Below are 60,338 nucleotides of genomic sequence, written 5' to 3' on the forward strand. Positions count from 1 at the left end.
GCTTTTCCTCTGACTCCCTCAATTTCGCCTTCAATACCTGTATTTGCAGATGCAAAAGTTCATTCTCCTCTTTGGCTTCCTTTGGTGCCGGTACAATCTTTCTTCTCTTAACCATTTTTCCAAAATATCAGGCAACCGCAATTGAAAAAAAATTCGGCAACCTCAAATGTCCAATATTGTCCAAATATTATCCGTCACAGACTAGCCTACCTAATCGGCTTAGTCTTAATAGTCCCTGTGTCAAATAATATATCCTGGCGTGTGCTCGCCAAAAATTCGTATATGTGGCGTACCAAAATTGATATCACCACTCAGGTTCTTTCTGCCAGCTTCTTGGACACTGAAGTTGCAATAGATGTCGATCACAAAATAATCTTCTTGCGGTTCCAACCACAGCAGAGTAACTAAGTTAACTAACTAGATTAATTATACACCTGTAAGAACTTAATACAACCAAATACTCCAATCAGAAATACAATAAACAAATAAAAACATGAAAAACACAGTACAAATACCGTAGGATACATACGTAACACAAAATACGAAATTGGTCTATGACGTCACAGTCATGAACTATTTACTTATAATGGGATACTAAAAACCAAGTAAAACATACCTAGATATACATAAAATAACTAGTATGACACTAAAAATACAACACAAATCCTATCTTATCGACAAACACGTAATATACATGGAAATACGCATAGAAATCACACAGGAAATAAACTGCGAAAATAGACTAGTTACGGAAGTGTTAAATACAAGCTAACTAGTGAACAGAGCTATGCGAAACTGGAGAAATAGTAAACCTGTACTACTAATATCATTTCACAACAAGAATTACACAGATTAACGGCACGAAAACACTATAATAATAACCCAATATACAGAGGAAATATCTACACTACCGGCAGTCTGACAGACCAGCAGAAAGAGAAAGTTACACCGCTGCTCACTAATGACTCAAGTGTTAAGAATAAATATTGACATACAAAATAAAACAGAGTTATAGACGTGGTCGTCTCAGTAGCCATATGTCATGAAAGGACAAAAAGAGGTTTAAATAAATACCGGATTGTTAACATTCGATAATGAACAAACGAACACCTATTTTCATCAGATAATTCATAGTCCTAAAACTTTTTATCTAAAGGAGAATGATCTCGTTTCCGAGGCCTCGCTCGCGTGCCGAATAAATGGGCTCGCGTGCCAAGTTTGGCACGCGTGCCAGGGGTTGCCCACCCCTGGACTAGTGTAACATCGGAAGTCCTGAATAATATTGATGTAAAAGAAACGATTTTATCAAATATCTTGCATATTATTTATACATCGATCCTCTGTGAGGGGATAACTGGCAGCAGCAATTACAGTTCTACAACAAGTCAACGTTCTGATGTGCCATTTTCGAGATCCAATTCAAAAAATTCAAACAAGGGCTTCCACAGCTTAGATTGCTTGCTTTAAGGTATTAAATATTTTTCTAATCATCTGTTTTTAAGAATTCACAATGTTCACCACTGGTGTTGATATCATCATGTTATTACCGGGAAAATTTTACAATTTTTTTCACTCAAAAAGTACATCAGTAACTTCAGCTCATTCGCCTGGGTGTAGTACTGTCTATTTATGCCTCCACTAACAGTATAGTATCATCTTGCAAATGACTTAACAACACTGCTATATGGGCACTTCCTTCGAGCAATAATAAAGAGTCTCTTATCATTATTTTAGATCACTAAATTGTGAAATATTCATTTCTTCTGGGAAAAGATGCAAACTGTGTTTTATAGATTTTACTTTTATTACGAGCTCGGGGACTGATAGCCAAGTGAATATACACACACCTGTCCATAAGTTTCAGTTCCATTACACAAATTGATGTAAAGTAGGCAAACAAAATTAATTAAGGAGTGCCCAAATTTATAATTGTACAATTATTATTATTAAACAAACTTTATTGTGCGAAATTGAGACAAATCTGGTAAGTTGTGTGTAATTTGGTTCAAAACCTGGCATAACTTAGTCAATTCAAGGCAATATTTGAAGATGAACCTATCTTTTTAGTCAAAGAAAATATTGTCTACGATTCAAAAAAAGATATGATGGTTGGCTTTGTTGACTTGGGAGAGTCGAGAAAGAGTCTCCACACAATGCACTGCAAGTTGATGCACATGGTTTGATTGGGCAGTTTTCAAAGCCCTTGACGTTATCCGCTCAGACCATCTCGCTAGCATTTTCTGGGAAAGTGTTGGAGAACTTTAAGAATGTGGGTTTAGGGATCATCGCACTCGTTACAGTCACAGATGGATTTAGTGCGAACCGTAAAACGTTCCAAGAGTTAAATAATTTGAAGTTAACTTTCCCATATACATGTAATAATGTTCTTGATCATTTCATTTACTCAAAACGGTACGTAACATTGTGTTTGCGAGTCACGCTGTTAGAATTCGCCTATTAAAAAATTTCGTGCAGTTTCATCCGAAAAGTTACGCTCCTGTAAATTGACGGAATCCCACTTGTGCTTACACAGCTACCCAAAAGTGTGTGTCAAATATGCAGCCCAGGTGCTATGCTATCTAAGACTGCTGCAAGATTGAGGCAGCAGAGAGGTGGGCCAGAGCTCTTGGTCAGCATTGTCTATGGATAAATGTTTTGATATCATGAATACTTGGCCAAATTTTGGATATAAATAAGGGTGCTCCCGTAATATGTGTACCAGGTTGGGGTTATCAGGTTGTGCGCTATCTTGATACACATACTACGGGAGCGCCTAAAAAAATGCTCCGGCCATTCCATAGCATTGATGAGCCACTGATTTAGCTTGAAAATAATTTTCATTCCAGAAATACCCAACTGGAAATCATCTGTCGCTGGGACAACTCAAACAGTTCTAGATAAGCTGTATTTTTATTATGCAACTTACATTGCCTATTGTCATGAAAATATACTATATTCCATGCAGTGAACATGTTTGTTTAATTACTGCTAAAGTAATAAAAATAAAACTGGAATTACATGTAAACGCACTCCCTTGCAAAATAAAGTGAAAAGAGATCATGCTCTTCATATACATTTATTTTTCAAAAGGGCGTTATTGACGATTCTGGTTGTTGGATGGCAGCATATTTTCAGGTAGAAGCGACATAAGTTTTCCAAGATGTCCAGCATGCTAGTATCGTTTTGGGCGATACCAAATGATTCTATATTAAAATTTTCAAAAACTGTGGCTATAACACCTTCATGAGCATAGTTTAATCTAAATTCAATTTCGAGCAGCTTACATAGTTCAAGGAAACTGAGCGATGGTACGGTTAAGCGTCCATATTCTGTTTCCTGCATTACTGAAATCATAGAGTCAGTTATCAAACAGTCCAGTTCGGGATTCTTTTGCAGTCTTCCGGGTCTTGGCATCGTTTTTGCATTTTTTGTAAAATGAAACCAGCAATGTATTGGATTCTATGAACCTCATCGTCAATCAATATGATAGAACTTGAATCTGGTAAATCTGGAAAACATAGGGGAAAGGGGTGTAATATTAAGATATCGCATTATTGATTACCATGAATGTCAATCAAACGGTGTCAATACTTGAAAAATCGCCTGTTAGGCTGGTGCGCACAATGTATAAATCAGGTAGTGTTTTATTGCCTACATTCAAAACCAATATGCTTAGAAAACAGTTGCGTTTTATAGCCTTATGTATGAATAAAAACCCAATTAAGCAAATTTTCCCAGTAAGTCATATGGTCCGTCAAAATACGATATCTAAACATCTACTCAAATCCAGACAAATATTAAGCACCGCACCTTTCGTTTTATCCATTTCTTTGTCTGTGAATCTATCAATTAATTTCCCGACAGACTGGATGGAGGGTATAGTAAACCTGGAATACTCTGTTCCAGTGTAGGGATTACGCGAACTGCATCACAGCTGAAGGATAACATTTGATCACTTGGGACTTTTCTTCAGCAACAATTTGTAAGTATTCGACCACATTTGGTAAAATAGGGACAGTGGCTGGAGGCTTGCACGTAATTTACGGAATTATTTCGAGTTACGGAAGCGAAGTTACGAATTACGTAAAGTCGTAAATATTGGTCGATCGCTTTCGCGATTGAAACGAGCTCTCTTCAGAGCAGTCAATTCCGTCGATGTAAAAAAAATTAAAGTTTGAGTAAAAGAAGTTAGAGTTCCGGTATTCGCAGCCGTTTTTCTCTCTCTTGTTAGGCAGAAGGGGAAGGCATAACGCGTCATTTACTAACCTATTATCAACTTATCTAGGATGGCCAATGTACATATTAACCGTAGATAAGGAATAGAATTGTGTTGAGACCGATGGACGTCGCCACACCTGGTTTCAACTTCTTCGGGTGAAATGACTAAAGAATGTAAGAGATCAACTTATAAAGCATGGTCTATTTATAAATGCCGTGATAATTAATGTCGCGCTTAGTCTTTTCGGCATCGGTAAAGCGATTAAGACGGCAGACAAACAACAATACGACGGGATTTCCCGTGTTTATTCTGCGCGAGATACATTTTCTATTACAAAATCTTGATGTTCTGTTACCGATTTTATCGTTATATATCTGTCCGGACTTGGCATTGCTCAATATGTTATTCACAATGGCTCGCAATATGTCGTCCAAATATGATTACCTGTCTTTACCAAATGCGGCAACTGGTTCCATTACATTTGAACCCACGTACATTTGAACCCATGACAATTGCACCTGTATGCTATTGCACCTATGGAATTTTTTTTGTTTTTCGGATAGTTGAACCCATACTAACCCTAACCCATGGGTTTTAGCACCCGCATATAGATTGAACCCGTGGATATACGCATGGGTTCAAATGTACGTGGGTTCAAATGTACGGTCACCGCGGCAACTTATTTTGATCAATGACATTAAACAACATGATAGGCAACTCTGACGTCACTCCATAAGACTACAGGCAAAACATTGTATTTCATGATACGCGCCAATGCACATATTTCTCGTCGCCTTTCGCGTCCGTTTTCCGCTCGCTTTTGCTACTCGGCGTCTTTTTTACGTGTAGTACCTGCCTTTTTGCGCCTGTAACGAAACAAAATAATCTCTATATCTAAGAAGTTTTGCTTACTTGGAAAGCTGGAATAACAGGCAAGCTGTAAAGAGCAATTCTGGACATCATAGACGTTTTTTTTTTATCAGAGAAGATTACAAACGCGATAGCGGAAAGATTTGTGTGGAACATTTTGCAGATAATGACAAAGTTTAAAGTTAGTAATTTTAATGTTTGCGCTTAATCATTGAAATTTCATTTAAAGAGGGTGTCATACAAAACTGTGCTGCGATACAATTCCATAACACAAAGTTTGCACCTATCGAACTTGCTTTTGTAGGTGAATTTATTAGACATATTTATTATTCAGTTAATCGTAGGTAACATTGCTGGTACATAATGCATCGTAGATAGGTTTGTTTAAATTGAGGAATTTAGCTCATAGCCCACTAATTAATATTCACCTGACGATGCTCATTTAGTTTGGCTCGAGCAAGTCTTCTTGAAATGCTTGTGTGGATGGAAACTACCTATATTTTTTGCCTTCCTCCGATTTTAGACAAATTTATTCTGAGGGATTTCGCATATAATTCTCACTGATTGTTGGCTGTTTATAATTCCTATTGATTGTGAATTCTGATTATAACAATGAGTTGAAAATTTTTTTACCTAATTTACTGGCACCTTTTTCTTGTCAATACTCCAAGCTGAGGTAATAAACATGACAATACATTTATGTCATCTGGAAGCAAAATATGCACACTAATTAACAATTTGGTTAACAAACACATTGAGATAATACATCATGACAGAAAATACAAGTTAAAGATATGTATGACCATCACATGGTAATTAAAATTAAAAAAAATTAATAGGGGCTGTGGAGTATGGAAAGTTCAAGACAAAGAAAAGAACAAATGTTCATAGCTCATGAACTCTCAATTTTGCCTCCATTGCTTTGTGAAGGCCAATATATTTCGAGTGGCTGAATTGGTTTACCTTTATGATAGCAACGATTTTGTATTTAATATAGCGAGATTATTTCAATTTATTTGAAGTGATATAATTTCCCAAAGCAATGCTTGAATCGTCTAGAATAGATCAGTGGTGTCAAACTCATGGGTTTTCGAGAGCCGCATTGCATTTTGAAAATTGTAAAAAGAGCCGCAAACAGTTTTTGATAATGTATACTTAAAAGATATTTTTAAGATAGTTTTAGTTTGTGACATATATTGTGATGCAACTAAACAGTTGGATTAAGTTTTATTATTTTCTTCAATTTCAAATGCAATTACATATTAATATTTGCATTCCACTATTATTGCAACATTTGCAAGTTACAGTATTTATTATAAAAAATCGTAAAATTCTATGTACAACCATCAAAATCATTTTTGAACAAGCTTTGAATAAGGAAAGAATAATACATACACTAAAAATAACTTAATCTAAATATATGAACCTAAAATTAACAAAAATACTACAGTATAAACTCAATGTTTTATTAATTACATTTGTCCTGGCGTTTGGCATCTTTTTTGTGTCACCAGCATACTAAGGCCAGTCTGAAATGATTTTATAGTACCAACTCTAACTAACGAGGCCACATGATCATGGATTTATCTGGATCTTTACGAATGTTTAATTAATTCCAGTAATGCAAAAAAGTTACTTTTATCATTTCATGTATAGATCAGTAAAAAAACAAATGACAGATTTTTTCGACAAGACATTTCGCACTACATTGCGTGGCATAGGATTGCTTGAATTATTATTGATATTGATTTTTAGTAACTAAGTCGTTGTATAATTATATTAATATACAAACACATGGAAATTTTCTGTTCGAAGTTGGTCTTCGAATTTGTCATATTGACTGCTGAGCTTATTGTGTTCTTTGATTGTATTGATGGAAATATGACAAATTAAACAATGCGCTTCAGAATTTTGTGAAAAGCAGAAATGTTACAACTCCCATTTTCTTCGAAAATGCCACCTTCTTCATGTACTTTGCGTTTAATTTAATTACTCAAGTGTTTTATTCAAGTATTCTTTTGCTAGCTTGATGTGTATTCTTAATTGGGTCAAAATGTGGACGAAAAAAATTAATATTCCAATGATTCACTGATATGTCGCCAGACTTCTGATATCTCCCCGTCTGCTATAGTTGTCCTGTGAATAAATAATAGGAAATTGAGATTAGACGAATAGTTGAAAGTTTTGCTTTATGTCGGCTTAATTTCTTGATTGATATACTTACTATTTCTGCTATTGCCTCTTGTGCTGCAAGAGTCTCACAATGCTTAGACAGGTTTGTCCACAACTTTCACATCTGAAGAAAGAGAGGAGATTTATTAATTTTCGTTAAGAATAAATAAAGCAGTCTATATGATTCAGAATGGAAAAGCTAATAAATCCAATATCTCATGTTTTATTTAAAAAATATTTTACTGAATTTGGTATATAAACCAACTAATAAAAGGGTTTAGTCAGAAAATTACAAGCATTCGTGGCTCCAAATACTTGAGAAATCAGACTATACAATATAGACCGGTATGAGTGAAATGTTAGGTGAACTTGTTAACACTTTGATTCAATACGCAAATAAAAGTGAATGCGTAATAGTATGTTACAATGAGCAGCAATCAACAATGAGTATATATCCTCACTGATTAAAAAAATCTAACTGGAGGTGCATGAACTATTTGAAACCATAAGGGGTAAGTAAATATGTAATTTCGGCAAATGGGCAACTACGTACCGTACTGAATTAATAACTTCGTAGTATTTGACAAAGGCTGGCTTTCCCACATGTACTTAACAGTGCGATGCCCGGGTGTGATATACAACAATTGTATTCACCTTACCTTTTACCGATTTCTTTTTACCCCAACTTTCAAAAATATCATTAAAATCGACAACAACTGTCAAAGCAGGCACGAACACCATTCGTGCTACGCCTTGAAAGCAGCACACATCCGCTCGTTTTCGTCTCGTCAAGTACGTGCATTGGAGCGTGCTATCGAATACGATCTTCGGACAAAAATGCCGGAGTTGCGCATCATGTTGTTTAATGTCATTGTTTTGATTTATCGTCGACTCGAATACCACCGGCACTCGACCAAACTTGTGTCAATCTTGGCAAATAGGACTGTCGACTTGAGTTAAAAAAATAAATTAATATTTTCATGAGTGCAAAATAAATGTCACAAAATGCATTGTTTTGCGATATAACTTTGTATTTTCGGAGAAGGCATGTCATATAAGTCCGGTATTTTAAATAATGCGCAAATAATTAATATTTGATCTAAATTTATCGCAAATAATGTTATAACTTTTAGGCCGCAAAATGAATTAATGTAAAATAAAGCATGGAATTCGGAATATCGTCAATAAGTCGACATCAATAATTATTATAAAATGCTAACTAAGTAGTAAAGTCGGATATTGTAAAAAAACGGTGAAATAACAAGTCTTCGTCGCGAGGCAAGTGAAAGTATAATCAAACGAGAGAATACGCTTGTAGTTGATTAATAAATTAGCATTCCGGAATTTTTATTTAATACGAAAGTCGTATTAATACGTTAATACGATTTTAAAGAAGTGAACTATCGTTTCTTAAATATATTACCAGTGTTGGTAATGATAAAATTGATCGCATAAAATTTGGTGATAAAGTGGATAAAAAAAATCAAAGCTAATACAAAAGATAAAAATCAGAATAAAATTATTTTGAATTCACTCCTTGATATTTGTCTTTAACATCTGACGCCGGCGTGTAGTACTGCCGGGAATATGAAAACCAAACTTCGATGTCCCATTCGGAATAGAAGTGGATTAAATTGGTTGTTATGATAGGTTTAAATGTGTGAAAAAATATCGCAATTACGCGGTCATTACGTAATCGATTTGACCGTATTTACGGAATTGATTTTTGTCAATTACCTGCAAGCCTAAGTCTGGCTGTGGCTGCAATGATCTTCCACTACAATTTTCTCCACACTAATATCTCTGCCTAAAAATGAAAAATTGTTTTAACAGATTTATCCCATGGTGTTTGAAAAAAAATCTCTTGAAAAAATCTGCTCTTCATGTTTAACTTGAGTTGTAGAAGTTGTACCTTGAAATAAAACATAAGTTAGTTTTTATATATCACAGAATAAGTTGTTTATTGGCAAAAATATTGTCATGAAAATATCACATTTAAGTATGTGTTATCTATGGACCTTTCCCCGAGCATCGTTTTCCTTGTTTACTTCGTGACATTGGCCAATCAGCAAGATGCAAAAAGTGACGTAACAATGCCCCCTTTTCGCATCCGCTCAGACACTTTTCTCAGACAGATTTTCAAGTGTGGTTGTAAACATTACCTCGTTTTTTAACTCTATTCGTTAGTTTTCAGTTGTGTTTCGGAAACTTAAATATAAATCAGATAATTCAATGATCATTCTGTCTTCCTAGGAGTTTTAATTTGATTGCAGTAATAAAAATTAGTGTAGAAATAGCTGTGATAGACTAGCCTGAAATTCTTTACCGGTACTTTTAAAAAAAGATTGTTGTATGCGATGAATCATAATGATGGTTTGTAACACATTTTACAGGCGCCAACTCGCAAATAACTCTTAAAATAGCCCCAAAATTTTGCAATGGACCTTTCCCCGACCTTTGACCTTTATTGTTATGATTTCGGTCGCTCAGACAAACATTGCAAATATTCAGGCTTGTGTAGGGCGATAGAGTGGTACGTTGCTCGTTTTAAAGGCCTTCGAATGGCATTGCACTGGTATTTTCGTGCTTCTAAAGTTATAACATATTGTCAAGTGATCTATTATTAACGTTATTCCGCCTTCACAATGCCGTTAACGTACCTAACTTAGTTCTGAAAGCTTATTTAACATACAAAAATGGAATCACCCAGAGATGACTTTTCTATGACTTGGTTCTCCAAGAACTTTTCTTTCCCCCAGTAGGAGAAGGATACAAAACTTTTCATTGAAAGGTGATATTTAAACTTATATGGTTGAAGAATGTCAGAGGGTGGTGATAGGACTGGGAGACCTGCGTGACTACCGGTACGGTACCGGTACCATATCCCATAGTTCATAGACTGATAGATAGCGTCCAAGTTAGGGCTGAATTGTATAAGTTTATAAGTATAAGTTTATTTCGACTCCATAATCAGCATGACAATACATTTGACAGATAAAAACAAATAAATAAAAAAAACTGATTATGAAATCAGGGGAGCAAACGAAACCTTAGATAAGGTTTATAACGTACCAAATATAAGATGGAAGGTTTTGCCAAGAGGAAGTGGTACGTGTTTACTCACCTAAAATTATTAAGTTATTTCACACACGCTCACATGCACCCACCAGCCACACACACACACAACCACTGAGAAGTTATTTAAGTAGGAATAAAACGCGATAAATTTAGGGTATACTATACAGTAAACGAAAAATAAAAATAAATACTAGAAAATAAAAAAAGTATTTGCCACACCATATTGATATATTTGTAATGGTTGCCATTGCCAAATTGATCGATATTCTAATCGTTAATTAAAATATAAAAAGAAGATTCTATTGAAAACATTTTGCCAAGCTGATTATAGTTGGAGTCTAATGCCAAGTTGCCCAACCAAAGTTGCCAGAATTGGGTGCATGAAGAGGTGGGCGAGAACATTTCATTCCCCAAATTAGAGCCTATTATTTCCAAATAATTGGTGGGATTAGAATAGAAACAAATGAAATGCAGGTGCAGTTCAAAAGTCTTTTAGATACATTCTTGTAACATTGCACAAACTACAGAAATCTGTAATTCTGAACAGGTGAATATTTTTTCAGATACATTCATGATGGTTCAGTCGTCAATCTTGGTTCAACGCTAGATTTCAAAGCCAAGTGCTATAGATAAGTTCAGGATTCTCTGCCACCACATCATCTTCAAATAGTGGTGTCGCTGGATAGTCACCAAGTCTCTGATGCAATTTGTACATGCTAGGCACAGTGAAGGCACTTAAGTTTATGTCGTATCATAGAAACACAGATTTATAAGCTCAGTAAGATGGGTGCAAATATACTATTGAAAGATTAGATTCAACAGGTTTATTGAGGTATTATGATCGATTACATACCACATAAAATTACAAGACCAATAATGTTGTAGTGATAAACATGGTTTAAATGGACTAACCAAAACTATCCACCAGATGAAATTGAGGGGATTAAAAGATTTCCGCTGAGCCAAGCATGTACAAGCCTTCCCCAGTATTGGTAACAACCTATATGGAGGGAACAAAATAGATCCAACAATTTTGTCGTCTGTAGTTGGTGCTAATCCCACAAAGTTAGATCGAGCCAGAGTTCCAATCATACCGGTTCAACCAAAAACAGTCGGTTATGTGATAGGTTTTACAATATAGTTTATTCATTCAGTGTAGAAATAGAATATAACAGATTATAAAAAATATATGATGAAGGAACAAGCAAGTAAATCCAAGAAAATTACTACAAATTATACAGTTTTGCAGATATTGTGTTGTATAGGATAAAAATACACACTAGATATATGCTTTGGGGCACAACAAACATGAAAGCAATGGAGCGTCTGAGTTATTTTATTAAAGCTGCCTGGTTTCATCCCCTGATAATACGGAAGAATTGCCCTCACTGGGCACTACCTCATTGTTATATAGTCAGCCCATAGTCAGATGGGCAAACACCCACCACTTGGTTCGGTTCTAAAGTTATCAGGTGATTATGAACAAATTGTGATTTATATGACAGTGATAAATGCAAAACAACCTAACAAAATAAGGATATTCACCACAGACCATAGTTACTACCAAGTGCAGGGCCAACTTCTGGTATCAGGAGCAGCTTGGTGTGACTTTGCAGTTGCAGTTCCGATTTCCGAATCTTGTTAATTCTTTCGTGCCCTTTTATTAATATTATTTCTTTTTCTGGTAGGTAGTCGCGTACTTTTTGAAATATATTTTAAGTTATGCCCGACTTCCACTTTTCTCTGCATTTTGTTTGTATGTTGACTTTTTGTGTTGTTTTATGCCAGAGAACCAAAATAAAATGATGATGATGCTTACTTACATTTTTCTGCTGTCTGACAAAGCGCTGTCTTTTTCATCAGCGGCACTTGAGGTAGTTTCAACTAAAGAGTCTGGGGGCAGATCTGGTTGGATCCCTGACAATCCTTTCTCACTTTCGTCAGATTTACATGTCTCTGTATCAAATAAAGTATCTGGTGACAGATCCTGTTAAATTATGATCCAAAGTTAAATTATGGTTTAAGTAATCCTTACCTCTCAATTTGATGGTGCTTTTTTGTTGGGCGACAAGAATCTGATATAGGGTCAGGGTATTCATCAGTTGGTCCATCGCCTCCATGAAAATGCATGATGGATCGCATTGCATGTATGAAAATTTATTTCATATAAGAATTAACATATTGAATATTGTGGTGATTTATGTATTGAAATCTAGCAACGCCTAAAACAGCCACGACATTTGACCCTGCTGACGTATACTGTTCGTCCTTTAGTAGCATGGAAAGTCATTCTTTGGTTTGTGCTGCTTTAAGACTCTTAGTCGACGTTTGAGCTAATAAAAGCCTAGTATACAAGTTTGTTTCTTTCTGTATTAGGTTCGCCTCAATTTTAGTAGCTCAAAACTTAAACTTGAAACGATTGACTGGTTTTCCGAAAGCAATGGCAACTTCCGACGAGAAACTTATTCGGGTGCCAGTGCTTGATGTCTTGCCGAATGAAGTTGGAGCTCTAAAAGTATTTTCCCATTGGGACAGAATGCTTACAAATTACTTAACAGCTGTGGAATCCAACAGATCCACGGAAGATGTTTCAAGGCAAATCAACAAATGTGCTATCATGGGTGGATATTTATCACCTGACGTGTTTTCCTTTGTGGAAGATGTGGATGTGTATAATGAAGCTATGGTGATTTTGCGCAAACATTATCAAAGAAAGAAGAATATCATATATGCAAGGCACACGCTGGCCACACGGATTCAGTTGAGCAGTGAAACTATCTCCGAATTTTCCCAGGCGCTCAGGTCGCTTGCGAAAGATTGTAATTTCAAAGCAGTCAGCGCCGAGCAACACAGAGGAGGCGCTAAGAAATGCGCTTATAACAGGGCTATGTTCCGCTAATATTCGACAAAGATTGCTAGAATATGACGAATTATCACTGGAAAAAGTCATTCAAATTGCTGATTATTTGGAACGAGCCGAGAAATTTTCGCATTCGTACCAGCAATCATTGCCTCATCAAGCAGCCGTTACTTCAATGGATGATAAATTTTCGGTAAACAAAGAAGACCAATTTTCTGAGTTTGGCTCTAATAGTGACCAACACGTAGCTGCTGCAAGAAGTACTTACGGAACAAAAGTTAACCGTAGAAGGTGTTATTTTTGCTGACGAATTCATGCTTTAAATCGACTGAAGTGCCCTGCTAGAAACGCAGAGTGTTTTAATTGTGGTCTTCGAGGACATTTTGCAACAGTTTGTCGTAAAGCGAAGAAATCGGTTGCTACCGTAAACGATTTGCACCTGACTTCAATTATAGCTGGTATTCATACTTCGTTGTCACGATCGACGATTACTGCTAAAATTGCGGAAAACCCTCTGATGGCTCTGCTAGACTCCGGTGCTTCACAGAGTTACATAAAGGCATCTGTGGCAAGAAGTCTTGGCCTCACTCTCTACGGTCCAAAAACTGTAATTGCACTTGCTTCGAACGAATCAGTTGCACAAACCATTGGGTTTGTGGACGCACCGCTAAAGATTGGAACGAGAGTTTATGATGCAATGAAGTTTGGTGTTGTGGAAAATCTGTGTACGGACATCATACTGGGCCAAGATTTTTTGAGCAAACATCGAAAGGTTGTCTTCGAATTCAACGGAGACCTCGACTCCTTGTACGTTGGTAAAGAGGTCTGCAATTTGGCTAGCGCAAAAGTAAGTGAACCTTTACGTATTTTTCGATTTGTTGACGATAACTGTAAGCCAATTGCTGTCAGGTCCCGAAACTACAGTTCCGATGATCTAAAGTTCATCAAAGAGCAGATTGCTCGTTTGTTGCGGGAGGGCATCATAGAACGGTCAGAGTCGCCGTGGCGCGCTCAAGTATTGGTCACAAAAGACCAAAGACATAAAAAAACGTCTTGTTATTGACTATTCACAAACAATAAATAGATACACTGCTCTTGACGCGTATCCCTTGCCTCGCATAAACAATATAATTAACGAGGTTGCTAAAGGAAAGATTTACAGTACCATTGATTTACGTTCGGCTTATCACCAAATTCCTATTTCTGACGTTGACAGACCTTACACTGGGTTTGAAGCTGCTGGCTCTTTATATCAATTTTGCAGGGTCCCTTTTGGAGTGACTAATGGTGTGGCTGTGTTTCAGAGATACATGGACTCTTTCATCGAGCGTGAAAATCTTGAAGGCACCTTTGCTTACTTAGATAACGTCACAATTTTTGGGGATGATCAACCACAACATGATAAACGATTGAAAGCTTTTATGAATGCTGCGGAGCGGCAATGTTTGACATTAAATAAAAATAAGTCTGTATTTTCAGTGACTGAACTGATATTCCTTGGGCATTTGGTATCACATGGCAAAATTCGGCCAGATCCTGATCATTCACAACCTCTTATTAATCTTAAACCACCTAGAAATGGAAGTAATTTGAAACGTTGCTTGGAATTATTTGCCTACTATTCGAAATGGATATCTAAATTTTCTGAAAAATTAAAGCCACTTTCAACTAATACATCATTTCCCCTCAAAGGCAAAGCTTTATCTTTTAATCAACTGAAAGCTGATTTGTTAAAAGCGTGCTTGGGGTGCATATATGAAGATGAACCGTTTGTTATTGAGTGTGATGCATCTAAATTTGCGATTGCAGCCATATTGAGTCAAAAAGGAAGGCCGGTTGCCTTTAACTCTCGAACACTCGGTAAGTCGGAATTAAGGCATCCGGCCGTAGAAAAGAAGCGGCGGCGATTGTTGAAGCTGTAAGAAAATGGGGATATCTTTTGCATGGGAAAAAGTTTAAACTGATAACTGATCAAAAGGCTTTGGCATACATTTTTCGGAAAAATCATAATTACAAAGTTACAATTGTGGAAACTAGAACTTTCCATATTTGACTATGAAATTGTCCATCGCCCAGGTGTAGAAAATGTGGCACCAGACGCATTGTCAAGAATTTGTGCTAGCAACGCTTGTTGTACAATGAGTCTAAGAGAAGTTCATTCTCAATTGGGCCATCCTGGTGTTCGTCGATTACTTCATTTCATTCGCTCTAAATCTTTGCTCTTTTCTGTTGACGATGTGAAGAGAGAATGCGCTAATTGTCGACAATGTGCCCAAATAAAACCCAATTTTTATAGATTCGATGGGAGCCATCACTTGGTCAAAGCTACTCGGCCGTGGGAGAGAATTAGTATTGATTTTAAAGGTCCCGTCGCAGGAAAAAGGCGATATTTGCTCGTGGTATTAGACGAGTATAGTAGATTTCCTTTTGTATACCCATGTGCAGACATGACTGCAATCACTGTCACTAAATGTCTCGCATCATTATTTTCATTGGTTGGTCTACCGGAGTATGTTCACAGCGACAGAGGAACTTCATTTTTGGCTAATGAACTGAGAGAGTTTCTTGCAAGAAAGGGTATAGCGACTAGCAATACAACTCCTTATCACCCGAAAGGGAATTCCCAGTGCGAAAGGGCAAACCAGACCATATGGAAAACTATCAAACTAATGCTGTTATCAAGAAATTTGCCCGAGAGTGCTTGGGAGGAAGTTCTGCCAGACGCTCTACATGCGACAAGATCACTTCTTTGCACCTCCACTGGTACTACGCCACATAATCGCATGTTCAATTTTGAAAGACGATCTATGATTGGAAACTCCGTACCAGACTGACTATTGAATGGCGGTAAAGTACTCCTTCGCAAGTTTGTACGAGCGAAAAGCGACCCGATTTGTGAAGAAGTTGAGCTTCTGGAAGCTAACACCAAATACTCGTTAATTCGTTATCCCGACGGTCGAGAATCTACGGTTTCAACGAGTGATCTGGCGCGTTTCCCTGAAACTGTACAATCTGACTACAAGCAATTGGAACTTGAAAAGACTAAATCCATATCGGAATCAACTCCTAAGGATGTGCCATTCAGTTTTGAGAATCTCGATTCGAAGAACGATGACACAATCCTTTCTGATGACTTAGTTGAAGTAGCAGATAAAACTTATACTCCAATTAAGAAGGAAGAGATGCCTATTCGTCGGTCGAGCCGTTTCAAAAGGGCGCCTGATCGTTATGGAGACTGGGCCTCGTAATTGGGCGACTTTTGAATCCATTTATTTCATGTTAACGTTTCTATACTTGAGTTATTATTATACTTTTATTGTCTTACTTTCATCAGCTGGGGAGAATGTGGTGATTTATGTATTGAAATCTAGCAACGCCTAAAACAGCCACGACATTTGACCCTGCTGACGTATACTGTTCGTCCTTTAGTAGCATGGAAAGTCATTCTTTGGTTTGTGCTGCTTTAAGACTCTTAGTCGACGTTTGAGCTAATAAAAGCCTAGTATACAAGTTTGTTTCTTTCTGTATTAGGTTCGCCTCAAATATATCATAGGTATCGAAAACAATACTTATGTTGGCCAAACTTGGTACACACGAAGGTATTTCTGGTGATTTTTTCTAGATTGAATATACTGTGAGGCCTGTTGCATTCCTTTATCCACCTCATTGCTTTTTGGCAGTCAATATGTGGCTTCGGAAAAGGCACAAATCTTACTCCATTTGAACGGCAAGGGTACCGTAAAGGTTGTCAGACAAGCAAATACCATATGCACAGCGTTTACACATAGTTAGTCTACCAAAATAATTCACTAATAGATTCTGTTTAATAAAAATGCAACATCGTATCGAAGACAAATTCTTCCGTGCTGACATACGGTAGGCTACCGGTACCCTTGATTGCATCAGCATGACATGACTGTCTACTATTTTTTGGTTCGAAATAGCAGTTGCGACCTATACAGTACCGTAACCTATAAGGTGCCTGCAACGGGTACAGCCTTTTAGTATAGATATATAGATTTCGTGAACGTGATTTGCAACAAGTAACATACAGTATTACAGCTTTCTAATTCTCGCAGCCCTGTGAAGAAAAAAAAGCGAAAAAAAGGACAAATATCTGCCTAAACCGCCAGCAACCTGTGCGGAACGCGTCCAAAGTTGTCTGAGCGACTTTTCAGCGGAGAATGTTTGTTTACATCTGCTCGCTTGTGATTGGTTGAAAATACGGATGTTTTGATGTCGGGGAAAGGTCCATTACCAACTTTCATGACCTTTGACCGATGCTGCCAGCTCCGTTTTTTGTGCTGTTTAGGGGGACACTCGCTGCGTAGCACGTTTCGTCAGGTTTATACTTGAGCGTTGCTTTGACCAGTTTGAATAATAATACTAATAATTTAATGTTTAAAAAAAGTAATAAATGTTTAAATAATAATAATTTGACCTCACCCCCATGGGGGTTCGACCTCACCTCTACTGGGCGGGTCCTCAAGGTGGCGGATAGGGGAAACACCTAGGTAAAACTAGGTCAGCTGTGAATATTCAATAAGCAGCCCCGGACCAAAAAGGTAAAATTTAAAATGATAACTCGACATAAAAAAACTACATAGAGGCTGGGACGACGCCCTCTATAAAAAGGTCCCAAAAAAACATTGTCAGTATTTCTACTGACACACTCTCACATCACGATATAAGTGGTCCCTCAACAGAGGATATTCCTCAACCGAGCCCCATACGTGAAATATCGGAAAGAAAAGAAAAAATTAAAAAACATCGTTGGAAACGTGAACAGTATATACAAGTGATGGAAGCGTACTACAAAGCTGTGAGCTCTTCCTCAAAATGTATTACTAAACAAACACTTACAAATTGGCTTGAAGAACCCCACTCTTTGAATGTCCAAAATATGACAGCAAATGTCCGACGAGATATAATTCGGAATAACCGACTGACAGATATAGAACTGAAATCCATCAAACAGAAATACTTGGGATCAAGGGATATGAGTCAAAATGACAATGTACATGACGAAAATGGCCTATGTGACAATGTACAAGAAATATTACAACTGCCATGCATAAACTCACCTCAACCACCAACTCCTCCACCAGATAAACCAAAAGAAGAAACTGAACAATTCTTAAAGGAATTAAAATTAAGATATTTTTCTGTCAGAGAACAAGATTTTAAAAACAGACTCAAATTGCCAAAATTACAATTAACGAAAGAAACTAAAATCTGGCTAGCAGAGGGCAACAAAGCTATTGCCCTTTTGAAGCAAGATTTGGAATTTGATCTGGATGTTACTGAAATATCAAACATTATCTATGCATGTTCAACTATGGTTACTGAAAAAGTTGGAGCAATAATTAGGAAACCTACTGGACCAAGGCACAATTACAAAGCAAAATGGAAAGTAAGAATTGAGAGCCAAATTAAACAAATGAGAGCAGATTTGTCTATCTTATCCGAAATACAAAACGGTAGTGTTCTTAATAAACGAACAATGAAGAAAATAACAAATCGGTACAAATTAGATGGGTTACACAGTAATATTGCGGTAATCAGAGAGAATCTAAAGCAGAAAATACAACTCAAGGCGCAAAGGCTTCGACCATACACCAAACGACAAAAACAGTTCATGCAAAACAAAACATTTAATGAGGATGCCAGTAGGTTTTATAGAGAATTGAATAAGCGTGATATCGACGTAAAACGTTACCCGTCAATATCGGAATTGGAAACATATTGGGCAGGAATATGGAGTAAAAATGAGTCCCATTATACTGAGGCAACGTGGATCACTGACACCGAAATTGAAAACGCCATTTTACCCGAACAACAATGGAGAGACATTAGTGAAGAAGAAATATGTGTTGTAATCAGAGGCACATTAAACTGGAAATCCCCTGGAATAGACAAAATACCAAATTTCTATTTGAAGTACTTTTCGGCGTTACACAAAGATTTGGCAAGGGTATTTAAAAAGTATCTTAAGCAACCTGAACTAACACCAAAATGGTTAACTCAGGGTTTGACCTATCTTTTACCGAAGTCCCCAGAGACAGAATATGCCCAAAACTTCCGGCCAATCACATGTTTGCCTACCATGTACAAAATACTATCGTCCATAATTACTAATAGGACATACACCCATCTTGAAGAAGAGGGAGTGTTACCCAGTGAACAGAAAGGCTGCAGGCGTGGATCTTATGAATGCAAAGACCAACTACTAGTAAATAAAATGATTTTGGAAAATTGCAGAACTTATCAAAAACACATGAGTACCGCATGGATTGATTACAGAAAAGCGTTTGACAGTGTACCGCATTCTATTTCTTGGCTTTTAAAGGTATTCGAAATTTACAAGTTGTCACCTATCCTAATCTCTTTTTTCAAAATTACAATGAAAAATTGGCAAACAAATTTGATCCTGAGGCACAGTGACGGAATAATACAAAGTGACACCATTTCGATTTCATGCGGAATTTTTCAAGGAGACTCGTTTTCACCTCTTGCGTTCTGCCTTGCCTTGGCCCCGCTTAGCACTTTGCTGAAAGAAACCGGTTGTGGCTACAAAATTTTGAAACAAAAAATATCTCATTTATTTTATATGGATGATTTGAAGCTGTATTCTAAAAATGATAACTAACTTGAAATGTTATTGAAAACTGTGAAATCATTCAGTGATGACATCAAAATGACATTTGGCCTCGAGAAATGCGCAAAAGCATCTTTTCGCAAAGGTAAATTATTTAGAGAATCAAATTTACAATTAGATCAAGAAACCTCGATAAAAGAACTCGGTAGCGATTCAACATATCGTTACCTTGGAGTACATGAAGCTGATGGAATCAGACATGAAAAAAAAATTATCAAAAAGGAATATTTGAGAAGACTTTGATCGGTTTTGAGTAGTGAACTTAACTCTGTAAACATCTTCAAGGCAATTAACAGTTTTGCAATACCAGTAGTTTCGTACGGTTCCATTACATTTGAACCCACGTACATTTGAACCCATGACAATTGCACCTGTATGCTATTGCACCTATGGAATTTTTTTTGTTTCACGGATAATCAAACCCATACTAACCCTAACCCATGGGTTTTAGCACCCGCATATAGATTGAACCCGTGGATATACGCATGGGTTCAAATGTACGGTCACCGTTTCATACAGTTTCAATATCATCAAGTGGACTGAGCAAGAAATCAAACAATTTGATACCAAAACGAGAAAACTAATGACGATAAATAAGATACATCATCCTCGAGCAGACACTGAACGTTTGTACTTATCGCGAAGCAAGGGTGGACGAGGTCTGATTCAAATTGAGGAAAGTTACAAAGCATCTACTGTAGGACTGAAAATATATTTGACCGAAACAGAAGATCCACTAATGCGCATCGTGCGAGATTTCGATAAAAATAAAAATAGGCGTTTCGACTCAATCTTCAATAAAACTGATGAATTTATGAAGGAAACTGGTGTTACTAATTTCTTAACTGAGAAAAAAGGTGCAAACAAGATGGCAAAAGATGTCAAGCTCAAGTATAAGAAAGAAATTGAAAAGCAGAGACTAAAAATTTGGCATGATGAACCATTGCATGGAAAATATCCCACTAGAACATGTGCACTGGATGTAAATGAACAACAAACGCATAAATGGCTAAAAAGTTCAGGTCTGAAACCCACAACGGAAGGATTTATAATTGCTGCTCAGGACCAGAGTCTCCCGACCAACGCTCACAAGATTAAATTATGAAACTAAACATTGATCCAAAATGCAGAATATGCCAATCGTTTGATGAAACCATTGACCACATTGTATCCGGGTGTAAAGTTTTGGCACCGACAGAATATACAGAAAGGCATAACAAAACCGCATCGTATTCGCACTGGAAAGTTTGCAAACACTACCATATACCTACAGAAGACAGGTGGTACAATCACAAGCCTGAACCGCTAGCAGAAAATGAAAATGTAACAATTTTGTGGGATTTTACTGTTCACACTGACAAAACTATAGGAGCAAATCGACCTGATATTATAGTAAAAGATTTCACAAAAAAATCCTGTCTGCTAATTGATGTGGCTATACCATCCGAAAGGAACACCTCTAAAAAAATATTTGAAAAACTCTCAAAATACAAAGATCTAGAAATCGAGATACAAAAGATGTGGGGACTCAAAACTTCAACAATACCAGTTGTGGTGGGGGCGCTTGGACTTATCGGAAAAGAATTTGAAAAATATGTCCAACATATTCCAGGAAATATTAATGCAGAACAGCTTCAAAAAACCGTTCTTCTTGGAACAGCTCACATCTTACGTAAAGTACTTTCTATCAACTGATGACCTTGGCATGACATCAGGAACTTGGAAAGTTTCCGGTCGCCAGAAGGTTAAAATAATAACATAAAAAAAGAAACTAAGAAATAATAATAATAGAAAAAAAAAAGACTTGTTTAAATATATCGCTGTGTGTTAGCGTTTTTTCAACAGTCTTTTTCTCATTTATAGATTGAATACAGACTAGCTTGTATGTCTGTTATGCATTTGAGCTGCTCTGTTACACGGTCACACAAATCAGACGGAGCTACTTCGAAAGTGCTGGTACTGGCAGACTGGATTTTCTCATTCAGTCATTGCACTGGAATACACCGAGCAGGATTTGCCTGGTATTTGGGAGCTAAACTTTCCAGAGGAAAAGGATTACATACAAAAGAGCTATCTATGAAATGACGTACTTTGCAAAGTAAGAGTAATCGAAATAAAATTGTATTGTATATTGTAATGAACTGCAAAAGAATGTAACTATATGGAGGGAGAAAGCAGCTATCAAGAAAGGAAATTTCACCCTTGATTAGGTACCAATCATGTTTTAATAAGAAGATTACAATTGAAAATTAGGAAAAGGAATGATCCCCCAAGTTGTTGGGACTCTGCATAAATGCCCTACTGGATGTGGAATTTGTTTAATAGATGATCGGGGCTGAAGCCTGGAAATCATTTGGATGCATTCTCAGCACGGTAGACCAGAGGATGTCAAACTCGCACCCCTCGAACACTCAACAATAATTATGATATTTTTTATTAAAAATGAAATTTTACATAAGTTGATTTGTATAAATTGCAATAATGGTGATATGCAAGAAATTATTAAGTGAATGGCATTTGAAATTTAAGGTAGACTTAATCTTTTGAAGAAAGTTATGTCTCAAATTTACAATAAATTGGGATCTGGACTTATTACACTGGCTTTGGTTGCAACAGCATTAAAAAAGAAACCATTTCTTTATTCAAATTTGAACACAATAATATTTTGCTTAATTTAGAATTCCCAACATAAGTAGGTTCAAAATATATTGCAACAACATGAGAACACAATTCAACTTTCCCAACCAAGAATGCTTAACAAGGGTACACTTTGTTTGAACTTCACCACAGCTCTTTTTGTGATTGTATAATCACCATCTGAAATATATTGAGAAAAACATACATGATGAATAAGGTGCAATGCAAATTTTTGAACATATTACCTATGTAGAACAGCGAACGAATCATGAATTGTATAAAATGGTGGTGATTTTGGGAATGAAAATGATAGCTTTTACAGTCGCGATAAATTGATTTTGCTTTATCAAATATGACATACCTCAATCACCTCATTCTAAATTTTCTATTACTCATGCAATCACCTTTGGACTTATAAGACTTGAATATGTTTCTGTTCTCTGGATTTTTGATGGCCCGGCTGACATTTGTTAGTTGGTGGCAATAAGTTCACCGAGACTGTTTTTCCTATTTCCAGTCAGATTTAAACTGCATCATTTTCTCTTCTCACTTTCAAAGCTCATATGTTGGATGTACATGGAGTATTAATTCTGCTTTCGCATTCGTACCTAAAAGTTATGTAATTTTTTATTTATTTATTCTTCTGCAAATAAAAAATATAGCTCGATTTGATGTTGCAAGTGACAATATTTAATAGTTGCCATTATACAGAAGTTCAGCAAATTGATATGCTAAGCCGTTTTTTTTTCTCAAAACTACTCTGTCTTATTGTATTTCCCAGACTTTTTTTTATCTCATTCTAAAATTATATGTGATGTTTCACAGGAATCTTTACCCTCCCTCCCCTTGTTGGACAATTTTTTCGAATGACTAATATTCTCTACCGTTACCTTTTTTTATTATTTCAATTTTTGACTCATTTCAAATGTTGGTGTCGCAGACTTATGATGACCCCTACTGTTTCTTGCGATGAAAGCCACCTGCTTTTAAATTGCGACTAAATCCGTTTCTGTATTGTATAAGCTGTGCCTTGAATTTGTGTATTATTTCCTGCATGACGAAATGAACGAAGATAAAAAAAAATTAATCACTGAATTTTCCCGTCTTATGTTTTTTTTCTCTCTCTCAAATGCTACCGTATATGAATATTTATATCACTCCCTGTTTTGTTGGTAATTTTTTAAAGGCTAAGTTTCTCTTTGTATCCATTGCTTTCTTTGATTGCAATTTTTACTTTTGACTCGTCTTAAATCTAGGTGTCGCTGACTTATGATGACCATTTCTGGTCCTTCGCGATTTCCTGTCAATTGCAATGAAATCTGTTACTGTAATGCATAATTTTTTATCTGTTGTGAACTTGTGTTGTGATTTCTGGCACGACGAAATAAACGTATTGTCCATTGTCATAGTTCATGTTTTTAATGTAAATAATATATAGGTTCAGATTCTATTATATAAAATCAAAAAGGCAACAAACATTATATATGTTAAACCCCGTAGTAGTATATATTTACGATTAAACAGTAATGTCATATCGATGTTTGAAACTTTGTGTCATTTCATCTTGTATCGAAATATATACTATAATATATGATTGTTTGGAATCAACATGTTTTGTTATTTCATGATTGGAGTCTTTTGGCCCAATGCTATATTTGAAAGTTTGTCATACTGTATTTTTGTGAGGTTTCCGATTACAACCTATATTCACCTTATGTAGTCAAGTCAGCAACAGCAAACAGACGTCTTTCAGCCTGTGATTTCGGTCCACAAATTTGCCATCAAGTTACAATTTCTTCTAATTTAGGTATGGACTATCATTTTAAAGGGCTTATATTACAATAATTTTCATAATTCGGACAAGGTTTTATTTTCGGGGAAACGCAGTAGTAAGCAGTGGCATTGACACAACTTGAAGAACTGTATGGCAGGTACCGGACTTCAGTGCTACCAGGTACTGCAGTACTGGTAGCCGGACATCCTATCTAATATAGTCAGCATATTATATATAGAACGGTAAGGTTTTTTATACCTTCGAAAAAGATATTACGAGTTCCACCTGATCCAGTACACTCCAGGTGCAACATTGGCCCTGAAGCAACAGCTCAAACTCGCGAATGAAAAGCGAAACCGCCGCGTCCCCCAAGAGTGAGGTAAAAACACCATGCATGAATGAGTCTAGTACAGTACAGGCAGACAGGTAATGTCTGAATGTATCATCAAATTCAGGATCTGATTCGGGGATTTAAACTCGGCAGCTCTGTCTGTCATACATCAACACATGGTAGTTCCCTGAATAGTCACCCGCTAAGGGAAACACACTTATAACATATATCTAACGTATAGAAATGATAGACTTACATTTGTTAGCCATAGCCATCGATTATATAATAGGGTTACCATATTTGAAAGAGCAAAATTCCGGACAGTGCATGACTATGTCGCACAACCTCAGTCCTAACCGGTACACAAAAACTATGTTCAGGTTGTGCGCCATCTTGGTGCACATACTTCTTTCAGGAGGTCCCTATTTTCATGAGACCATATATATGCGCTACCGAAATGCTAAGGCTGCAAACGTTGTACGATACTCATGCTAACGTTGTACGATACTCTGCTAAAGCGCCAGCTACCGAAATGAAAAGTATTGTCTTCAGTCACAAGCAGAATCTCACACCAGGCAGGTAAGCACACTCTAAATATAGCTACGGGCCGTCGACTGAAAAAATCTCAAATTCAGAGTGAAAAATAAGAATGAGAATTAGATTGTGCCAAAACGGAAGAACAGCAATTACATGCTTAAAACGAATTAAAGACAATCACTACAAATTTACTCTTCTGACCATGCATACTTTTCTGAAGATCTCATTCTCTCCTTGTCTGATTTCAAAAATGAAAACAATTCACTACAGTGCATATCTTTGAAATTATATTGAAGAGTCAACATGCCTTTTATAGTCGCAAATTGTTTCTCTCTTTAGTCCACTGACTTTGCATCAGTGAAAAGACTCTCTCTACAATATTGGCATTGTGGGATGTGATAGCAAAGAAAAACAGTTCAATCCTTAAAATTTCGGAGTGGCATGTGATGTTCGTAGACTGATCGAAATATTTGCACCATTTCTTATGCGTTGGCAGTTTAATAAATTCTTCGTCTTGTAGGTAACTTTCCACAAACTGCTTCAAGTTACAGAATTGGTCAAAGCATTTATCATAGTCCACATCAACCCGTTTACTAATCAGATGTTCCAGGCAAGGCTTTACATCAGGGGTCGACAACTTTTTGTCGCTCGCGGGCCAAAACCAAAAGTTGCAAGTCATTGGCGGGCCTCATATTTTTAGAATGTTGAAAACCGAACGGATAGCCTATGAATCACACAGATCAGAAGTTAAATTTAGAGCAGCGCACGAAGACTGACCATTTGAATATTTTCTGTACCATTAAACCATTTGCGCTAAGCATCAACTTTTTATGCGTTTTGTTGCCATTTGTGTAATTATAATTAAATTATAGGGTCATTGAACGCGCAATTGTGAATTATATACTTGTTAGGTTATAACATCATTTAGCCCACGCGTGTCGCAAAATTAATTCTGTTACGTAAAGAATATAATCGTTAAAACAGCTGTTTTGTTACTATAATCCAGTGAAGCGTCGCGGGCCGGATCCGGCCTGCGGGCCGTAGGTTGCCAACCCCTGCTTTACATCCTTTCAACTTGGTATCTCGTTCAAGGTTATCCATTTGAAATAAGTAAACTCTTCCATTGGTTTCATCCATTTGCACAGGTACTAGAAGCATTTGCAAAGTTTGCAACTTTAACACCATTGATAAGGAAAACGCTCTGTTATATTGAAATTTCACACAACCTCGTAGTAAAAATATGCGCACGGTACGAAATAACAATGTTCTGTATTAGCATTGTGCACATTACCATTGCAGATGCAGTAAAATTCCGGACATTTGAGCATTTTTTTAAATTCCTCCCGGACGCAAAATTTAACCCTAAATTCCGGACATGTCCGGAATTTTCCGGACGGTATGGCAACCCTATTATATAATAACTACAGCCCGTGAGTGAGTCCGATGCGACCAACAGATATGGTGAAACCGCAGCAAAACGCTGGGAACTCGAGTGGGCGTTAACGAATCAAGTTGCCGCAATGGAGCGTATCGCGTCAGACACTCTTCATTGGTCAAGGCTTTAGTTGCGCATCATGTTTAACCAAAGCCCATATATACCGCAAGGCAAGTTGGTTGCCGGCATTTGGGTCTGGCAACCCTGGGTCTCATTTTCGGGGAAACACGGTAGGAGTCCAGCAATCCTCTCGGACATAATTATTCTTCACGCGATTCGAATCCATGCACGATAATCAGAGGTGCTGTGGCAAGCGTATTTCTAATGTTTAGCATGATGCTGCACCACACCGCCGATTCTAAGCTGAATACGATGAAATGTGTAAAAATGAGATTCTTGTCAAAATTCGTAGATAGCGCAGAAGCGCCAAGACATCAAGTACCAACACAATCGGCGTTAGAGGGCTATCAATTTCGTCTAATATTCATATGGCCCAGTCGCATAGGCCTACCCTACCGGTAGGATAGGATAGGACAGGATTTACATATTTATCCCGGGGAAGAGGAAAGCCGATAAGACGGCTTATCCATATGGCGAACCACGGCCTCTCGTCCGGTTACCATTCCAAGTCGGGTATGGGATTAGTTTTACTGTATTGTTTGTTTTCGGAAGCATGGACTTGGTGGTGGAGGAAGCCGTAACCGACCAGCGGTTACGTGAACCACCCAACGACGGTGAGGAGTCCAGCAATCCTCTCGCACATATCCATCCCTGCATGGGATTCGAACCTGCGAACCCAGGCAGAGTAATTAGAGGTGCGGTGGCGAGCGTATTCCTAACGCTTAGCCCGTTGAGCCACACCGCCGCGCCATGTTTTTGAATTGTGCCTTCCTCCCGATCCTCTTCTTGTTAACGTTATGTTCATGTTCGGTCTTGGGGATTTTCAATATAACCCAGTACCGGTACATGACGTTTTTACATTGGAAATAAAATAAATAAGATTAGGCAGACATACGGTACCGGTACTTGCTGCAATTTCACGAGCTGCTGTTTTTTTACTGCTGAACCGAGTTTAGCGAATGTGAGTGATTTTTTTGGTATTTCAATAGAAAATCAGGCAAGGATGAGGAAAAAGAGTTGATATTGCCTGTGTTCTCTAGGGGGATGGACTAAAAGTAGGCACTTAGAAATTAGGCAATTTAGACTATAACAATTAATTATTCTTGAATACTACTACTACACTCAAGTGCATTCGTTGGATATTTACCTAGGCTAATTAGTGTGATTTTTATTTCTCGGTCTTATATTGGTGATAATTCACAACTTTCTTCATTTTCGAAGGGCCTAAACAAGTGCCTAGCATATGTGGTGACAGATTTTAATTAATTCATTATCATTTTGAAAGTTTCTTTTACCTAAATAGGGTCTAAAAAAGTGCCTAATTTGCAAGTGCCTACTTTTAGTCCGTCCCTTCTCTAGGTCGACATGTTACAAACTTTAAAAGGCATGAAGTACACATTAAGTTATTAAATATCACCATTTTTTTTGTGTAAGTGCTTTATGAGTTTTTTCCCTTTGTAACAAAAATCTTGCTGCTATCTTATTCGTTAATTGTTGTTGATTAGTTCACTGATCTAATTTGTAATTATATATTAGACTCCTTCAATCTATACTCTGATATAAAACAATTATATTAATCAGAAGTTATATATGTTCAATTTGGAAACTTCTATTATTTTGCGTCGCACGAACAAAAAGTCTGGGAACCCATGAGTTGATGGATAGACGCTATCGCTTGATTAGTGATGAAATACAGTCTCATCTTCCTATTTTTGCATTATACAGGTTTTTCTTAATATTAAACCATGGGCCGTAAAACTTCCATTGTTTGGAATCATTTCACAATACCTGAACTCTATCCTAAAAAGGCTCTGTGCAATTATTGTCATCAATTAGTATGCCGGGGGCAGGCCAATTTGGGTACAACTTCTCTCATGAATCATCTGAAACGATGCAATGAGTTCAAAGTTGCGGTTTTGGGTCTACCAATGGGTAGTGGGTTGAATGATATGATGGCAGACATTATGGCACAAGATGGCCAAAACAATTCACTTTCTATGAGAGAGAATAATGAAGAAGTACTACACATTGAACCTCAACCAGTATCTGATGAAGAAAATTCATCCTCAGCTCCGACTACCACAGACAATAATGTTAACAATTTACTGCGAGCCAGTCCTGCTCAAATTAATGCTTTTGTGCGACGGATGAGTAATTCACCATCTTTAGTTGGACGACAAAATTGGACCTCTAGTTCCACAAGCCGAGAAAATACACAGCCTGCCACTCATAATTACCAAAGTCCGAAAAGTGGTCGTCGTTCAATGTTATTGTATGGAGATATTTCTTCAACTTCAGAAGAAGAACCTTCATCAAGTAATGCATGTTATTCTGAGAATCCTCTTATCACGTCATCATCAAATGATCTAAATAATTATATTGCTGGGGAATCAACAGTGAATTTTGTTCATGGGGGACTTGTACTCCATATGTTGTATGAGCAATATAAAACTGGGAAATTTTGTGATTTGCATATCATTCCACAAAAATCTGTTAATGAAGTGACAATATTAGAATCTGGAAAAGTATCACATAAGAATTTATCAACAGATAAAAAATGTAAAAAAATTAGCGTTCATTCATGTCTGCTCACTGCAATGTCAAAAAAAATTAGCACTCTTGTTGAGATGGGTTGCACATCTGTAAAATTACGAAAGGGAAGTAGTGACGCAGTAAAGGGGGTAATTGAAATAGTCTACACTGGAAAGTTGGAAAAAATAAGAGTTTATACTGAGGCACAACTTACAGAAATACTTGACGTGGCTAGATTTCTGGAAGTCGACTTGGTCGTACAATACCTCATGCGTGAAATACCAGAATGTAAAACAAGACAAAAACCAAAACACATAGCACAACGGGAGTTATATAACGAAGCAATGCTTGCATTTTCACATATACAACGTGGCTACAGTTTTCCCAGTTCTACATCAAACATAAATCATATGAATACCGCTGGTAATGCTGCTTTTAATGAAGCATTCCTGGCCCTTCAGCGTGATGAGATGCGTCATGAACAAGAATCCCAAGATGGGTCACGATCTCATTCAGCAAGTGATACAGAGGGCAATGATTATGATAAATCAAAACACGTAAAATCTAGATCCCAGCCTTCCAGAAGATCATCGCAAAAATCTAGTAAGGATTCTAACCATCAACGTATGGTTGATATCATGGATCGTGTTTCTGAACAAGTACCTGTGAAGCGCCCAAAAAGAGAATATCATGATGGTGAAAATAGCTATCCTTCATTATCACCACCACCCATGGACAAGGATTCGGTAAATTCCCCCATACAAGATTCAAACGAGCCATTGGAATCATTAGATACTTCAGATTCATCAGCCCAGGCATTTGAGCAGCGAAAATCTTCAAGTCCAAGTGAACATTTTGAGAGCAAGATACGATACAAATTTCACCCTCTTCGGAGTCCCGATGACAATTCATAATAGCCAAATCAGGGATATATTTTACAAAGAAATATTTATTTATTCAAGTGATCGGTAATGTTAAACACTTCAATCGTGCAGGTGTAATTTGGGAAGAAAATATATAGATTAATGGCATTATGTCAAAATAATTTTTACTAAATGAAATGTTATTAAAAGTGCTAATGAAATAATATGGAAAAGTTGTGTTAGTATTCTGGATAGATACTGCTGGTTCATTGTAATGGTCTTTGTTTTCATGTTGGTCAAAATTTTATGTATTCCAGACAACCTTAAAATTTTCAAAAGATTACAGAAAATAAAACATGGAGCCAACAACCTTAGTTAAAAATTACTTGAAGATTCATGTAGTTCTGGGATGTGCAATCTTTAATACAGGGGGGGCCAGATCGAAATAACTGGGTGAAACTTTGGGCCGCACATGTATTTAACATAGGCTTTCTAGTAGTTGCATGCACAAAAATTTTAGTTATTGATCTTATGACATGCGTTGTTCACTTCGCACAAGCTCAGGCATAGTCTTTGCAACGCAAAGGAATTACTCACACATATCAGATTAAACAAAATTAAAAACTCCTTCCGTGGGCGACACGCCATTCATGGTTTGCACTTATCTGTGGGCCGCACAATTTTTCCTGTCGGCCGCAGGTTGCACACCTCTGATATAGTTCAATGTCTTGCTTTTCATAAGCACAACCAATGTTCGTATCTAAATTTTTTCACTGGCTCATGTGAATACACATATTTGTTTGTCAAATGATTTGGCATGATATGATCCTGAATCATTTTACATAGGGCATCTTACAACCATTTGTCTTTGTTTGAGAAGATGGTCTTTTATTTATTTATTTTACTCCATTGACTCTTACAAAATATATAGAAAAGCACTTCAAAATCAAATTTTCGTTTAAAAAGATTAGTAACTATCTGATATTTCTTTTCTTATAATTATCTCTCCATGACCTGCATCTCTCAAACCCATGGCCATACTTTAATATTGGTTAATTCATTCATTTTAAAAAAAGGCTTCATATGCTGCTGTATCAAGATAATCGTTCAAAATACAAAGCTCAGCTTGATTGTCTTTGAAAGTACTTATAAAAAAATTTAAATTTGGATTAAGCTTAGGTACTGGAATGTCAGGAAGACTAAGTAGAATATTTGATATAAGTGTTTGTTCAATTTATATACTCAAAAGTCAATGCTCAAACTATTTGGAATTTTACTGTAAATTTGCACAGAAAACTCTGCCTTTCAAGTAACTTTCATACTAAAAAACATTTGAAGCAGTACTTTTGCGGTCTCATGAATACAGTTTTATCGCCATGAAAATATTACAATGCAATTTTGCCATACTATCACATTGGTTATGTTAATTTCTATACAATTATAAATATTGTTTGGATCAATATCCAGATAAATTCAATATTTCCAAAGTAGATTAATATATTGGAAGATTCAGTAAGGTTGGAATTTGTTTATTGATCTTTTATCAAATGACATGATTCATAACAAATTTAGAAGAGTAGTATCATTATGTAGCAAAATCTTTTAAATAAGTATTATTTTTTGAATAATATTTTTTCAAAAAACAATTTTACTTGTGTGATTAGTGTGAACATGGTGATTTTATAAGTCTTTCAATTTACTTTCATTGAAATATCCATTCATTTACGCTCTACATTCTGGAAGATTACTGCTATATTTAAGTTCCAAGAATTGCGTAATGCACATACTAAAATGAGCATTCCTATTAAATTTATGCACATGCACATCACTGCCTGAATCGGATCAATCACTTTACACACATGACATAAATAACTAGATATAGATTTTGTCACCATTCGAAATGTTATTTATCAACACAAAGATTTGCTTCGATTTTCACTTCCCGAAACCATTCTAATCATTTACATTTACTTTTCATGTGCAGTATATTTGTGTACTTTTGTATAGATCATAATAATATACTACTTCGCTTTTTACACAACACAATATCATGCTTTTTTCAAATTGCGGTTGACGAATATTTGATTATAAATGCTGCTTTTTTGTATTGTTCATGTGTTTTTTTTTACAATAGCTCATCTTTTATTTATATTTATTTCAAATGCAATAGTTGTGAAAATATTTATTTTTACAACGTCCCAAATATGTTATGGCTTACAGCATACATTAATTGCTTTGAGTTGTAACCATTAAACTGGCAAGTAACCTCTGCAGTTTGAATGTCCTGAATGTATAATGATATGTATTGTCTTTCTTTTCTTGGTTGGTTGCATTCTGAAAATTTTATAGGCTATTAAATCTTTTAACATAGTTTTCCAGATTGACTTCCATACTAAAGTATTCCTGCTTTGTCGATTTATTTGTGTTATTATCTGCATGTTTCGAGATCTTTAGATGGGAAAATTTGTCCAAATAACACATTACTAGGTGACCACTTTACAAGGTACTTTTGGAATTACTGTACATTCCAAAATTATTGAATCAAGATTTTAAATTATTGAATCATTGTCTTCACTATGTTTTATTTGATCCATATATTCAAGTGTTAGTGACTTGGCAATGAATGAATTTCTACTTATTATTCTACTAAAATTGGGAGACTTTGAAAAGTGGATTTACATGCCTTTTGTTAATGGTATAACTCACCAAACAATATTAGTCACAGGACATAATAACTGGAAGAATGGTGGCTATTTTATTTGTATTGATTCATGAATGGCTTCTCAATCATGTATTTAATTTATTAAGGTATAATATTTGTAAAAATTTGAACAAACCAGAATTACTGAAAAACAATTTAATGTTCATCATTTCATGAAAATCTTCAATTGTCTTCATGCTTCCCACACGATTTTCATTTCTTTTCCAAGTCATTTTTTACTTCAAATCATTATGTTGTATAATAATTGTAATATTCTTGTATTTATTCCTATTTCGCGTCATTAAAATTAATTCTTTCTGTCAAATACTTTTTCCATTTTCTACAAGGCAATGACATTCGAAGCTTGTTGTTATTGTCTAGATTTGAATTTTTAAGTCCGTATTATCTTTAAACTCATTGGTTCCTCGAGTAGTCGGAACTTACGCTTAAAACAGAATAGGTCTACTCAAGCCATTTCCGTGGTTTTTCAGGAATACACGATCGGAGTCGAAAAAGAAAACAGACGGAGCAGTACCAGTGACTCATTCTTGACGCTGTTATTATACCCGTTTCGTTTGTAAGTTTTTTTCTGTATCCTGCTAACGATTAGTTTACTTTCGACTTATAGCAGATGGGGTAAATTTTCGAAAAAATAGGTTTATCATGTTTCATGGAGGCAGTGCTTGACTATACTGCAAACGAGGGTCCGTGTTCCGATGTATAGCAATCGAAGGGAAATGGAATGCGAAGCGTTCACACATTACATAATATGTTCTCTGGAATTAGACAAAGCAGGTTCCTTCACATCAATGGTCTCCATTCTAAAGATTCCGGGATAAATATGAAAACCATTCCAACTAGAATTCGATATTCCTTAATAGTCTAATTCAGGGTGGTCCAAACCCAGGCCCGCGGGCCACATGTGGCCCGCCGCTTCATTATCTGTGACCCGCCTCGCATTCGGAGAGGAATCAAAAAAATCGCAATTCGAGTTGTTTCGTCATAAAATTAACCAAAAATCTTTTGACATATTGTTGCATCACTAATGTCACTGAATTGACTAGTGTTTTATGGCTAGATGAAGCAACAAGCGAAGTTGAATAATGTGCATTTGGTGTTGACATATTGTTGCATCACTAATGTCACTGAATTGACTAGTGTTATGGCTTGCTGAGGCATCTAGGGAAGTTCTTGGCACTATTGTGGCCCGCGAACAATGCAAAGGTAATTTTGTGGCCCGCGGAGCTGCCAATCTTGGACCACCCTGGTCTAATTGAATAATATCCAAACAGAACCTCTTTACAAGGTAAGGACACCCCAGTACTATTTAACGTATTTCAGTGGAGTAAACCCCAACTGAACTCCTTCAGTGGCCAATATAGGCACACAATAGACTATCATGCCAAATATTCGTATATTGTAAAGTTGCACAATCGAATTAGACCAAATAACGAAATACACTTAAAACCTTGGCGCAAGTATAAATGATGAAAACAAATCTCTAGCTAGCTGTGAACGATAAATTAAAGTCAAGCAACACCTGAGCGAAGGAAAGATACGTCATCAGCTTTTTCGCATAAAACGTTTCATAAAAATATCATCAAGGAAATGAAATCGGGCAATAACCTTGTTTCAGTCCACCCCCGACTGAAATAAATAAGCTTGCTGTTATATGGACAAAAAAGAGTAAGGGTAAACATTCTTTAACAGTGGACACCGGTTTTCACGACTTCGCCTGGTCACCAGAAAGCAACCAACGCGAATGTTGAACCGCTACACAATAAAAACGAATCCAATAAAGCTTACAGAAATTTTTGGAATGAATAAATATAATAGCCTTCTGGTGACAAATATAAACTTCAACCTCTGAAAATTTTAAAGCCGTTGATCCTGTAATTAAAGATTAAAGCGTTTTTTTCACAAAACACAAGAAAAGAATATTACCAGCAACAACAACAAAATGATCTATTTCGTGTCCAAAAAGGTTGAAAAATGTCAGAGGGAGATACAGTATATGGATAAAAAAAATCCGACAATTCCTAAAATTGAAATGTCACTATCATTTAGAACGCCAGGTACACGAAGACTTGAAGAAAACATCAAACTGCAGTTTACCAAATGTTACATTTTGATCGTAACAAGTCGTCATTGCACAACAATAATAGTTAACTCTGCAATAAAATTGGCTATTTTCGTGTAACATTCTATGCCCAAAGTCCTTTTCTCGGAACTTTGACAAGTGGATTTATTTTGAGCGTGGGCATCTCTGTTTATGCTTCATGATTTAAAGATACAATTCATCCTCCGGCCATTCTTGTTGTTGGTTTTTCACTACTACTTTAACTACTGGGCTTTGAACTAATTGCTTTGAAATTTCAGTCGCATGTTGGTTTACAAAGACACCTGGTACAATGCAGCTACTCACGCCAATAACAACCAAATTTCAAAATTAGAATAAAATGACTGAAAATCTGTTTGAGGGACAAAAGTGTCTGCTAAAATTTTTATTGTTACGTCACTTCTGCATCTTACTGAATAGCATGGGTTACGCAAGTAAACAGTTCTTATCAATGCTTAGGACAAATTATGTTTTAGTATGAAAATCGTGATAGATGGGATTCGCATATTTATCTCTGGGAAGAGGACAGCCGATATGACGGCCTAATCATACGGCGAACCACGCCCTAACGTCCGGGTACCAGTCAATGTCGGATATGGGATTAGTTAGCCAGTTATTTGTTTTCAAATGCATGGACTTGGTGGTGGAGGAAGCCGTAACCGGTCAGCGGTTACGTGAACCACCCTACGACGGCGAGGACTCCATCAATCCTCTCGCACATAATTAACCCGCATGGCAGAAATTTATGATATATATCATTTGGCAAGAACTCCGATGCATCAAGAGAAGCTAGTTTTACTATATCATGGAATATTTCTCGTGTTAAACACCCATACTCTGACTGTGATTTTGTGAAACAAAAATTTGCTGATGTTGTCGCAGTCTTGGATCCCAACAACACGAGGCGAGTAATGGCGCAAACGCCGGTTTCGCGTCGCACTACACAAAGGCGCATCTCTCAAATTAGTGTGACGAGGTCGGTTTGTCTTCTGGGTGTAGCTTGTTGGCGTGTGCTGTGGGGTTGGCAGGGTGCAGTGGTCTGAGTGTGGTTGTTTTCGGGTGGATGCTTGGTTTTCAGAGTATGCGGTAGTGCCTCTGGTCTTCGGGGGGTCATCGAGGATGGTTGTCTGTGGTTGTGTGACTGTTGGATGGGGATTTGTTAGACGTTGTTGTGCTGGACAGTGAGTGCAGTAGAAATAGAAGAAATAATAAATAGAACAAAATAGTATACATTGATGTGAATATTGAGAGCAAACTTGACGTCAGGTCATATTGGAAGATATTCTGAACTTGGATAAGTAGTACATAGACTGCCGGTACGCTATATTAGTACTAATGTAACAGTTACAATGCAAAATAATTTAATGAGCTTTAATATTGATAACTTCAAAAAATATGCGGCTCTCTTGTATTTCTGACTTGCTGCATGCGGCTCTTACACTAAAATTTTTGCCCACCCCTGCAATAGGGGCTTACCTGGAAATAAATGTTAGCATTTGATTTAGATGAATCAAAACTCTGAAAACATCCAAGAGCTGAAAATTCACGCTTAGCCTCAACAGTCTCTTTCTGAACCTGTTTCTTCAAAACATGATATTTTTAACACTATGTAACGTATTACATTTCCGGATTATATCAAAAATAATCCCGGGATCGGGATTGAAAAAAAGTTGAACGATATAATATATTCTGCCAATTCACTCGAGATTCTTCCTTTTTTCTTAAATTTTCGTTAATTTGTTATTTAGTGTGAACATGTCGTTATAACGTCATTTCGATATGGGTTGTTCGCCATCTTCACAATCTTGCAGAATAACTGCCGGGAGTTTGTTACATGGAATTCCATAAGCAGAAATGAAGTCACCAACCGTTTGCATTGATAATTGATGTGTTTTCATGTTCTAGGTCAGTGATTCAATACCTTCGCGTACCTGCCGAACCCTTTCGTCATTCTGCAACCCTACCTCGAACCCTCACGATTTGAACAGTTAAATGAAATAATGCTCTAGAACAGGGTGGTCCAAGGTTGTGGGCTCCGCGGGCTACGAAATTATTTTGGCATTGGTCGCGGGCCGCAATAGTACCAAGGTGAACAGTGCAATACAGAGCAAGTACTTCTCTTGTGCAAACACATAGATATCACATAGGCATTGCCAACCTAGGCTAATGTAATCCGCATCCGATGTTTAGTTTTCTATCATGCCTATAGAGCACTTGCACGGGTCAGTTGCAGTCACTAAAATTAAGATATCTATAAGCAAGGATAAGATAACCTGGGAAGTAACATTCCATAATTAAAATAAAAAATGTATCTGCCTCCACTGCCCTTTCAATTGGAAGATATGATGCATTGAGAGGTAATTTCTATCAAATATTTTACAGTGTTATGGTTCTTCTAGTGAAAATGGGTTTGGGCGGCTACTTTTAAAGTGTGGTAGGTCTAGTCGAAAGACACATTAAATGTTTATGCTAACAACTGCAAAGTGATATTGCAACGCATACATTTTAATAGAATTTGTTGAAATGGTCCTGCCTTTTGCCTTTCTTCAAAATCCACCTTTTTCTAACTATTTTTTTCTTCTCTGGAAATGGCGAAAATTCAAATATTGATGGGACATAATCAGCTGATAATGGGTTATCTTTCCTTTACCTGAAAAGAAATTACACACTAATCATCATTTGACAAGTTTGTGTATCAGATCAGTAATAGATTACCTGCTAACTAACGAAACAATCAGACAACACCTTCTGACCATTGATGAGGATTTCTTTCAATTTAAAACGCAAATATGACTACCAATAACGGTAGTTTTTAGGATAGCCTGATAGTTTCACAGGTTCCTATCCCATGCGGGGATAGGTATTTGCGAGAGAATTGCAGCTCTCCTCCCACCGAGGGTGGTTCACACGACCGCTGGTCGGTTACGACCCCACCATCAAGTCCATGCTTCTGAAAACAAATAACTGGCTAACTAATCCCGACATAGAATGGTAATCGTACGATGTTGCACCTGCAATCCTCCCCCTCTCAATTGAATTCTGGTTATTTTTTGCATGAGCACTGGCGTTAAACTTTAGTTATTCAACTTTTCACACTTACTAATATATTACCTGCTAAATAGGGAAACATTACGGTACCTTATGGCAATTGATGATTAATTCCTTACGCAAGTCAAGTCTGCAAGTGGACAAGCAAGTAGGCCTACGCCTACCAATAACAGTAGTTTGTCATGTTACTTTTTAATTATGGGAACACGGTTTTTAATCCGCCAAGCGTGACGGCTGACTGTAAAGGTCTTGCGACTGGGAACGTGAAAGTATTTTGAGGGTACGGTATCGGTAACGGCAAGGGTAAAAACTGCTTCGCTCTGGTCCACGTATCCATATATTTGAGCGTTGCTCTCTTGTTATAGATACAAACATGGATTAAATATCTGTGAGACTGTGCCCCATTCACTTCTGATACGCGATAAAAATTTAATTTTTGACCCATTCATTAGAAAAGGTTCGCCATCCCTGTAATATTCCATCCTAAATTGCGCTGTGTTACTTTTTAATTATGGGAACACGGTTTTTAATCGGCCAAGCGTGACGGCTGACTGTAAAGGTCTTGCGACTGGGAACGTGAAAGTTTTTTGAGGGTACGGTACCGGTAACGTCAAGTGTAAGGACTGCTTCGCTCTGGTCCTCGTGTCCATATATTTGAGCGTTGCTCTCTTGTTATAGATACAAGCATTGATTAAATATCTGTGACCCACTCACTTTTGTTCCGCGATAAAAATTTAGTTTTTGACTCATTCATTGAAAAAGGTTCGCCATCTCTGGTATATAACGATAAAATCAGCTCTATGATCATATCCATACATAATATGTTTCAACAGACGAGTTAGTGTACAGATGTTAAATTATTTTTGGTTGGAGATATCATGTTCGCGGCATCTACTGCCTCGTTGACCCTGAGCCATGCCCGTCCCTAATCCACTAACGGTTAAAATAACATCCTGTTTTTTCTAGTATTAGGACGTTTTATTACAATTTTGATCTTTTAATGTAATTCAAATATTACCAAATATAATTACACTGGCCGACAAAAAAAAATTCATGGTGCCTAAGATGTTTTAAACTTTTTTAGCAAATTTGAGGGCGCTGATTCCAGAAATGCTGTTAATTTTTTCTATCAGGTCTAATTTTCCTTCTATGGCATATCCCTCTCTGCAGGATGCCGATGGCTACAATAAAGATAGACAAATTGAAGAAACAATATTTTTCTGTAATATCATTGAACATATTCATGGAATCGCACCAAAATATTCACAATTAAAGCTGGAAGTTGTAATAAATGCTAACCAATAGATGTCATCAGCGATAAATTGACGTTTTACTGATTTTTTAGAATGGAAGGCCCCGGCGTCATCGCGCTTGATAGACCAACAGTAGTCTGCAAGCATGGTGGAATCCCAACGACCTTGATAGCGAACTTCCATGTCGCTGATATCTTGATGGAAGCGCTCCTCTTGCTCATATCACCTAGATTTTTTGCAAAACGGGCAAGATGGCTGTGCAAAAAATGCAACTTGGTGGTCATATTTGCACCCAGTTGACGGAGACCTGTAAGTAGTGTTTCGAAAAGCTCTTTGTAGTTGGGCGCCTTTGTTTTTCTCAAAAAGAATTTTACTACATTTGTAAATGCCGTCCAAGCACTCAATTCTGTTGGATTCATAAAATTACAGAAAGTTGCGTCATTCATTAACTTTCGAATCTGTGGTCCATCAAAAATTCCAGCTCTTAATTTTTCTGTGGTTAGACTTGGAAATTTCCTGCAAATATATTTGAAACAGTCGCCATCTTTCTCAAGAGCCTTCACAAACTGTTTCACGATTCCATGCTGTATGTGAAAAGGGAGGAAACACAATTTTTGAACGGTCGACCAAAGGAAGACCCAAAACATTGAAAGAGCCTAAAATCAACTCACTGCGCACTGGCCAATTTTTTTTATCCAATGCTCTGTTCTTGCCCTGCTGTCCCACAACACAAAAAGCAAGGAAATTTTGTGTAGCCAACTTGTAGCCCAAGAAGAAATCCAACCATTTTCAAATCGACACATATGATTCATTGGTGCTGTCTGGATGAATTTTTGTCCAGTGCAAATTTGATTTCATCATATTTTTCTTTGAGGGTTGTTGAATGACCTAGAGAGCATGTGTAGACTAAATTATATTATAACCTAACAAGTATATATTTCACAATTACTCGTTCAATTAGCCTATAATTTCATTATAATTAGACAAATGGCAACAAAACGCAAAAAAAGTTGATGCTGAGTGCAAAGGGTTCAATGGCGTCGAAAATATTCAAATGGAATTTTTTGAGATGCAATTCAATCAGAATATAAATCTATATTCTAATCGAGAGATGTATCACTGCTTGATTTTTATTATAAATAGTATCATCCATATGTGCGGCCTGCCAATGACTTGCAACCCTTAATTTTGGCCCGCGAGCGACAAAAGGTTGCCGACCCTGACCTAGAGGAACTGATCCAAATAAGTTTCCATTAATAAGAAGAAGACATTTTAAATTTATTTTGGAACTGTCTAAAGGCCCCAATCTTAAAATTCATACTGTTGGAAACCAAGCTGCCACAGCAGGCCGGCAACGTTGTTGGAATATACTATGGCAAGAATTCAATATGGCGTTTTCTATAGAATGTTATGAGAGTTCCCGGCCGAAGTAGATTTTTTCATTGAGTATTACCGATCACCGATATCTGAAACAGCTCCTTCAGCGGACAAAGCGGAGGTTAAGTCTTCTTCACAGCCAGGCAATTCCAATTCGGGCAAGCCTTCAAACACTGGAACAGGAATTTCATTGCAGTGTGGAATTGTCCTAATTGCAGACTCGAGATTTGGATAAACCAACAATTTCCTGTTCCTCCTATTGATTCCCTTACCAAGGCTTAGTGTTTACTGCACAGAAGTAGCAGTCATCAAAATGATTTTTCGGTTCCCGCCAGACCATTGGAATACTAAAGCGGAGTGACTTTCTATCCTTTTTTATCCACTATCGAAGATGTTCATTGCTCACATACAATATGGTGTACCCATACCTTATCTTGATCACCCAGCATTACTTTGAAGTAAGCAAGATAAGCACACTTTACAAATTTACTGATCCCTTTTCTGTTGAATTGCAATGTATATTCTCCGCAAATATAGAAAAATACATTTAGATTGTTTAAACAATGTCGACTATAAGAAGATGTAGCCATGCTTAATTTTTGCTCCAAAAATCTGCAACTCAAACAAAACAACGCAGCTTATTCATTTCTAGTCTGACTTAACAAAATATGCCGCAATCGGCAGGCTTATTTGCTACTGAGTGTCCGCTTCTTATAAACTACATAGCTCTTTAGTCGGTGCTCCCGAAGTATGCGAACCAAGATGGCGGACATCGGAACGTAACATGGGTAACAGGTTAGGGTTAGGCGATAATTTTTTTCCAATTTTCCTTATTTTAGTCCTATTATCAGTTCGAAGACTAGCCAAGAGTCTCCCGTAGTATGTATACCTAAAATTATGGCCTAACCCTAACCTAGCACACATATTACATTCCGATGTCCGTCATCTTGGTTCGCATACTTCGGGAGCCCCCCTTCAGTCTTTATATAGCAAATTTGACTTTTAATTTAGGGTGTGTAATGTCATAATCGTTTGGCACACATCACAATAAAAACCTACACTTGTAATTATAACGCTAAAATGCATATAGTAATACCCCTAATTTAAGGTATAAAATAGCAAATATTTCAACAATTTGACCTGATGAAAAAAAAACTAGTATTTTTTGGACTCAGCACCACAAAACTAATCTAAATCCACTTAGAAACCCTGGACACCAAAAAATGTATTGACCAGTGTTATCTATGACTACAATTTTATAGTTCTCGCAAATTTGACGCTGATTATTACCTATTTTATTATTTATTATCCAATCTATCGCAACTACTTTAGGTATTTTCGCTAACAAAATTTTTTTTCTTTTCAATAATAGATGGTATTTTGAAGGTAAGTCAATCAATCAAATATCACAGTGAATTTTTTGTTGTGTAAAATACAAAATATGAGTCTATGTATTAGTTAATATAAGGTTGGTAAACATTTTTGTATTTTGCCATAATCAAACACCGCGATTTCTGACGTCTGTAGAAACTATCATAAATCATTTAATAAAGGTGTACAGACCCTTCTTTGCATACGACGAAGTGACAAAAAAATTTAAGATGCAATTAATTCAAGCATCCTGATAAACCGCTAGTAGTGAGTCCAGTAGCACGTCATTTAACCATCTGAATCACGGATATAAATTTCTATGTTCTGGGATACCTGTTCTTCAAGCTGGAATAATGTTGTCTGCAAATATAATGCGCAAAACAACCTGTGGAGGCAGTCCGTGTTCATATCATCATTACAAATGCTGTCATCTCAATTGTATATATTTTGAACATGATTTTGTAAAGATCGTCGCCGAATCACTTCGTGATATCAATATAATCAAACAATCAATATTTCAGTTGAAACGTCGCCTCCAAACTGCACGATTTCAAACATTTTTTTGACAATGCGTGACATAAATCTTTTCGTCTTACACGAAGTTTTACTCGCACGCAGTTTTACTTGAGAAATTCTGACAAGAAGTAACTTGTTTTAGCAAAAACTGGTACCCACAAATTTATATCGAGGCAAGTTGTTTGTTTTGCTACTCCGTTTCGTTTGTGTAGATTCCCAAGGTAATTAAAACATCCCTAGTTGAGTAGGTAGGCTAACGGTTTCGGCTGAGCGTACAGTTTGTGTGAAACATTAAATCATAGGTTCTCAAAGTGCTCCGTACGGAGCCCCAGGGCTCCGCGAGAGAAACCTAGGGGCTCCGTGAGCTATCCGATTACTTTTTAAAATAATGACTAGTTTTGTAACTGTTCAAAGAAACAATAACAGCTTTGATAAAATTTGACAACATTGTAGCCTCGAAATATGGCAAAGAGGCGGAATCGAAAAATGACATTATTTATAAGCTGGAGCGCAGCCAGGATTCTCAAGAGGTGGGCGATTATAAAAAACGGATAACGAGATTTCTGTTGCGTAAAATATTCAATGTATGGCCGATGCGAGCATTTAAAGTGTCTCGTCGTAATAATTCAATTGTACTCATAGTTACTCAAGTTTCATTCGAGATTACTATTAGGATTACTAAAATGAAGGAATACTATTCTAAAATAACATAAAATACGTGATAAACTGCCACCTATGAATAAATTGGAGTCGTATTTTTGCGATCTTGGAATTTGTCAAACTTGATTTGTTCTTTTGCACTCGAGATTATTATTAAGCAAGATATCGCCGTTAAAAAAATCACAAGATCTGGGCAAAATACGACTTCCGAAAATGTCAAAAGGGAAAAGATTCGACCCCTAGTTTATTAATATGTTTGTCAAGTGTCAAATTTACAGCTTTAGTAAGAGTATATATAATTTATCTTTGAAATTTTGATTTATTTATGACTTGCATTAACCCCATTAAAAAAAGGTTTAGCCTTTAAATTAAGTTAAGTACTTTTAACTTACTCAGGAATATTTATCGGAAAGCTACAATTTTAACATTTCTTTTGGGGCTCCGCGAATAATGGTCAACCTTTTCAGGGGCTCCGCAACACCAAAAGTTTGAGAACCCCTGCATTAAATGATAAAAACGAAATAAATTTGAGAAAGAATAAAAACCATCTAGTGCATTTAGCCATCCTAAAAAACTAAAAATCGATTGGTCTATTGGTTACGGGGAACAAAACTTATAGCAGTAAGAAGAATAACAACATCTAGCACAGTGGTACCCAAACTTTAAAAAAATATTACAAAACATTAAAAGATCACAACTAAAAATGAGATAGATGACAAAGTTTAATGACATGGGTGCACTTGTTTCGTTGTCAAACAGCATTCAAAAGCGAACTAGCATAACCTTTATAAACTGTCTAGTACCTACTGTAACTCTCTCCCATGCCGACAGACATGCAAAAAAGCAGCGACAGCTACACCTTTGCAGTTAGTTGTATTGTATTGGCAGCAATTGAACCCTCTCTGTGATATCACAGGCCCACAGCTCTGTGACATCACAATGGGGCAAGTGAAGAATCAGTGTCTCCACTCTCCAGCAGTAATTGCGAAGCAATAAAAGGCGACAAATGTGTATTTGCAAATTTAAGCACTTCATTTTTATACTATCTATATTATCAAGCTATGAGCCACATAACTAGACTTACCATAATTTCTTGGGCATAATCCGGGACAAACTCAAAACTATGAATGAAATAACTGGACGAAAGGCCGAAGGCCTGAGCTTGGCAAATTTATATTTATAAGATTTAATATTGCATTACTCCACAGAATCTCAAGTTCTAGATTACTTTCAGCATGATATGACTCAAACAAAACCAAATGAAAGTTATTATGCCTTCTCCAACTCTAGCATAATAAGGCCTCTAATGCAGCAATTGTTGTAGTTTCAATTAAGTCAATAGAATAATGACGCAATAAACGTCACTCATTATTCCCTAACTAAATGATTTCTCAAGCTATGCGCGATATTTCACTCAACCTAATAAGCTGAAAAAATTAAGATATAAGCCTCGAGTTGAAGCAAAATTATGCTTTTTGGGACAGAATTATTCATAATTTTGCATCAGGTTGGAATTAATTTTGAAAATTTCACTAAAGTAAAATTCCGGGACATTTTGCTAACCGGGACGGGACACCGGGGCAGACGTTTGAACCGAGACCGTCCCGGCCAAACCGGGACGTATGGTAGGTCTACACATAACAGATTTCTCTCGCGGACCCACCGAAGGTGCTTCACGGACTCCAAAAGGTCCGCGAACCCCACTTTGGGAACCACTGATCTAGCATTAGGTTTTTGTAAAACGCTCTACATTTAGCCAACACTGCAATAACTCTCAGTAGTTTCTAGTACATGATCGCCCTAAAGTCAGTTTCATTCATTTCTGGAAAGTTCTGATTAAGCGTTTGTTACTTTCTTACAAGTTCTCACAAAACATCATTGCGCATTGGTGGTCTAAATCAGGGGTGTGCAAGTGTAACCTTTATTACAGGAGGGCCATATACATGAAACCGCGGGTCGCACCTTTATTTATGATAGCTTTTCTAGTAGTTGCAAGCATAAAAATTTGTTTCTTTTTGTTATTGATCTTACGGCATTGTTAGGGTGATTGCACAAATGGTGAGTGGAAACGCATAGATATACAAAAAAGATTTCTACTCAAATTTATTGTCACACCGACTTTAAACAAATTCACGTTTTTATACCATTGTGTATTTTGCAACAGGATTTTGCCAGCTAGTGTTACTAACTTGACAGTGGCACTCAGGTACTAGTATAGACAGGCTTTGCGACGCAAAGAGATTAAAAGTGCTAGCACGTACCAGATTAACTAAACTAAAAACTCGTTTCGGGAGCACATCATTCAGATTTGGCACTTCTCCGCGGGCTGTACAATTTCTCCTTGCGGGCCGCATTTGCCCTGCGGGCCACAGTTTGCACATTCCTGGTCTAAATGAAAGTGGGTCATTGTGCTGATGATATCGTTAACAACATAGGTCATTCCGTTCTCTTAGTAACATTTGCATAATACCTTAACAGCATCTGATTTTGATCAGGTATTGTCACCCCTACATAATTATAGAACGCGATTGTTACCAAACCTTCGGTGGTTGCAAGATGAAGATTCTAATTGTTGGTTTTTTGAAAACTGGGACCAAAAGTATGTGCCAAGCATTGAGAATTCTGGGCTACAATGTATCGGAACATGGAAGAAACTTTGAGGAGTTATATGAAGATTGGATGGAATTTCTGCAAGGCAAAGGAAACTTTGAAGATTTACGTAAAATGTTTAGAGGTTATGACGCTACAAGTGACACGTTAGTTTTAGCTTATTGGAAAGAGTTTCTTAAAGCATTTCCAGACATTAAGGTGAGTGGGGGTTTATATATGAAAATTTTTATTACATTGTGATAATGAGGTATTAGTCATGATTTTTGCACTATTAAAAACATGATGGATTATTTATATTCCAGTTGATTCTCACTATACGCGACGATAAATACGAATGTGCGAAGTCATTCATCAACCAATATACCAAGTACAATGAATCGGCATTTTCATTTCCACTTTCCGTCTTTTCATTGAAGGCTAGACGTTGGTGGGACCTGGAAAGGGACTCTGGTGAGATTTTAGTTAAACAAAATATCTTGAAGTCTGGCTGGGTTTACTGAGAGGACATTTCTGCGGGGACGTATTTTCTAACTATCAGGAACTGGAGTAGGGATTTTGAATTCCCAGTAGTTTGAAGATCGGTAGGTCAAACTTAAGAAGATTTATTATAAACTAAAAGCATTAAACCACCCTAAAATTTACAATGGAAACACAGAATGACCAAATTTGTTTTCGAATAATGGAGACAGACACAGAGAATAATGTTGATCAAAACCGAGTCAGTCCTACAAATACCGTGTTTCCCCAAAAGTTAGATAGGGTCTGATTTAAAATTTTCTTTGGAAAAATAACACTAGGGCTTATTTTGGGAGGATGTTTTTTATTTTTATTTATCAAAAACAAAATTATAAAGTAGAGAATTGAAACGTGTAGGAAAGATTTCTTGCTAACGACAAGGTCAAAAAATTTCGCACTATCGAATCGGTCTTATTTAAGAGGAGGGCTTATATTAAAATCATTTTTGAAATTCAAGCTGGGTCTTAGTCTTAGGCTAGGTCTTTTTTTCGGGAAAATACGGTAGCTCGCAGTTTATAGTTGAATGAAACTTTCTAGCGACTCCATAATCGTTTTTGCTAGGTGGAAGTCAACGTCGAGTAAAGTTCAAATATAATTTTTGAAAATTTTGTATCAGACTTTGAAAAAGGGGCTGCCTATTAATAATAAAATGTGAAAGATATATCTTTTGTAGATGGAAAACCATTAAAGATTTGTTTTCGGGACTTATCATTCATTATTAATTGAAATTTGAAAATGTGTTATTAGAGCATGGAAAGTGTGCAGCATTTTATTTTAAGAAGTTCTCAGGTCACTAAATAAATTGATTTCAATGGTTTTATTTTATTTTCAGTTGCAAAGTTCTGCAAACCGCCTTTCGAGATAAAAGGATATGAAATATGTAAAAAAATTCCTATTCTGGACCAAGATCAGTATGCAAAATATTACGAAGACCACAATAACGATGTGCTAGAGGTAACTGTGATTTAATTTGCAGAATATATATATACGATATTCCCCAATTTGAGATATTGATGTCTCGTGTTCGATGTGTCGCGGACCATAGTGTCCGTGTTTATGTTGTGTGTATGTATATATTTTTATGTTTATAAACGGTTATGTTGACCCTTGTTTAATGCTGTTCTGTCGGATCTGGACTTCGACCACTCACACTACATGTGAAGAAAAAAACTGTCTTTCGATCTCTGTTCTCCGGTCTCTGCGCTGGCGGCCGGACGTATTTTCAGTTCTCTAGTGATGTAATCTGTTATGCTGTTGAAAGTTTGATATTGGAGTTGTCGTTCAATAAACAGCCAATCCGGAACCATTAGGTCTTCTGATTCATCTACAACCACGGTAGCAACATCTTCTACTGTGACAGATGTTCTACAATTAGTTTTCAACATATTTTTTCACAACTATGATATTTTTTGACAGAATGCACCTCGAGACCAATTGCTCATCTTCAATGTTAAAGAAGGGTGGGATCCGGTATGCCAGTTCTTGGGGCACGAATTACCAGATGTGCCGTTTCCACATGAGAATAAGAATGGATCGACAACGGCACATCGTCCAAAGCATGATTCGTATGTGGAAGAAATGTACACCGAAATGTATTTTACTCTCGCATTATTAGCTTTGGTCATTACCATTGTTGCTGCGTATTTGTGGTATTAATTTTCCATTTCTGCTTCCTGTATATATCGTTATCTCTCATATACCTCTTATTAGCATTGATCCTCTATTCCAGGGTGGTCCAAGGTTGTGGGCTCCGCGGGCCGCAATAGTACCAAGGTAAACAGTGCAATACAAAACAAGTACTTTTATTGTGCAAACACATAGTTATCACGTAGGCATTGCCAACCTAGGCTAATAAAATCCGCATCCGATGTTTAGTTTTCTATAATGCCTATATTGTTAGCATATATTCCCGACCAAAACGATAGGAATCCAGGTAACAATTTAGACTGCCCGCCCATCACATCTTAACTTCGGTAGTTGCTTCAGCTAGCCATCATACTATAGTCAATTCAGTCACAGTGGTGATATAACAACAATATGTCAAACGATTTTTCTGATTTATTTTATGAGAAGCAATTTAAAATACAATATTCTGATTACTCTCCGCGAGTGCGGCGCCGGCCACAGATAATGGAGCGGCGGGCCACATGTGGCCCGCGGGCCTGGGTTTGGACCACCCTGGGCTAGATACTGTGCAAAAAAATCTCAAATTTTTCATTTAAGTTGATCAAATGAAAACATGGAATAATTTTAGATTTTGAAGTGAAAACAGCCATTCGTTCATATGAACAAGGTGTCGTATTACCGTTACTCTAATACTGTATAGTAGAGTTGCCTCCAATTTGTTGTCAATTGTAAATGATTTATTTATTTTTTGTTCATATATATCATGCAGTTTAGGCCCTCGGAACCTCAAATATGTTCGTGTGCCTCCGAGTTGGAATTTACTAACCCAGAAAAAAAAATGTAGCTTAGATGAAATCAGTAGATCATGCTTTTTCTTTCAAAACAATATATAAATTTGTACCAGGAAAATGTGACAAGCGGTTTGTAATTCGGAATGATAGTTAGAACGTTTTACCAAAACAGCTTGCTTCAAGAATTTTACGCAAGCTCTGTTTTCCAATTTGCACTATGCCAAGATGGAGTGTCCCATAGTGCTGAAAAACGCTGTGACGTCCTCATTAACTCATTATTGCAAAGTATTGATAGTACGGGTCATCACTGGGAATGACGACAAATTATGGTATACTAAAAAGGGTACCCCCGAAGTATATGAACCAAGATGGCGGACACCGGAACGTTGTATGTGTACCAGGTAGGGTTAGGCCATAATTTCAGGTACAAATACTACAGGAGTCACTTGACTAGTCCCCGAACTCGTAATAGAACCAAAATAAGGAAAATTGGAATAATATCATGGCCTAACTCTAACCTGGTACACATACTACGTTCTGGTGTCCGCCATCTTGGTTCACACACTTCGAGAGTAAACCAAAAAGCACGAAATGTTAGACCATTTTCGTATATTAAGGATAATAGGCCTACTTGTTTCGTTCATGATTTCCTCGCATTGCATTATAATGTCGCTACACACAATGGGTTTAATAACAGTGTTATTGTAATCAAAATTTCAGCTTGATCGGAAATATAACATCAATGACTCACAATTCATTGATGTCCATATGTTTCCTGCACTGGATTAGGAAAGCGGTAATTGTTGCTTGCAGCGCTAACGATTTTGCGTGTAACTTTCATTGTTAGCTAAAGAGGAATATGCAATGCAGCTGAATTGTGAGTCAATAAATGCAGCTTCGAACCCAATTGTAAATTCCGACCTAGATGCTGTGACGTATCTAGGCTGCCATACCAGCCAATGTCTAGTCGTAAAATGTTTCGATAAAATAATGTCAACCTCGGAATGATTGAAACTCGTTAATAATAAGGTACAAATATCTAATTTTACAACAGTCGTTTAAAATTGTCAGTAAACGGCCAATGAAGCGCCTTTCTGAACTCTGCCACGGGCGCAGTTTTACGTAGATACTCCATTGCGCTCGATGCAATATTTTTTACGGCGATAAGTGCTCTACTATGGTTAGGCTTATGACACATTGCTTATGAGATTTTGACATGGAAATGGGTTGGTTATCTCCATAAAAAAGTGAAAAAGTCAAGTATAAAAAAATCTGAATTTATTCACTGAAATTTGGCCTGAATGGATTTCTGATGCTAAAGGCACTGAATCAGTGAGGATTTTTTTCCATTAATTGCGTATTTATCCTACATGTCCAAATAGTCTTGAAGGCCATAAGATATAGAATACACATCTGTGTTACATTACCGCTTGTACACTCACAGATCGCATGAAGAAGTTGAAATGAATATTAAAATCATGTCTCGACACACGACTGAATCGGTAATTGCTTTTAATGGGTTTAAAATACATTAACAGCCATCAAAACAGCTCAGTCATGTGGCCAACTACGACCTTTTGCCGATTTCCTGTGTAATCCAGAAGTGGGTTAGCCATATAAAATTATAGCAATGCAAGAATCAGGTCATATATATGCGCAAAGCATGGTAGAGCCTGAAAAATATTTTGTAAGAAATCCAAAGCAATTTGATTGCCACCAGCAAATAAGTAGTACAGTGTTTTGGCGAGAATCTAACTCTATCTACATTTAGATTACGGCTATATTAGCTAGATCAGGGTGGTCCAAACCCAGGCCCGCGGGCCACATGTGGCCCGCCGCTTTATTATCTGTGGCCCGCGTTACATTCGGAGAGTAATCAAAAAATCGCATTTCGTGTTGTTTCGTAATAAAATTAATCAGAAAAATCTTTTGTCATATTGTCATCACTATTGTCACTGATTTAAATAGTGTTATGGATAGCTGGGGAAACTAGCGAAGTTGAATGATGTGCTTGGCGGTCTAAATTGTTATCTGGCTTTTTAACTTTTTGGTCGGGAATATATGGAAACAATATAGGCATCATAGAAAACTAAAAATCGAATGCGGATTCTATTAGCCTAGAATGGCTACGCCTGATAACTATGTGTTTGCACAATAAAGGTGTTTGTTTTGTATTGTACTGTTTACCTATTCTTGGCACTACTGTGGCCCACGAACAATGCAAAAATAATTTTGTGGCCCGCGGAGCCGACAACCTTGGACCACCCTGATCTAGCCCATGTAAGTAGTTTTCATATTATATTACTACTTAGCACGTTGATGATGATCCATCATAGCGCAACTGTGACGTCACAAAAGTTCTTTACGCAATTATCCGGGGTGCCGGATACATAAAAACTAGCGAGATACTTGTGGCAGGTTTTGCTTTTAAACGCTGTTAATTAATTGCGATTCTAGTAATGAAATGACGTAAAAACTGGCGCGCAAAGATCTCGACCATGTGGTTCGTTCTAGCGTGCATTTATGTGCATTATGGAGAATTGTGTTCACGCAACTTCCCATTTTGCATTTGATAGAAGCATTGGTTAGTCTTATGTGTGATTAATACGTTTATCCGCTTCTATTTCTCCCCAAAGATAAAAAGTGCATACTGTAGAAGACCTCTGATTTCTGCAAACGACCAATAAAATACAAGATGAATTAATTAAATTTTATATTTTCCCATTCTATTTTCGTTAATTGGGAATCCATTAATCATGATGAGGCTTTAGAAAAATTTCTCGATAGTACCTGATGCTCTAACTCTAAAAATAATTGCAAAAGAATCATAGTCTTTATTAAGATATAGGAATAAAAGACATTTTTCACAAGGGCGCCAGGTGTTTGAAAAACGTTAAGATCATCAGTGATTGAGCACCGATCTATTCACGGTAAGTAGCTGAAACAAATATGATGGGTTTGTAATTATTTTGTATATTTTAGACATTATTGAAAAGGAATATATATATATATATATCTATGTTTGTCATGATATATATATATATACACAATGATTGATTCTTCGTTAGGGTTCGGGTATGATCGTTTGAAAATAGAAAAATAAAATACTATGTAGTCTAGTCTCATTTGGGCGTATTCGTCAGGACTGTCGTCCGTAGTAGAAGTCTTAACTTATAAAAATTCACCGCCCTCCATAGACATCACATATGACTGTAATCTAAAGATAAAGCAATATCCTGTTATCGCGATGCCATACGCTGTCGGAGATCTGCGTTCCCGCGTCTTGTAACATGAGTGCCGGAAACAGCGACGCCAGCAGTGAATGGGAAACGTGCTATTATTAAACCCATTTTAACCTTAGATGGGCCAGGGCCGTTGCAGCTTGTTTTTTTTTTGTCCGCGTAAGGCCGAGCATGTTATTACGCATTTTTTCTAATTTGCATGTTGGATATCAAGAGAAAAAAGTGTATTTTAGAGTGTAATCATTTTTCTTGAGCGTATTCATGAGCAAGAGCTTTTTACGAGTTGGATGTATGTCATATAGTAAAAATAGCGAGTAGGATTGTTTTATATGATGTGAAATTGTTCGAAAGTATGAATGCCAGATAGTTTGAATATTCGTCATATGCGAGACAATGAGGAAGACGTTACAGCTAACGTATGCAACTTATATGACGCAAAACTGGAATTGTTTCGAAAACAAAATAATTATATAAAGTCATCATAAAGTCTCCATAATATTATGACGAGTTTACGTAAACTTTTTCCATATGCGAGGCAAGTGCGTTCAGCAAGTAGCCACCAAGATGAATCTGCACAAGAAATTGCTCATTCACTGAAAAATATTTTATTTATTTTCGCACATAAACAAACAGTAGGTGTCATCACAAAAACACTGCAATTAGGAAAGGAGCTTCATTTCTATCTTTGTATACCGTGCAGCTAACATTTCTATCGTGTCATTTATTAGCTACATCAGCGTGCGATTCATTTCACCTCGCCTAACCAACATAGAACCAATAACAGAAGTTCAGGAAAAATCTGGTTATTGAAACGAGGTAAAATGAACAATGATCGTTTCAGAAGTTGAATCCGTGTCATGAATTTCCGTTTTGAAGCTAAAATAATTTCCGGCAGTCCCTAACCACGTGTTCTCTTCGTGTTGAAGAATCCGCGTTGGCGTTATGCACAGCGTAACAATGATTAGGCGGCAACTTTGAGCGTTCAATCAAACGAATGTATAACAAAAATTGATCGTGGTGGCATATATTATAACGCCTGTTTTTGACATGTTCGTGACCGCCGGAAATGGCATCATAATATATAGTTATAGTGTACATAACCGCACTGTTGTAATTTTTTATTTTCGAAACTCACATATTTCCAGCCTAATATAAAATCGAAGAATTTTTAGTGAGGCTTCCTAAGCGAGACACAAAACATCTCCGAAATGGCAGAATTTAAACATGGATTATGCGGTTGCTTTGATAACTGTGGATTGTGTCTGATTACCTATTTTGTCCCTTGTTATACCTTTGGAAAAACGGCTGAAGCAGTAGGTGAAGGATGCTTTCTATGTGGGGTTGCTTGGTTGTTTACTGGATGTATTGCCGGGGGAATAATTCGTGGAAAAGTACGAGAACAAAAAGGAATCGAAGGAAGCGGGTTAGGAGACTTTCTCGTCCATTGCTTCTGTCCATTCTGTGCAATTATTCAAGATAATCAAGAAGTTTGTGGCAGCTCATTGGGAGAATCAATGGCGCGTGTATAAGCATACCCACAAAAACGAAAATGTCTAAGATAATTGTTGCTTACAATTTGTGCCATAAATTTTTCAAATCGTCAAGAGGAATGTAATCGACAGGCTGAAATACTTGTGTCAAACGTTTTTACTAAATTACTGGATTTTCTACGTGTATTATATCTTTTGTGACAATGAATGGCACTGAAAGAAATATTATCAAGAAACGAGGGCACCCAAAATTGGAAGAGCTGAGAGCTTCTTTGGAGTACAAATTTTTTTCGTTAATATTGTCAATAATGCTTATGCAAATTTTTATTTGATGCAATACGCACGTTTGCGCGAATCGCATGACATATTTCCTATTTTATGTATTCATGTATATGGATCTATATCAAAGATTTATACATCTACCATCTTTTACATTCTTGAAAATATCTGCTTGATTGCTACTTCATACTCATAGTAATATATCACGTAAAGTAAATTTTTATGTCAATTTTATGAACTCTTTTCCAAACTAAGTTAATTGTTTCTCATTTTCCATTCGAGCAAAGCATACATGCGTGCTATGCATAGACATGAATACGTTAGAGTGACTCTGATAATTTCCGCAGGTATGATTTATTCTATTAGTATAGTCAATATTGACACAACAAAAATAAACAGTAATATTTATATAATGAGTGTTATAATGAAGCTGAGTCGAATTAGAGATAAATGTCTTGCGATGATATTTTTAGTCGTAAATCACATCATTGTTTCTTTTAAAAGCAATCTTGTTTACCAAATGTATATTTATCATAATTAAAGTTTAAGGCAAAATAAAGGGTCATTATTGGTACAATCTTTCCAACTAAAAACCTTTTGAACTTTTTCCAGACTTTTTCAAAAAGTTCACATGGGTATTTCCGCTTCCCCATGGTATATTTCACTAATATATATATATATTCACAAATGCTTATTCGGAGAATAAAGTAATTATACAGAGGAAAATCTTTTCATATTATGCAGTTATATACAGCCGGGATAAATGCATATACGTTACACCGAACCTGGATGATTCCAGACGTCCTAAACGAGTTAAGTAGCTTCGTACATGTATTGTCTAGAGTCCTAGACAGGGTTTTCGAAAGGAAAAAGATGCATTTACAATAAATGCGTTCAAAAATTATTATCTTTTTTAAATAGAAACCATGGCGGGTAATAATTTATGCTGCCACAAACCAAGATATGTAGTAATTCAGTGAAAGATTAAAAATTCATCTTCTTCGTAGCAATTAATAGAAGAGTTCAAGTCGTGTTGTTTGGGTCTGGTGTCTATGCTCTGTAATTTCGAACGATAAGTTAATAAAAAAAATCTTTTGCTCAAATCTTGATTAACTTGCCCTTAGAGTACGGAAATGACCATGGCAAGAAACGCCGTGGTTTGTTCGTGGCAGGAGCTGCCATGAAGTGGTCATAACTGCGACTCCAAAGCAACTTCAAAAGTTTAATAATTTGAACAAAACGATGCTATTAATGGTTTCATTGTTGGGGTTGTTGATGTCGATATTTCGTCACCTAATAGACGAATCGATTCCAGTACTTGCAGAACTTGCGAAATATTCTCACTAAGTTGCTTTGGCGAATATTGCGCCACCACGTGTCATTTCACCCGACTTGTCCGCAAAACCCAAAAAACAACTAAGTCCTTACCGGAACCAATTTGAGATGATAAAGTGATTGAACAATGGGGTTAGCTCATTTCAACCTCATCCTTTTAGTTATTTGACCTTCGTGGTCACGTAATTGAGCATTGCTCTATTATAAAATATATTATTTATACGATGGTCTGAGTCTGAGTGACTCAAGTAACTACTAACTACGCTATCATCAAGAGCTCTGCACCGAATGTCATACAAACAACTCAGTATATAATTAGTTTTCTATAACAGTACATCTCTTCGTATAATGGCATTGGTTAAATCCGCGTTGTAGTCAATTATCTGATAAACTGTATGATGCTCAACTCTCAAGAAATCGTTTCCATTAAAAAATTAAACCTCATTTATATTATCCCACTACACAGTACTAAAAAATTCTGGAATGAAAATTGGTACTCCCGTAGTCTCGTATGTACCAGGTTAAGGTTAGGCCATAATTAGTTACCTCCATATTGGTACATACACTTCTAGAGCGACTGAAATTAAATTTCTTCTTGCAGGAAACAACAAACGATGACGCCATCGAAATTTTGAATGATGTTTTCACACATGTGATAATGTGTCACGTAAATTTCCAAGATAGTTCATAAATCCACATATAGCATGATGCTCAATATATCTTTATCATCGTTTGCAGCACCGCCCTAGAGTTTGTCATAACCGTGGCAGGCCGTATAATCTGCGAAGGAATCACTATGTATCTAGATATATATATAAGTATAATATCACAAGTGCAGTTATGTTAGGTTTGTTAGTTAGTTTTTTGTATAAAGTAAATAACGATATAATATGTAAGCATTTTTTATTCAAAAGTTTAGTCCGCATTTATAGTTATATACCGGTAATCATTATAAATGATGATACGTATAATTTTTAAAACATTTTACACTTAAATGCAAGTTTATTTACATACTTTTATAACATTTTGTGTCATAATTTCAACCCGCCAAATAAAATTATGGATAGGCGAGTAAGGGCCACTTCAATGAATTGAGTACCTCTTTCCCGAGTAGTAGCTACAGCTAGTTACAAATGGAGACAATCAGGCGATATTGAACGTTGTAAGTAGACAGGAATGCTTAGGTGCAGTGAAGTTCTGATCTTAAATTTATGGTTAGATCGAAATGAAGGATGTGAAAATGAAAATCGTATTGGAAGATAGAGAGTGACTAAGTTTTTATCTAAAAAATTAATGAATGTATGAAAGACAACAGATGTGCGTTACATTACTCATATTTCCATCTTTTTAAATTTAATCTTGCTTCATGAACGTAATTTGACGAAAAAGACTTTCAGACTTAAAGTGCCACCATCTGACCGTTTTAATTCCCTGCAAAATAGAAAGCAAATTCTGGGCTTGGTATGAATATTTCCTCAGTATCTCCATCCGAGCAGTATTATCATAAAAACTCTATTCAAGAGAACTACCCCGACTCCCGTTTGACGGAATTTTCAATTTGTGCCCCAATTCCACGTGAAAAGTTGAAAAAAAAAGGATTTTTAATTGGACGTATCGACTTTCGACTCCTAGATCAATACAATTTTCGAACTCTTCCCCATACTCCCTTATGCTCTGGGTTCGAACAGATCTCAACGATATATATCGACTGCAGGGTGACGCTAGCAATACACTCACGTTCAGTAAATACTTTCATATTCGTTCCGACGAAGAAGAAGGCCAATAACATGCATGGCTTGTTCATATGGCGAGCCGTGGTTCCGGTATACCTCTGATTTAGGAATTATATCTTTACCTACGTCTTGGTGCATACACTTCGATGGTAGAGGAAGTCGCAGTTCTTACTACGTGAACCTTTCTACAGTGGCGAGAAATCCTGCAATCTTTTCGCACATAATTATCCCCGACAGATTTCGAATTTTGAAACCCACGTCCGGTAATCTTCGGCACAATGCCAAGTACGTTCCTGAATCTTAGCACAATGCGCCAACCGCTGAGTTGAAGTTTAGTTCAAGCACCTCAGTCTGCAACATTGGGCTTCTCGGCCAAATAGGTAGCCATCATACCAAGAAAGATATTCTCAAGTGAAGGAACATGTTTTTTTTTGGTTAAAGTCGAAACGGCCATCAGAAACGCGGTCACTACAACAGATTAAATTGCGGCCATTGTGAGGCCTAATCATCCAATAAAACTATAAATACGTAGCAGAAAAAGTCATAAATTCATAAAGTAATGTATGAATGTGAATATTTGGCAAAGTATTACAGCTTGTTGTGTAAGCATATGTGATATTGGAATACAACTATTGATTACTTCCTTTGAAAGCCTCTCTCTTTACGATACAAATTTCCTGAATAATTTCAAATAGGCGAAAACGAAATTACAACATAGTTGAACTATTAATACGACTTTTCACGATGCTATGTAACACGTACTCGAATGAACCGGGAAGACTTACTTATTCCCACTAAGAAATTCAATTATTTTATATGCGAGTTTACTACCAGATATAACGGGTGCTATTGTTAATTTTGTGAAGTCTACCAAGAGAGTACTATAGGCATATAAAAAGCTTGATTTAAATTGTCTGGCGCAAAAGGCTTAAATTGTTGAAAGCGCCATATACTTTTGATACTACACACACACACACGTTGTGAAAAGCCTTTGGCAAATTTACGCAACCAGTTCATATCTTTAGTGAAGAGAATTTTACAGAGTAGGAGACTTTGAGAAAAACCATTAATATAAAAAATTGCCGCCAACAAGAAATTTATTAATGGATTGAAAATTTTTATCCAATCTAGTGCAGCAGCTGAATATCTTTTCATGATACCAAAAGAATGTTTAAAATAAATAATCGTATTTATTGCTTAGAGAAATCTTTTCAATACTTGATAATCCAAAAACCTTCCAAAGCAATCTGGCTTTACGTCACTTTGATATAAAGATTACCGGATACAACTCGTTGCTTTGCGTTCAGTTAAGATCAACCTTTATCGTTTGGGCGTGAGTTTTACAATGCCCCCACACACAATGCTTGAAAATGAAATTGAATTGCCGTGTAAAATATATTGCACTTGGAAGACACTCATATTGTATAAGAAAAAATTGGTCTATACTGATTTTATTACTGCGTTCACTGAGAAATGAAATCATGTATTATGTGTGGCGCGGGTGTTTAATTGCAAGCAAAAATGTCTCACTATGAATCAGAAAGACAGCGGAAATAGCGTAGGATCATGCCTCATCCGGCTATTCTGCATTTATGATAGCTATAACAATAAAGAGGGCGTTTGATCACCTGCCAATAAGTTTATACCGAACATACTACTTCTTAGGGAGATAACATTCGATCAACCTGACTAAGCATTTAGACTGTAAGAATGCTCTGCGTATAACTTGTAAATATAGTTATTATCAAGATCGAATAGTAAGACATGCCTAAGTGTCGTCATGCAGCTCATGTACAAAGTCGCACGTTTGGAGCTACAAAATGTTCCTCATGTATTTTCAATATGGTTTGGATTTTATCTAGACGTTGTCATTTTACATACTAGGTAATTCCTCTACCTCTTCATTTTGTGAGTGCTAGTAAGTTTAATTGAATAAAAAATGCATAGGTCTATTTGTATGTAAAATCTAGTATGCAACCTGGATTTTTTGTAGTTAGATATATATTGTGAATATTTGGCGCTCCAGAAGTATGTGTACCAATATGGAGGTAACTAATTTTGTTCGCCTACTTAATATCAAGCTGTGACTTGGGACGGAAGACTATCGGTAGGGATTATATTCACTTGGCTAACACAGACAGTCCCCGAACTCGTAATAGAACTAAAATAATGAAAATTGGAATAAAATTATGGCTTAACCCTAACCTGGTACACATACTACGGGAGTACCGAATATTTTGCTCATCGAGCGAAAACTCGATTTTTTTTAATGTTTTATAGTGAGAAATTCGAATAAATGATTTTATTTAGCAAAAATGATCATGAAGTGTCAAAGCCTTACTTAAGCGATGTTCTTTAACGCATCTTTTAATTTCTATTCTCCGACATCTATGACAGGGGATCAACGTCGTATTCTTGCGAATCTGAAAATATAAAGACTTTATCCATAATGTCAAATCATGTTTGTTGGCATAAACAGCTCAATAGTGAGTGCGACGCGGAAGCATATCGAAATAGGAAAGTTCATTCCATACGAGGCATGTTGCATATTAAATTGATATCGGAATGTCATCGCCTATGTTTTTTCTGAAACTCATATCAGTTTCGGTATTTATCTAACTTTGGATTTCAGTTATGGTATTTATCTTACTTCGGATTTCCGTTATGGTATTTATCTAACTTTAGATTTCAGTTATGGTATTTATCTATAACTTTGGAATTCACATCTATTTCAAATTTGTTAGGTTTAGCTTCCTGTTTAATTTGGATGCATAATTTACGGGTAATAAATTGTGAATTACAATTAAATGATTCATTTTTTATGCACAATCGAATTGTTTACTAACGAAAGTATATCCATTCGGTTTTATAAATTTTTTGAGTCCGATACCAAGAACACTGCATATGGGTTACTTTATTTTCTGCTTACTAAAGTTTTGGATGAGTAAATAGAGTTTCTTCCAAATAGGAAAGTTCAAATTTAACATAATATGGTTATTGACTCCTGGTACCAAAAATTCCTTACAAAGTTATGATCACAGATAATGATTCTAGGTAGATGGGTGAATACTGTACCGACTCGATATAATTTTAAAAGCAGTTTTCATTGGCTATGATTTGAGTAGGTAGACGACCAAAAATAAGTACCGATCTTTATGAATAAGATTGAGAGTCTCAATATGCGGCACCACTGATATTCCTTTTAAGTTTAGTTTAAATGAGTACAAATACGGTTGATATTTTCCTTCGATATTCACCTGGCCTTCAATTACTTACTGCACTGGAGCATATTTGCATGTTCGTGATTTGAAAACAATCAAATAATAGGCAATAATGCATAATTAGCAAAGTAAATGAATTTGGCTTGAGAAAATTGCGTTCCTTCTTGAGAAATACAATAGAGATGAAAAGCCCCCCGTGAGTGTCGTTCACGTCACGGTAAAATTTCCTTTCAATTGGGCGCGCCTTTTCTTTTGTATTTGAAAAAATGCCAATTCGTTTCCTTGTGAAAAAAAAGTAAAAATATTTGAATTTTAGTTTAGTGATACTAGTTTATCAAGGATGATCTATAGATGCACAGTACAA

General features: G+C 36.6%; 3 protein-coding genes and 2 pseudogenes across 3 annotated transcripts; 4 read left to right on the plus strand and 1 right to left on the minus strand.

The window, feature by feature from the left end:
* The first annotated feature begins 12,779 nt into the window (after positions 1-12,779).
* LOC120331269 (uncharacterized) lies at positions 12,780-15,121 on the plus strand. The gene is made up of 3 exons (XM_078113797.1): positions 12,780-13,025; positions 13,534-14,189; positions 14,284-15,121. Exons 1-3 carry the CDS (start codon positions 12,780-12,782, stop codon positions 15,119-15,121), a joined length of 1,740 nt encoding a protein of 579 aa, XP_077969923.1.
* A 244-nt stretch (positions 15,122-15,365) lies between these two features.
* On the plus strand, positions 15,366-16,447 carry LOC144424458 (uncharacterized; annotated as a pseudogene).
* A 4,511-nt stretch (positions 16,448-20,958) lies between these two features.
* LOC144424459 (uncharacterized) lies at positions 20,959-21,552 on the plus strand. The gene has a single exon (XM_078113798.1). The coding sequence runs from the start codon at positions 20,959-20,961 to the stop codon at positions 21,550-21,552; it is 594 nt and encodes a 197-aa protein (XP_077969924.1).
* A 16,360-nt stretch (positions 21,553-37,912) lies between these two features.
* LOC144424460 (uncharacterized) lies at positions 37,913-41,010 on the minus strand (annotated as a pseudogene).
* A 4,619-nt stretch (positions 41,011-45,629) lies between these two features.
* On the plus strand, positions 45,630-48,792 carry LOC120331228 (uncharacterized). Its single transcript, XM_039398304.2, has 4 exons — positions 45,630-45,939; positions 46,044-46,191; positions 47,090-47,211; positions 47,674-48,792. Exons 1-4 carry the CDS (start codon positions 45,688-45,690, stop codon positions 47,911-47,913), a joined length of 762 nt encoding a protein of 253 aa, XP_039254238.2. The 5' UTR covers positions 45,630-45,687; the 3' UTR covers positions 47,914-48,792.
* Positions 48,793-60,338: the final 11,546 nt, after the last annotated feature.

The sequence above is a fragment of the Styela clava genome, chromosome 6 (genome assembly GCF_964204865.1).
Source record: "Styela clava chromosome 6, kaStyClav1.hap1.2, whole genome shotgun sequence".
Classification (NCBI taxonomy): Eukaryota; Metazoa; Chordata; class Ascidiacea; order Stolidobranchia; family Styelidae; genus Styela; species Styela clava.

What these genes read in the sequence shown, in the direction of transcription:
- LOC144424459 (XM_078113798.1), top strand. Translation starts at nt 20,959, where the DNA reads ATGAAACTAAACATTGATCCAAAATGCAGAATATGCCAATCGTTTGAT.
- LOC120331228 (XM_039398304.2), top strand. Translation starts at nt 45,688, where the DNA reads ATGAAGATTCTAATTGTTGGTTTTTTGAAAACTGGGACCAAAAGTATG. An exon ending in AAGCATTTCCAGACATTAAG is followed by an intron (nt 45,940 to 46,043) that starts GTGAGTGGGGGT and finishes TTTATATTCCAG; the next exon opens with TTGATTCTCACTATACGCGA. An exon ending in ACAATAACGATGTGCTAGAG is followed by an intron (nt 47,212 to 47,673) that starts GTAACTGTGATT and finishes ATTTTTTGACAG; the next exon opens with AATGCACCTCGAGACCAATT.
- LOC120331269 (XM_078113797.1), top strand. Translation starts at nt 12,780, where the DNA reads ATGGCAACTTCCGACGAGAAACTTATTCGGGTGCCAGTGCTTGATGTC. An exon ending in ATGTGTATAATGAAGCTATG is followed by an intron (nt 13,026 to 13,533) that starts GTGATTTTGCGC and finishes AATCGACTGAAG; the next exon opens with TGCCCTGCTAGAAACGCAGA. An exon ending in CGGGAGGGCATCATAGAACG is followed by an intron (nt 14,190 to 14,283) that starts GTCAGAGTCGCC and finishes AACAATAAATAG; the next exon opens with ATACACTGCTCTTGACGCGT.